The 69,434-nt window shown below is 56.8% G+C and overlaps 2 protein-coding genes across 5 annotated transcripts in view; both read left to right on the top strand.

The window, feature by feature from the left end:
- The first annotated feature begins 33,530 nt into the window (after positions 1–33,530).
- Positions 33,531–61,106, top strand: GRAMD1A (GRAM domain containing 1A). 4 transcript variants are annotated; one of them, XM_054010639.1, is made up of 19 exons: positions 33,531–33,608; positions 39,495–39,696; positions 40,341–40,361; positions 41,240–41,324; positions 41,917–42,020; positions 43,664–43,759; positions 44,399–44,479; positions 44,857–44,978; positions 45,431–45,584; positions 46,933–47,131; positions 47,386–47,526; positions 48,174–48,292; positions 48,760–48,902; positions 55,500–55,603; positions 56,922–57,107; positions 57,558–57,645; positions 58,761–58,868; positions 59,104–59,224; positions 59,710–61,106. In XM_054010639.1, exons 1-19 carry the CDS (start codon positions 33,601–33,603, stop codon positions 59,794–59,796), a joined length of 2,169 nt encoding a protein of 722 aa, XP_053866614.1. In that variant the 5' UTR covers positions 33,531–33,600; the 3' UTR covers positions 59,797–61,106. The 4 variants fall into 4 exon arrangements, with proteins under 4 accessions (XP_053866614.1, XP_053866615.1, XP_053866617.1 ...); XM_054010640.1 differs by having other exon boundaries at positions 33,548–33,608; positions 39,500–39,696; positions 40,341–40,354; XM_054010642.1 differs by having other exon boundaries at positions 33,548–33,608; positions 39,500–39,696.
- A 4,399-nt stretch (positions 61,107–65,505) lies between these two features.
- The window catches only part of SCN1B (sodium voltage-gated channel beta subunit 1), a 9,902-nt gene continuing 5,973 nt past the window's right edge, over positions 65,506–69,434 (top strand). The window contains exons 1-2 of the mRNA XM_054011350.1: positions 65,506–66,875; positions 69,394–69,434. The exon at positions 69,394–69,434 is cut by the window's right edge and continues 126 nt beyond it. Coding sequence (XP_053867325.1) covers positions 66,833–66,875; positions 69,394–69,434 — 84 coding nt within the window. The 5' untranslated portion in view covers positions 65,506–66,832. The remainder of the gene's footprint in view (positions 66,876–69,393) is intronic.

Genomic DNA, 69,434 nt, shown 5'->3' with positions numbered 1-69,434 from the left:
GTTTAAGGCGACACTCATGTCTGACCTTGTGCTAAGGGCCCCAGACTTTGACAAACCGTTCCTAGTAACCACAGATGCGTCCGAGCGGGGCGTGGGAGCAGTTTTAATGCGGGAAGGACCGGATCAAGAATTCCATCCTGTCGTGTTTCTCAGCAAGAAACTGTCTGAGAGGGAAAGCCACTGGTCAATCAGCGAAAAGGAATGCTACGCCATTGTGTACGCGCTGGAAAAGCTACGCCCATAAGTTTGGGGATGGCGTTTCCAACGACAAACAGACCATGTTGCGCTACCGTGGCTTCATACCGCCAAGGGGAATAACAAAAAACTTCGGTGGAGTTTAGCTCTCCAAGATTTCGATTTTGAAATACAACACATTTCAGGAGCTTCTAACAAAGTGGCTGATGCACTTTCCCGGGAAAGTTTCCCAGAATCAACTGGTTAAACATTGTTCTTGGAAAGTGAAACATATTGTTAGTTTTTATATAATCAGTAGTATGTCTAAAGATGTATGTGTCTTATTAACTCTGTTTTCTCCTAGAGCTCCAGGAAAAAATTACAGCCAGTGTGGAACCGGCTGTCCAACACTATCTGTGATTTGGGGGGGGCGGGGGGCGTGTCATAACTATAAAGGGAAGGGTAACAGTCCTCCTGTGTACAATACTATAAAATCCCTCCCGTCCAGAGACTCCCAAATCCTTTTCCCTGTAAAGGGTTCAGAAACTCAGGTAGCCTGGCTGACATCTGACCCAAAGGACCAATTAGGGGACAAAATACTTTCAAATCTTGGTGGGGGGAAGGCTTTTGTTTGTGCTCTTTGTTTGGAGGGTTGCTCGCTCTTGGGACTAAGAGGGACCAGACATCGATCCAGGTTCTCCAAATCTTTCTGAACAAATCTCTCATATTTCAAACTTGTAAGTAAACAGCCAGGCAAGGCGTGTTAGTTTATCTTTGTTTTCTCAAACTTGTAATTGTACCTTTTGCTAGAGTGTTTATCTCTGTTTGCTGTACTTTGAACCTAAGGCTGTGGGGGCGGGGGGGTCCTCTGAGCTCTTTAAGTTTGATTATCCTGTAAAGTTATTTTCCATCCCGACTTTTCCAGAGATGATTTTTACCTTTTTCTTTAATTAAAAGCCTTCTTTTTAAGAACCTGATTGATTTTTCCTTGTTTTAAGATCCAAACGGGTTGCATCTTGATCCACCAGGATTTGGTGGGAGGCAGGAGTGAGGATGGTTAATTTCTCCTTGTTTTAAGATCCAAGGGGTTTGGACCTGTAGTCACCAGGGAATTGGTGAAGAGTCTCTCAAGGCTACCCAGGGAAGGGAATTAGCTTTGGGAGTGGTGGCAGCGGACCAGAGCTAAGCTGGTAGTTAAGCTTAGATGTTTTCATGCAGGCCCCCACATTTGTACCCAAAAGTTCAGAGTGGGGAAGCAGCCTTGACATGGTGGCAGAGCGGTGGGATCATTTTAAACCAAAAGCCAGTAAGATTTTCTTTCCTCCTTTCTAGCTGCTTAGAAAGCAGAGCTGAAGGTAGATGCATATCTTCTCTCTCCTTGCCTGAAGGCAGAGGGGTTAAGTTTTTTTAACAAGGGTCTTTGTTAAGAGAAGGAGTGAAGCAGTGAGCAAACAGCTGGCAAAAAGAATTAACAAGCTGAATTGTTTGCTTTTTTCTTTCTATCTCTCGGGGATAGCTAGTTAGAAGTCTCTGTTGCCTGAGCCGAGTACATCCCAGTTTCAGTCAACTGCAGAGGGGTGTGGCCCAGCACAAGAAAACAGGAAAATGACTACCAAAGAAGTAGCTAACAAACTCGAACTGGCCAGACTAGAAGCAGAAGAAAATGAAAAAAACATCAGAGACTGCTTCAATTAAAAAAAACTCAAGAAAGAGCTGAAAGAAAAAGAGATGGAGGAGAGGGGAAAAAGAGAGGAAGCATGAACTGGAATTAGCAAGGGCTAGGCCGGATATACCAGCCAATCCTAGCAACCCCTCTCCAGGTACCACTTCCCATCCCGGAACATTCCCCACCTACAAGGCAGGCGATGATACTGAGGCCTTCTTAGAAAATGTTGAAAGGCCCTGCCTTGGGTACAGCATCACTACAGACCAGTACATGGTAGAGCTGAGGACGCAGCTCAGTGGACCCTTAGCACAGTTGGCGGCTGAAATGCCTAAGGAACACATGAAGAGTTATGAACATTTTATAAACAAGGCCAGAATCAGAATGGGGCTAACACCCGAGCATGCCCGTCGGCGATTCAGAGTCCTAAGGTGGAACCCACCCGACATGCCTACCACATTGACAAAAATTGTGATGCCTGGGTATCAGGAGCAAATGTTAAATCGCTGGACGATCTGGTTTTCCTAGTTAAAATGGAGCCGTTTTTAGAGGGTGTTCCTGAGGAAATAGAAAGGTACATCCTAGATGGGAAGCCCAAAACCGTAACCGAGGCGGGGCAGATTGGAGCCAAATGGGTGGAGGTGGCAGAAAAGAAAAAAACTAGTAGCAGTTGGAGCGAATATCAGAAGGGGCAACCCGAAACCAAACCTTACCGCCGGGGACAACCCAAGGCCCCACCCACATTCCAAGGGAAACCCCAGACGCCTTCTCACCCCAGCACACCAGTCTCCACCAACCAGCATCGCCCCGGTGATACCTTAGCAGGGCGCTGTTTTAAATTTAATGAACTGGGACATATAAAGGCCCACTGCTCCAAGAACCCCAACCGATTACAATTCATTACACCACACTCACACCAACGATCCGCAGGCCCAGATGCCTCTCTCATCATCTCGGAGCGAATGGAAACCTTGAGAGTGGGCAGAAAGAAGGTTATCGCTTGGCGGGACACTGGGGCACAAGTGTCGAGTATCCACCCATCCCTAGCGGACCCCAAACTCATCAACCCGGAAGCTCCAGTGACAAGTCAACCCTTCATGTCAGTCTGTAACCTTGCCTACAGCCAAGTTGCATGTCCAGTACAAGGGCTGGAGAGGAATGTGGACTTTTGCAGTCTATGACAACTATCCCATCCCCATGCTGCTGGGGGAAGACTTGGCCAACCATGTGAAATTAGCCAAGAGAGTGGGAATAGTCACCCGCAGCCAGGCTAAGCAAGCCTCCACCCCCATCCCTGTTCCTGAGCCGTCTCCCAGGGCCCCGTCTGTGTTACCAGAGACCCAGCCAAAGCTGGTGGAACCGGATCCCCTGCCAACGACTGCAACAGCCGTAGTGGAGCCAGTCCCAGAGACCCAGCCAAAGCCAGTCCCAGAACCGGAACTGGCAACGCAACCAGCACCAGAACCATTGCCAGCACTGAGTCCAGCGCTTGCAAACCCGTCTACAACTCCAACGCCAGAGGGCAATAGCGAGCATGAACTGGCAGAAGGAGCAGATAACCCTACCCAAGAGGCTCAGCCTGAACTACATCATAGTGCACCAGCGGACAGCGGTTCACAGTCAACGGAAACAGCCCCAACACCTGCATCGCTTCCAGAGGGACCAAGTCCACAGGCCAAGGAAGAACTGATGTCTCCAGCATCAAGGGAACAGTTCCAGGCCGAGCAGGAAGCAGATGACAGCCTTCAGAAAGCTTGGGCGGCAGCACGGAGCACCCCACCACCGCTCAGCTCTTCTAACCGATCCCGGTTGGTGGTAGAACAAGGACTTTTATACAAGGAGACTCTTTCTGGTGGGCACCAGGAAGACTGGCATCCTCAAAGACAGTTGGTAATTCCCACTAAGTAACGGGTAAAGCTCTTGAGCTTAGCCCATGCTCATCCCAGTGGCCATTCCCGGGTGAACAGAGCCAAAGACCGGTTGGGGAAGTCTTGCCCCTGGGAGGGAATGGGCAAGGACGTTGCTAATTATATCTGGGCTTGTGAGGTGTGCCAACGAGTGGGAAAGCCCCAAGACCAGGTCAAAGCCCCTCTCCAGCCACTCCCCATAATTGAGGTCCCATTTCAGCGACTAGCTGTGGATATTCTGGGTCCTTTCCCAAAGAAGACACCCAGAGGAAAGCAGTACATTCTGACTTTCATGGATTTTGCTACCCGATGGCCGGAAGCAATACCCTTAAGTAACACCAGGGCTAAAAGTGTGTGCCAGGCATTAGCAGACATTTTTGCCAGGGTAGGTTGGCCCTCCGACATCCTTACCGATTCGGGAACTAATTTCCTGGCAGGGACCATGAAAAACCTGTGGGAAGCTCATGGGGTGAATCACTTGGTTGCCACCCCTTACCACCAAAAAACCAATAGCCTGGTGGAGAGGTTTACTGGAACTTTGGGGGGCCATGATACGTAAATTCGTAAATGAACACTCCAATGATTGGGACCTAGTATTGTAGCAGTTGCTTTTTGCCTACAGGGCTGCACCACATCCCAGTTTAGGGTTTTCAACTTTTGAACTTGTCTATGGCCGCGAGGTTAAGGGGCCATTACAGTTGGTGAAGCAGCAATGGGAGGGGTTTACGCCTTCTCCAGGAGCTAACATGCTAGACTTCGTAAGCAACCTACAAAGCACCTCCGACACTCTTTAGCCCTTGCTAAAGAAAACCTAAAGGATGCTCAGGAAGAGCAAAAGGCCTGGTATGATAAACGTTCCAGAGAACGCTCCTTCAAAGTAGGAGACCAAGTCATGGTCTTAAAGGCGCTCCGGGCCCATAAAATGGAAGCGTCGGGGGAAGGACCATGCACGGTCCAGGAGCGCCTAGAAGCTGTTCACTATCTCATAGCCTCCCCCACCTCCAACATAAAGCCTAAGGTATACCATGTTAAGTCTCTTAAGCGCTTTTAGTCCAGAGAATTAAACGTTTGCCAGTTTACAGCCCAGGAAACAGATGACGCGGAGTGGCCTGAAGGTGTCTACTACGAAGGAAAAAGTGACGGTGGCGTGGAAGAGGTGAACCTCTCCGCGACCCTTGGACGTCTGCAGCGACAGAAGATCAAGGAGCTGTGCACTAGCTTTGCGCCAATATTCTCAGCCACCCCAGGACGGACCGAATGGGCATACCACTCCATTGACACCCAATTAGAACCCCACCCTACCACTTCATGCCCGAACTGCTATACAAAGGGAGATCCAGGGTATGCTAGAGATGGGTGTAATCCTCCCCTCTAACAGTGCATGGGCTTCTCCAGTGGTTCTAGTTCTCAAACCAGGTGGGGGAAATACGCTTTTGTGTGGACTACCGTAAGCTAAATGCTGTAACTCGTCCTGACAACTATCCAATGCCATGCACAGATGAGCTATTGGAGAAATTGGGACATGCCCAATTCATCTCTACTTTAGACTTAAGCAAAGGGTACTGGCAAGGACCACTAGATGAACCCGCTAAGGAAAAAGAAGAACAGGAGTACTTGTGGCATCTTAGAGACTAACAAATTTATTAGAGCATAAGCTTTCGTGGACTACAGCCCACTCTGAAACTTGCTGCTAAGGAAAGGTCAGCCTTCGTCACCAAGGCAGGAGTGTATGAATTCAATGTACTCCCTTTTGGGTTGCGAAATGCACCCGCCATCTTCCAAAGACTTGTAGGTGGTCTCCTAGCGGGATTGGGAGACTCTGCAGTTGCCTACCTCGATGATGTGGCCATTTGTTTGGAGTCATGGACAGAACACCTGGAGCACCTTGAAAAAATCTTCGAGCGCATCCGGCAGGCAGGACTAACTGGTAAGGCTAAAAAGTGTCAAATAGGCCAAAACAGAGTGACTTACCTGGGGCACCAGGTGGGTGAAGGAACAGTAAATCCCCTACAGGCCAAAGTGGATGCGATCCACAAGTGGCCGGTTCCAAAGTCAAAGAAACAGGTCCAATCCTTCCTAGACTTGGCCGGATATTATAGGCGATTTGTACCACACTACAGCCGAATCGCCGCCCCGCTGACAGACCTAACCAGAAAGAAACAGCCAAATGCAGTTCAGTGGACTGATGAGTGTCAAAAGGCCTTTTAACCAGTTTAAGGCGACACTCATGTCTGACCTTGTGCTAAGGGCCCCAGACTTTGACAAACCGTTCCTAGTAACCACAGATGCGTCCGAGCGGGGCGTGGGAGCAGTTTTAATGCGGGAAGGACCGGATCAAGAATTCCATCCTGTCGTGTTTCTCAGCAAGAAACTGTCTGAGAGGGAAAGCCACTGGTCAATCAGCGAAAAGGAATGCTACGCCATTGTGTACGCGCTGGAAAAGCTACGCCCATAAGTTTGGGGATGGCGTTTCCAACGACAAACAGACCATGTTGCGCTACCGTGGCTTCATACCGCCAAGGGGAATAACAAAAAACTTCTTCGGTGGAGTTTAGCTCTCCAAGATTTCGATTTTGAAATACAACACATTTCAGGAGCTTCTAACAAAGTGGCTGATGCACTTTCCCGGGAAAGTTTCCCAGAATCAACTGGTTAAACATTGTTCTTGGAAAGTGAAACATATTGTTAGTTTTTATATAATCAGTAGTATGTCTAAAGATGTATGTGTCTTATTAACTCTGTTTTCTCCTAGAGCTCCAGGAAAAAATTACAGCCAGTGTGGAACCGGCTGTCCAACACTATCTGTGATTTGGGGGGGGCGGGGGGCGTGTCATAACTATAAAGGGAAGGGTAACAGTCCTCCTGTGTACAATACTATAAAATCCCTCCCGGCCAGAGACTCCCAAATCCTTTTCCCTGTAAAGGGTTCAGAAACTCAGGTAGCCTGGCTGACATCTGACCCAAAGGACCAATTAGGGGACAAAATACTTTCAAATCTTGGTGGGGGGAAGGCTTTTGTTTGTGCTCTTTGTTTGGAGGGTTGCTCGCTCTTGGGACTAAGAGGGACCAGACATCGATCCAGGTTCTCCAAATCTTTCTGAACAAATCTCTCATATTTCAAACTTGTAAGTAAACAGCCAGGCAAGGCGTGTTAGTTTATCTTTGTTTTCTCAACTTGTAAATGTACCTTTTGCTAGAGTGTTTATCTCTGTTTGCTGTACTTTGAACCTAAGGCTGTGGGGGCGGGGGGGTCCTCTGAGCTCTTTAAGTTTGATTATCCTGTAAAGTTATTTTCCATCCCGACTTTTCCAGAGATGATTTTTACCTTTTTCTTTAATTAAAAGCCTTCTTTTTAAGAACCTGATTGATTTTTCCTTGTTTTTAGATCCAAACGGGTTGCATCTTGATCCACCAGGATTTGGTGGGAGGCAGGAGTGAGGATGGTTAATTTCTCCTTGTTTTAAGATCCAAGGGGTTTGGACCTGTAGTCACCAGGGAATTGGTGAAGAGTCTCTCAAGGCTACCCAGGGAAGGGAATTAGCTTTGGGAGTGGTGGCAGCGGACCAGAGCTAAGCTGGTAGTTAAGCTTAGATGTTTTCATGCAGGCCCCCACATTTGTACCCTAAAGTTCAGAGTGGGGAAGCAGCCTTGACATGGTGGCAGAGCGGTGGGATCATTTTAAACCAAAAGCCAGTAAGATTTTCTTTCCTCCTTTCTAGCTGCTTAGAAAGCAGAGCTGAAGGTAGATGCATATCTTCTCTCTCCTTGCCTGAAGGCAGAGGGGTTAAGTTTTTTTAACAAGGGTCTTTGTTAAGAGAAGGAGTGAAGCAGTGAGCAAACAGCTGGCAAAAAGAATTAACAAGCTGAATTGTTTGCTTTTTTCTTTCTATCTCTCGGGGATAGCTAGTTAGAAGTCTCTGTTGCCTGAGCCGAGTACATCCCAGTTTCAGTCAACTGCAGAGGGGTGTGGCCCAGCACAAGAAAACAGGAAAATGACTACCAAAGAAGTAGCTAACAAACTCGAACTGGCCAGACTAGAAGCAGAAGAAAATGAAAAAAACATCAGAGACTGCTTCAATTAAAAAAAACTCAAGAAAGAGCTGAAAGAAAAAGAGATGGAGGAGAGGGGAAAAAGAGAGGAAGCATGAACTGGAATTAGCAAGGGCTAGGCCGGATATACCAGCCAATCCTAGCAACCCCTCTCCAGGTACCACTTCCCATCCCGGAACATTCCCCACCTACAAGGCAGGCGATGATACTGAGGCCTTCTTAGAAAATGTTGAAAGGCCCTGCCTTGGGTACAGCATCACTACAGACCAGTACATGGTAGAGCTGAGGACGCAGCTCAGTGGACCCTTAGCACAGTTGGCGGCTGAAATGCCTAAGGAACACATGAAGAGTTATGAACATTTTATAAACAAGGCCAGAATCAGAATGGGGCTAACACCCGAGCATGCCCGTCGGCGATTCAGAGCCCTAAGGTGGAACCCACCCGACATGCCTACCACATTGACAAAAATTGTGATGCCTGGGTATCAGGAGCAAATGTTAAATCGCTGGACGATCTGGTTTTCCTAGTTAAAATGGAGCCGTTTTTAGAGGGTGTTCCTGAGGAAATAGAAAGGTACATCCTAGATGGGAAGCCCAAAACCGTAACCGAGGCGGGGGAGATTGGAGCCAAATGGGTGGAGGTGGCAGAAAAGAAAAAAACTAGTAGCAGTTGGAGCGAATATCAGAAGGGGCAACCCGAAACCAAACCTTACCGCCGGGGACAACCCAAGGCCCCACCCACATTCCAAGGGAAACCCCAGACGCCTTCTCACCCCAGCACACCAGTCTCCACCAACCAGCATCGCCCCGGTGATACCTTAGCAGGGCGCTGTTTTAAATGTAATGAACTGGGACATATAAAGGCCCACTGCCCCAAGAACCCCAACCGATTACAATTCATTACACCACACTCACACCAACGATCCGCAGGCCCAGATGCCTCTCTCATCATCTCGGAGCGAAGGGAAACCTTGAGAGTGGGCAGAAAGAAGGTTATCGCTTGGCGGGACACTGGGGCACAAGTGTCGAGTATCCACCAATCCCTAGCGGACCCCAAACTCATCAACCCGGAAGCTCCAGTGACAAGTCAACCCTTCATGTCAGTCTGTAACCTTGCCTACAGCCAAGTTGCATGTCCAGTACAAGGGCTGGAGAGGAATGTGGACTTTTGCAGTCTATGACAACTATCCCATCCCCATGCTGCTGGGGGAAGACTTGGCCAACCATGTGAAATTAGCCAAGAGAGTGGGAATAGTCACCCGCAGCCAGGCTAAGCAAGCCTCCACCCCCATCCCTGTTCCTGAGCCGTCTCCCAGGGCCCCGTCTGTGTTACCAGAGACCCAGCCAAAGCTGGTGGAACCGGATCCCCTGCCAACGACTGCAACAGCCGTAGTGGAGCCAGTCCCAGAGACCCAGCCAAAGCCAGTCCCAGAACCGGAACTGGCAACGCAACCAGCACCAGAACCATTGCCAGCACTGAGTCCAGCGCTTGCAAACCCGTCTACAACTCCAACGCCAGAGGGCACTAGCGAGCCTGAACTGGCAGAAGGAGCAGATAACCCTACCCAAGAGGCTCAGCCAGAGCCTGAACTACATCATAGTGCACCAGCGGACAGCGGTTCACAGTCAACGGAAACAGCCCCAACACCTGCATCGCTTCCAGAGGGACCAAGTCCACAGGCCAAGGAAGAACTGATGTCTCCAGCATCAAGAGAACAGTTCCAGGCCGAGCAGGAAGCAGATGACAGCCTTCAGAAAGCTTGGGCGGCAGCACGGAGCACCCCACCGCCTCTCAGCTCTTCTAACCGATCCCGGTTGGTGGTAGAACAAGGTGGCAGAAAACAAGGAGACTCTTTCTGGTGGGCACAAGGAAGACTGGCATCCTCAAAGACAGTTGGTAGTTCCCACTAAGTAACGGGTAAAGCTCTTGACTTAGCTCATGATCATCCCAGTGGCCGTTCCCGGTAAACAGAGCCAAAGACCGGTTGGGGAAGTCTTGCCCCTGGGAGGGAATGGGCAAGGACGTTGCTAATTATGTCCGGTCTTGTGAGGTGTGCCAACGAGTGGGAAAGCCCCAAGACCAGGTCAAAGCCCCTCTCCAGCCACTCCCCATAATTGAGGTCCCATTTCAGCGACTAGCTGTGGATATTCTGGGTCCTTTCCCAAAGAAGACACCCAGAGGAAAGCAGTACATTCTGACTTTCATGGATTTTGCTACCCGATGGCCGGAAGCAATACCCTTAAGCAACACCAGGGCTAAAAGTGTGTGCCAGGCATTAGCAGACATTTTTGCCAGGGTATGTTGGCCCTCCGACATCCTTACCGATTCAGGAACTAATTTCCTGGCAGGGACCATGAAAAACCTGTGGAAAGCTCATGGGGTGAATCACTTGGTTGCCACCCCTTACCACCATCAAACCAATAGCCTGGTGGAGAGGTTTACTGGAACTTTGCGGGCCATGATACGTAAATTCGTAAATCAACACTCCAATGATTGGGACCTAGTGTTGTAGCAGTTGCTTTTTGCCTACAGGGCTGCACCACATCCCAGTTTAGGGTTTTCAACTTTTGAACTTGTCTATGGCCGCGAGGTTAAGGGGCCATTACAGTTGGTGAAGCAGCAATGGGAGGGGTTTACGCCTTCTCCAGGAACTAACATGCTAGACTTCGTAAGCAACCTACAAAGCACCCTCCGACACTCTTTAGCCCTTGCTAAAGAAAAACCTAAAGGATGCTCAGGAAGAGCAAAAGGCCTGGTATGATAAACGTTCCAGAGAACGCTCCTTCAAAGTGGGAGACCAAGTCATGGTCTTAAAGGCGCTCCGGGCCCATAAAATGGAAGCGTCGGGGGAAGGACCATTCACGGTCCAGGAGTGCCTAGGAGCTGTTCACTATCTCATAGCCTCCCCCACCTCCAACATAAAGCCTAAGGTATACCATGTTAAGTCTCTTAAGCTCTTTTAGTCCAGAGAATTAAACGTTTGCCAGTTTACAGCCCAGGAAACAGATGACGCGGAGTGGCCTGAAGGTGTCTACTACGAAGGAAAAAGTGACGGTGGTGTGGAAGAGGTGAACCTCTCCGCGACCCTTGGACGTCTGCAGTGACAGAAGATCAAGGAGCTGTGCACTAGCTTTGTGCCAATATTCTCAGCCACCCCAGGACGGACCGAACGGGCATACCACTCCATTGACACCCAATTAGAACCCCACCCTACCGGGAGTCACTTCATGCCCGAACTGCTATACAAAGGGAGATCCAGGATATGCTAGAGATGGGTGTAATCCTCCCCTCTAACAGTGCATGGGCTTCTCCAGTGGTTCTAGTTCCCAAACCAGGTGGGGGAAATACGCTTTTGTGTGGACTACCGTAAGCTAAATGCTGTAACTCGTCCTGACAACTATCCAATGCCACGCACAGATGAGCTATTGGAGAAATTGGGACATGCCCAATTCATCGCTACTTTAGACTTAAGCAAAGGGTACTTGCAAGGACCACTAGATGAACCCGCTAAGGAAAGATCAGCCTTCGTCACCAAGGCAGGAGTGTATGAATTCAATGTACTCCCTTTCGGGTTGCGAAATGCACCCGCCACCTTCCAAAGACTTGTAGCTGGTCTCCTAGCTGGATTGGGAGACTCTGGAGTTGCCTACCTCGATGATGTGGCCATTTTTTCGGAGTCATGGACAGAACACCTGGAGCACCTGGAAAAAGTCTTCGAGCGCATCCGGCAGGCAGGACTAACTGGTAAGGCTACAGAGTGTCAAATAGGCCAAAACAGAGTGACTTACCTGGGGCACCAGGTGGGTGAAGGAACTGTAAATGGATGCGATCCAAAAGTAGCTGGTTCCAAAGTCAAAGAAACAGGTCCAATCCTTCCTAGGCTTGGCCGGATATTATAGGCTGGATCACACCCAGGTAAAAACCTGTTACCCAAGCACCTCTGTATTCACACCCCCACTGCAATCAACACTGTACAAAATAGGCCGTGTGAGCTATCATTTGAAAGCAAATCGCTTGCTGGGCAATAATGTCATGATGTAGCAACATTACATGTAAAGTTATGAACTCCCCGGTACGATGGTATTAGAAACATGTTCAAACGCAGGTAGCCCTGACTAGGCGGAAGCTATTAAACAAGCCTGTCCTCAACAGAGGAGCATGTCTTTACCTCAAGTTAGACATAAGTAGGAAACCTCCAGACAGCTGGGCGAGGAGATGCCAGGAAACAAAGCAAACTGTGTTTCAGCAAACACAGGTGTGGGAGAAGGAGCATGGAGCTCCACCTCACCTTCCTCACAGCTTGGATAAACTTTGCTTTGAGGAGTAACATAAGCGCTGACTCCGTGGGAGTCAGTGCTGGAGCACCCCTGGGGAAAAATGGTGTGTGCTCCGCAGCCCCCCCATTAGCTCCCCCGCCACCAGCGCCTCCCACCCGCTGGCGGGCCCCACGAATCAGCGCCTCCCCCTCCCTCTTTGCGCCTCCTGCCCTCTGTGAACAGCTGTTTCGCGGCATGCAGGAAGTCGGGAGCGAGGAGGAGGAACGAGGATACAGTGCACTTGGAGGAGGCGACGGAACTGGGTGGGAAGAGGCAGGGCAGGGGTGGGAAGAAGTGGGGTGGGGCCTTGGGGGAAGGAATGGAGTGGGGGCGGGGCCTGGGTCGAGCATGCCCTGGCACTTTGGAAAGTTGGCGCCTGTGAAGAGTAACCCTCAGATGAATCCACTTCAAAGGTTCTCTGGCCTATAGAAGAAAGAGGCTGAGACCCTCAAGATATCACCTTTATCTAAGAAAACAAAGGTCCCAGCATATTTGGGTTTATGAGAGAGACCCTGACCGGCAGATTAGGGGGAGAAAGGCCATCCTGAGCAAAGCCTAGAACCAAAGTTGCTAGAGTCAGTTTGAGGCTTTTAGCTGCATGTTTTCCCTCCACCACCTCAGAGGGTCTCCGGTGAGCTGAGGGGCAGGAGAGGGGAACGCACAAGAGGGCTCACACAGCCAGGCTGGAGTCAGTGAACACTTTTGCCTTTGGAGAGTACAGTGAGCTCATATGTTCCTCTTCCTCCTTCACCGGTTCCCAGACACCAGTTTTCCCCAAGGATGGTCTCCTCATAGCCCCTAGTGTTGTTATTTATTCACTATGTTCCATCTTCTTTTGCACAAGGGTGGTGGACGAGAGTGGAGCAGCTGGAGCAGCAGTGCCAGGTTGCAGAGGCTGGAGGTGGACCTGCTGCTGAAGGATGAACCACATACCTGCCAGGAGAACATTCAGCAGCTGGAGGCCAAGATGCAGGAGGAGGCCACCAGGATTGGGAGGGAGGCAGCGGGAGCCGTGGATGGGAAGCCGAGGGAGGCAGGAGATGCTGGAGAAGGGCTGGAGAGGGAGAGCCGACAGGACTGCAGAAGAGAGCTCCAAGCTTAGGGGGAGATAACCAGACACCCCAAGATCTGTCACACATCCTAAGGTCTGTGTGAATTTGTTATATAAAATACGGTAATTAATTTACTTCAAGATGTACCAATGAGCACCCAGATACAGAGATGCAGACATACAGAGCCCTCACCTCCGATCACGATACAGTGCGGGCTCAGTGGCCCAGCAACTGTCCAAGCTAACTGAGCCAAGAACTTAGTCAGGGTTTTTTTTGGTTGTATACGTCACATTGTAACTAACTATATCTGTACATAACTGTGAAATATGCACAGATGGCTCAAAACAGTTAGTGTGAAGAAGAACATACAAAGTATCAGTGCTAAGAAGAGTGGAGTACCTGGGCAGCTGGTAGCTCTGGAAGGGGGCATGGGGGCAGCTGGTAGAGGTACATAGGCAGCTGGTAGATCTGGAAGGGGGTACACAGGCAGCTGATCGATCTGGAAGGGGGTATGTGGGCAGCTGGTAGATCATAGAATCATAGAATGCCAGGGTTGGAAGGGCCCTCAGGAGGTCATCTAGTCCAACCCCCTGCTCAAAGGGGGACCAATCCCCAGACAGATTTTTGTCCCAGATCCCTAAATGGCCCCCTCAAGGATTGAACTCACAACCCTGGGTTTAGCAGGCCAATGCTCAAACCACTGAGCTATCCCTCCCCCCTTAGATCTGGAAGGGGGTATGCAGGTAGCTGGTAGATCTGGAAGGAGGTATGGGGGCAGCTGGTAGATCTGGAAGGGGGTACGTGGGTAGCTGGTAGATCTGGTAGGGGTACGTGGGAAGCTGGTAGATCTGGTAGGGTACGTGGGCAGCTGGTAGATCTGGAAGGGGGTATGCAGGTAGTTGGTAGATCTGGTAGGGGGTACGCGGGCAGCTGTTCGATCTGGAAGGGGTAGGCAATAAGAAAAGTTTAGGAACCTCTTGTGATGTTGTCTGATTAAAATATGACCATGTATATCATTGTTGCTACCACTGTTATAGAATTGTAAGAAATCTTGTACAAAGTATGTCATGTGAGGTGTCAATAGAAAAGTCATGGTTTGCTGAATATTATTATCCTATTTGTGTATCCTATTTATGTATCATTTTTTAATCTGAAGTCATGAATATTGACTATGTACCTGTATTTCAGATGTCTTTGCTCCTGCGGTAACACCCACAAGGTAGTTTACATACAGTCTATCCAGCACCTTGTGAATGGACTATTCAAGTTGATGCCCTATCAATGAACAAAATGGCCCATGGAAGAAGCTTATCCCCACCTGATGGACTTTCATGTGGACTTACCAGCCAGAATATAGGTAATGGCCCCTACTACATAAGTGCTGGAACTAAGAGTGCGGGGGCTACTGCAGCACCCCATGACTTGAAATGGTTATATAATGACTTATACTAATAAAAGCATTCTACCAATGGATAGAGGACCTTCCAATCTTTTGAAAGCAGACAGACACTTAACAAGCCAGTAGTTTATTTTGTCACTGCTTCAAACCTGATCCAAGAACTTTGCAATTATTGTATGTGTAACCCTTCTGCCTGTCAGAGCTGGCAGCAACAAGGGCCAGGTTCAGTATCTAGGGCTTCCGTTTCAATAACACAATACAAAACCGGCTTGAGCTCCCACCCAGTGACCTAGGACAATTACATACCACCCCCCGGGCACCTCTCGCAAGTACAGAGTCTGAGTGTAGCGAAAGCCTTTTAATAAGGAGGGAAACTGCAGTGGGGCGGACTGCCCCATTCCCTGACAGTGTGGGCTGCAGCAGGCCAGTGTGCCTGCGCAGACAGGTAACCAATTAGAGAAGGGCTTATTGTGAGCCAATCAGGGCCCGGATTGGAGGCAGCCAATCAGGGCCAGGCTCAGCCCTATAAAAGACTGCTCAGGGAGCCAGCAGTCAGTCTGTCCCAGGCCTTCAAGAGGGGAAGGTCTGTCTCTAGAGGTGGGAGACTAGTTCCTGGGACAGCGCAGTGTTGGGCAGGCCTGGGGAAGCAGAAAGGAACTCCCGCCCGGTGTCTGCCAGGCTGCAGGCCCTGAGGGGAAGGGCCTAGCCAGTGCGAGGGGCCGAAAGGGAAATGGCCCAGGGACATGGACAGATGGAGGGAGAGAAGGAGGGCAGGATGGCTGCCACTAGAGGGTCCCTGGGTCCCCCCCCCTTCCCCGTTGCCTTACACCTGACTGATGGGACTGACTGTCTTGGGCTGCACCAACCCCCTGCCAAGAAGGATGTGACTTTGGGGGTGCAGTTGCCCACACTGGCTGGGGAGTAGAGAGACAGCTGATTACTAAGGGGCACTGCTGGAGGGCAGTGGCTGAAGAGGACGCTGTGAGCTTGGCAGCAACACGGGTCCAGACACGCCACCAAGGGCGAGACAATGGGCAGGACACCACCAGGAGAGGATGCTCCACTGGACTGAGAATTCCCTGAGGTAACCAGCAGGAGGTGCCAGGTGGTGAGTCCCAACACCGTTACAGAAACATTGCGGCATTATGTTGGGGAAACACCACAAACAGGATTCATAGCACGAACCATGAGCAAAAGACCCACCCCAAGTAAGTTTGGCAGTGTCCTTTTCCCCTCAGGGGCTTAAGTCCAGCAACCCAACAGTCACCCCCACCCACAGTTTCTGTCCTTGGTCAGTGCAGCCCCCAGAGTTCAGAAGTTCATCTGCAGAGTTTACCTCCCAGCCTGGGTGGAAGTAGGGTGAAGGTACGGGGCAGCTTACAGTCACCGGCCAATTACCACACCTCTTCACAGGGCTCTGCTACAGTCTTCACCACTAGCCATCCTGCTAGCCCCCCTTAACATAGCTCTCAGTGATTTCAGCTGTTAGTAGAGTGGATCCCAGGTCTGGTACACTCAGAACCACATGCTTTGACCTAAGAATCAGTGATTTTAGTGCTGCAGTATGTAACAAGACTCTTAATGGTGTCAAAACTAGCTCTGTTACTACACAGTAGAGAGAAGAAAAGTAAAAGTGGTGTTCAGGGACCTCAGACAGGGCTCTCACTACCAGTTACAATTACCTGTCCCCAGCCTCTTTTAATTCACTGGAGTTTTGGAACCCATGTCCCTTGCCTAGTGAGTGTTACTTAGTTGAAGGTGAGTTCCTTCATCAGAAAATGCCAAGTACAGTTCTACTGTCCTTGAGTCACATAACCAGGATAACAACACTTTGTTACTCCTGCCCCAATAACAAAGAGACTGGGGATCCCACAGCAGCCAAAGTGACCATTTGGGCAGGCAGTCGCTTCATGCTAGGCAGGGTGGGTGTGTCCATGCAACCGAGATCAGCCCCTGAAGTCCTTTTCCACAACTCATCACCAGATGTAAGGGGAGAGCTCATTCTGATTCTGCTTACATATGTATTTGGTTCTTTTAACCAGGTTTAACTCTCATGTCTTTCTTTTATCTTATAAATCAGGGATCGGCAACCTCTGGCATGTGTCTCGCCAGGGTAAGCACCCTGGCGGGCCAGGCCAGTTTATTTACCTGCTGACGCAGCAGGTTCGACTGATCGTGGCCCCCACTGGCCGCGGTTCGCCGTCCCAGGCCAATAGGGGCAGCGGGAAGTGGCGCGGGCGAGGGATGTGCTGTCCACGGCTTCCCGCTGCCCCTATTGGCCAGTGGGGGCCGCGATCGGCCGAACCTGCCACGTCAGCACATAAATAAACTGGCCCGGCCCGCCAGGGTGCTTACCCTAGCGAGCCACGTGCCAGAGGTTGCCGACCCTGGTTATAAATAAACCTTTAGGTATTGGATACTAAAGGATTGGCAACAGCATGATTATTGGGTAAGATCTAATATTGACTTGGGTATGTGGCTGGTCCTTTAGGATCAGAAGAACCCTTTGTTGATGACATTGGTTTTAAGTAATCACTCATCATTAAGTCTAGTGTCTGGGCGTTGAATCCAGGACTGGAATATCTAAGGAGACTGCAGTTCTGACTTCTTGTTAGCCAGTGTGGTGAGACAGAAGTTTACTTTTGTTGCTGGCTTGGTATATATTATGGAAGAATAACCACCAGTTTTGGGGTGTGTTTGCCCTATTTCTCAGCAGTTTGTCCTGAACCTGGTATTATCTGTTGTGATCCACAGAGACACAGTGAAACCTCTGCTCTACGGTGTGGCCCAAGCCTCAGCCTTCTCTCCCCAAGAGCAGGTCAAGCCGTCCATTATGTATGCGCCCCTTGGCCAGCCTGCAAACTGCTTGTGGCCCCACCCTGACATCCTCTGACTCAGTGGCGTAGCCAGGTTCTAACATCAGGGGGAGCGAACACATAAAAAAAGGTGCCACCCGACATATCAAATTACTAATTACATTTAAATTCGTTATACATGTTTATTTGTACTTAAAATAAAAACACAAGAATGATCCAGCCACGGAAGGGTTTGCACAGCTGGCATTTCACAGGAGAACTTTAGATGATACTTTAGATTCTAGAAAGTAAATCACAGAATACAGTAGTTTATAATTGTCACCCCTCGCCCCCGGAGCAGAGCGGCGGCTTGGCTGTGGCAAAGTCATTCCCCGGGCTGCCACTGCTCACGGAGAAAAGATGTCGCTGAAGAGAGACCACGAGAAAAAAACATCCCCTCCTCCCCCCCCCCTTTCCTTCCTTCTCCACTTCCTCTGCTGGCACCAGCTGGGCTTCAGAGCCACCAGGAGCTCTGCCCACCAGATTGTGGCTTTTGTGCTGTTCTGTCGAGGTCTCCTTGGATGTCCTGATGTGAGAAAACAAAGCTTGGAAGCTGTGTTAACTTCCAAGTGACAGGTGCCTACTGTAGTGCTGCATGCTTGGTTTCCAGCCAATGGTTCCCTTATTTCTTGGTGGCATATTAATTATTATTAATAACAAGTCCAGTAGGGCCTAGAAGCCTCACGTGAAGTCAGGGCCCCGCTTCTGCTAGAAGCTGTACATATAGAGTACAAAGAGTTTACAGAGGGTGGACGAAAGGAAGTATCCCCATGATTTGGGGTATGTTTACACTGGAAAAAGGAGGTGTAATTTCTGGCTTATGTAGACATACCTGTGCTAGCGCTGATCAAGCTAGTGTGCTAAAAATAGAAATGGAGCCACAGTGGTGCAAGGAGCTAGCCATCCTGAGTATGATCCCACCTGAGACCCTTGATAAACACTCAGGTGACTAGCCCCTCCTGGTGCTCATGCCATTACACTTCTATTTTTAGCACTCTAGTTTGAGCTGAGCTAGCACCAGTATATCTCCTCCATGATGCCTCCAGCTCCAATGTAGACGTACCTACAGATGGAGAACAGAGGCACAGTCAGACTAAGTGACTTGTTCAAAGTCACCCAGGGAGTCACTGGCAGAGCAGGGAATTGAACGCATGTCTTCTGCTTCCATACAGTTGGAGGTCTCAGGACAGTAATAGGCTGATTAGGCCTCAGATGGAGTATTGTGTCCTGTTCTGGGCACCACATTTCAGGAAGGATGTGGACAAATTAGAGAAAGTCCAAAGAAGAGCAACAAAAATGATTCAAGATCTAGAAAACATGAGCTATAAGGGAAGATTGAAAACATTGGGTTTGTTTCTTCTGGAAAAGAGAAGACTGAGAGGGGACATGAGAACAGTTTTCAAGTACATAAAAGGTTGTTACAAGGAGGAGAGAGAAAAATTGTTCTTCTTAACCTCTGAGGATAGGACAAGAAGCAATGGGCTTAAATTGCAGCAAGTGAGGTTTAGGTTGGATATTAGGAAAAAGTTCCTAACTGTCAGGGTGGGTAAGCACTGGAATAAATTGCCTAGGGAGGTTGTGGAATCATCGTCACTGGAGATTTTTAATAAAGGTTAGACAAACACCTGTCAGGGATGGTCTAGATAATACTTAGTCCAGCCACGAGTGCAGGGGACTGGACTAGAAGACCTCCTGAGGTCCCTTCGAGTCCTATGATTCTACTGTTGTAACTGTCCTATGTCCCATGAGCAGGAGCCATTAAAGAGCTGCATGTTAATGTAGTGCATTGTGATGGTGTCACATAATGACTGTGCCCCAGGACACACAATAGTGTCCTGCAGTGAGGCATCATCACAACTAAAGATGCAAACAATGCAACACAGTATCATGGTGCCCTGACTATCATGCCAGCAGGACACCAGTACTTGCCATCGATGCACTTCATGCATTGTGCTTTATAGAATACATCTGTACAGACAGAGACCATTCATCCCAGCCTGAAATGCAGCTGCTTCTGGGGTGGAACTTGGCAGCCAATTTGCACCACAATGATGTGACAGAGGTGACAAAGTGAAAAAATGTCTCCTCCTGTCACAACTGCAGGGGCAAGATGGGTCAGCAGGATGCAATCGCCCACACTGTCCAGGACAGGAGGGTTAAGCAGTGAGGAAGTGGACTCTTTAGTGATCACACATGGTCAGGACGTTGGTTTTAAGCTTCCTCTGAGAGATGGCGGCACAGTGCCCCCTGAGCATCATGCTTCGGCGCTGATTCAATACTGACTCTGAGGGAAGGTCTCGGCATCCTGCATCACCAGCCCAGGAGCAAGAGCTCACCCAGGACGGTTCAGGAGGTGTTTGCCTCCCCCGCCGCGTGGAGTTGCTGGGGCCGGGGGCCAACGGGGCTGCTGCTCCTCAACCCCTTCTCCTCCCAGCAGAGCCCACCCCTGCCTCGGCAGCATGCACCAAGTGGGGCTCGGCTTAGCGAGCGGGGCAGCTGCGGGCGGGGGGGAGCAGCCTCCTCCTCCCCGGGGAGCCAGGCAACCAGCCGACGCCGCCTGCAGCCCCGGAGCGAGCGAGCCAGGCTGGGGATGCAAGGGGGCGGTGCGGAGCCCAGAGACAGCCCACAAAGTGCTCCCCTCCCCTTTTGCTACTGGGAGCGGTTTCTGCCACGCAGCGTAGCAGTTTGGTAAACTGTTTGTTAAATTGCTACCGCCTGTCCATGGGGTTGCGAATCAGGAGGGGATGGGGTATGTGGTCAAAAACGATCCCGATCTGCTTCCTGACCGGAGTGGCCGCTTTCATTGCATTGTCCATGGGGTTGCGAATCAGGAGGGGATGGGGTATGTGGTCAAAAACGATCCCGATCTGCTTCCTGACCGGAGTGGCCATTCATTGCATTTGTGAAAGGGGAGGTAGTGTTGTGGCCCCTTTTCATTTTTTCCACTGGCTTCTCCTTGCTTAGTTCCAAGAACTGGGCTGCTCATGCACCTGTCACTGGTCCAGGGATGGTTGCAAAATGGGAGGGATGGGGTTGTGGTGGAAAACACTCCCGGTCTGCTTCTTCCTGGCTAATGTGCCAAATTGATCTATTGCATGATTGAGGCATACTGTTTCACTTTTTTGTGTGTGAATCCGTGAAAAGGGAGGTAAGGTTTGGGGGAACGGAGCATGCCCCTGAGCCCAAGGTGAGACCACAGTGGCCCCTTTTCATTTTTTCCACTGGCTTCTCCTTGCTTAGTTCCAATGACTGGGCTGCTCATGCACCTGTCACTGGTCCAGGGATGGTTGCAAAACGGGAGGGATGGGGTTGTGGTGGAAAACGCTCCCAATCTGCTTCCTCTGGGGGGATGGTTGCAAAACGGGAGGGATGGGGTTGTGGTGGAAAACACTCCCGGTCTGCTTCCTCTGGGGGGATGGTTGCAAAACGGGAGGGATGGGGTTGTGGTGGAAAACACTCCCGGTCTGCTTCCTCTGGGGGGATGGTTGCAAAACGGGAGGGATGGGGTTGTGGTGGAAAACACTCCCGGTCTGCTTCCTCTGGGGGGATGGTTGCAAAACGGGAGGGATGGGGTTGTGGTGGAAAACACTCCCGGTCTGCTTCCTCTGGGGGGATGGTTGCGAAACGGGAGGGATGGGGTTGTGGTGGAAAACACTCCCGGTCTGCTTCCTCTGGGAGGATGGTTGCGAAACGGGAGGGATGGGGTTTGTGGTTGAAAACACTCCCAGTCTGCTTCCTCCTGGCTAATGTGCCAAATTGATCTATTGCATGATTGAGGCATGCTGTTTCACTTTTTTTTGTGTGAATCCGTGAAAAGGGATTTTTTTTACTTTACTCTTCCAATTTGCATCATATACAAAGCAATTTTTGGGGCCCCTTCCATTTAAAAAAAAGTTGCAATACTCTAGTAACATGTATTTGGAAATGTAAAAAATAACCAGTGAAATACATTCAAAAATTAATTTGTAATAATTTGAAAATACACTAAATCCAACATTTGAAAACATTAAATGCTTTAATGGGATGTAGACATTTGCAGTTACATAATGGGCTCTCGCTGGGTGATGGTGATGGTTGGTGCAAAAGGGCTGTCGCTGCCTGGGGGTGGTCTACAAGGACCCCTAGGTCCTTCTCCTCTTCCATTACTTTTAACCAATGCGTCCCCATCTTGTAACTAAAATTGTTGTTAGTCATCCCCAAATGCATCACCTTACACTTTTCACTATTAAATTTCATCCTATTTCTGATACTCCAATTCACAAGCTCATTCAAGTCTCCCTGCAGAATATCCCTATCCTCCTCCGAATTTACAACGCCTCCCACCTTCGTATCATCCGCAAACTTTATCAGCCCACCCCTGCAATCGGTTCCGAGGTCAGTTATAAATAGATTGAATAAAATGGGTCCCAAAACTGAACCTTGAGGCACTCCACTAGTAACCTCCCTCCAACCTGACAGTTCACCCTTCAATACGACCCGCTGCAGTCTCCCCATTAACCAATTCCTTATCCACCTCTGGATTTTCATATCAATCACCATGTTTTTCAGTTTAACCAATAATTCCTCATGGGGTACAGTATCAAATGCTTTACTGAAATCCAGGTATATTAGGTCCACCGCATTTCCCTTATCTAATAAGTCCGTTACTTTCTCAAAGAAGGAGATCAGATTGGTTTGGCACGATCTGCCCTTCGTAAAACCATGTTGTAATTTATCGCAATTGCCATTAACCTCCAGGTCCTCAACTAGTTTCTCTTTCAGAATCTTCTCCAGCACCTTGCACACTACTGATGTTAAACTAACAGGCCTATAGTTACCCGGGTCACTTTTTTTCCCTTTCTTGAAAATAGGAACCACATTAGCTATTCTCCAGTCTAACGGGACCACCCCCGAGTTTACAGATTCATTAAATATTATCGCTAATGGGCCTGCTATTTCCCGCGCCAATTCCTTGAATATTCTCAGATGAAGATCGTCCGGTCTTCCTGACTTAGCCCCATTAAGGTGTTCGAGTTTTGTTTCTACCTCGGATACGGTAATCCCCCATCCTGAATGCCCCTCTGTAATGGTGCTAGTAACCCTAATACCTTCATTTGCCTCATTAAACACCAATGCAAAATATTCATTGAGATATTGCGCCATGCCTAGATTATCTTTAATCTCCTCTCCGGCAATCGTCTTCAGTGGTTCCACTTCTTCTTTCTTTGCTTTCTTCCTATTTATATGGCTGTAAAACCTCTTACTATTGCTTTTAATTCCCCTCGCTAGGTCCAACTCTACACGGCCTTTGGCCTTTCTCACTCTATCTCTACATTCTCTGACTTCACTAAGGTAAGTTTCCTTACTGATCCCTCCCCTCTTCCACTCTTTGTACGCTTTCTGTTTTTTCCTAATCACCCCTTTCAGCCGGTCGCTCATCCAGCTCGGTCTAAGTCTCTTGCTTAGTAATCTTTTTCCCTTTTTGGGGATACAGGCCTCTGACAGCTCATGCATCTTTAACTTGAAGTAATCCCAGGCTTCTTCTGCCTTTAGATCCATTAATATGTTTGCCCAATACACTTCCCTTACCAGTCCCCTTAATTTGTTAAAATTGGCCTTTTTAAAATTATAAACCCTAGTCTTTGACTTAATTCTGTTACTCCTTCCATTTAGTTTAAACCGAATTAGCTCATGATCACTGGAGCCCAAATTGTCCCCTACTACCACTTCCTCAACGAGGTCCTCACTACTTACCAGAATCAAATCTAAAATGCCCCCCCCCCCTCGTCGGTTCAGCTACCACTTGATGAAGGAATTGATCAGCAAGCACATCTAGGAACATCTGAGCCCTATTATTGCTACTAGCGTTTGTTCCCCAATCTATATCCGGGAAGTTAAAGTCCCCCATAATTATACAGTTTCTATTAGTATTTACTTCTCTAAACACATTAAATAGTTCCTTATCCATATCCTGGGTCGATCCCGGCGGTCTATAGGACACCCCAAGCACTATCCCCGGAGAGGCTTTAGTAGTCCTTTTACCCAGTGTGAGTATTGCCCAGACGGACTCTGTGTTATCTATTCCATCGACTATTATTTCTTTACAGCTTATTTCACTATTGACATACAATGCCCCCCCCCACCTTTACCTTTGTCCCGGTCTTTCCTAAACAGCGCATACCCCTCCATACCTGTGTTCCAGTCGTGACTGCCAGCCTGGCTGATTGCACCCCCAAGGGCCGGAGTTATCCTGCCCCAGGACAAGCTGTGGCTGCGCTGCCGGCTCAGCCTGGCAGACACAGTCACCTCCCATCAGGGCCGGGTATTGTGGCTGGGGGTTAGGGTGTGGGAGAGTAGGTCTCTAGTGGGTCTGGGGGGGTGCTGTGCAGTGAGGGGTGGGAAGATCTGTGTGTGTTGGGGCACTGGGAAGTGTGCAGGGGTCTGGGTGGGGCACTGTGCAGTTGTGGCAGTGGGGGGCACTGGGCAGTGAGGGAATCTGCGGGGGGGCTCTGGGCGGGGAGGGGCAGGGCACTGTGCAGTTGTCGGAGGGCTGTGGGGGGTCTACAGCTAGGGGGCACTGGGCAGTGAGAGGATCTGGGGGGGTTCAGAGTGGTCTGTGGGAGGGCACTGGGCATGGGGGTTTGTGGGGGTCTTTTCACGTATTCACACACAAAAACGTGAAACAGTGCGCCTCAATTGACCAATAGAGATCAATTTGGCACATTAGCCAGGAGGAAGCAGACCGTGAGTGTTTTTGACCACAAACCCCATCCCTCCTGATTCGCAACCCCATGGACCAGTGACAGGTGCATGAGCAGACAAGTCATTGGAAATAAGGAAGGCGGAAGCCAGTGGAAAAAATGGAAGGGGCCACTCTGGTATGACCTTCGGCTCAGGGGCATGCTAGCCAGGAGGAAGCAGATCGATGAAAGGGGCCACTCTGGTCTCACCTTGGGCTCAGGGGCATGCTCCGTACCCCCAAAGCTTACCTCCCTTTTCACGGACTCACACACAAATACGTGAAACAGCGCACCTCAATCGTACAATAGATCAATTTGTCACATTAGCCAGGAGGAAGCAGATCGACCAAAGGGGCCACTCTGGTATCACCCTTGGGGTCATGGGCCCGCCCCGAAGGGGAAGAAGCATGATGGGAGCACAGGGCCGGGCTGGCCAGTGTGCGTCTGGCAGCTCCCGGTTTGTAAACAGTGCCATTGTACTGGGCTAGGTGGAGCAGGATTGTTCCTGCCGTGCCATGACCCATCTCTCATTGCCCCCGGCCAGCCCGTCGCTCTGAGGACTCTGCCCCCCATGCCCCATGTCCCCATTTCCCCCCTGGGGGACCACAAATATGTTTAGCACCAGGCCCACAAAAAGTTAATCCATCCCTTTTTGGGGTGCAGGCTCTGGGATGGAGTTGGGGTGCAGGAGGGTTGCAGGCTATAGGTAGTTTGGGTAGTTTGAGTGAGGGGTGCAGGCTCTGACCTGGGGCATGGGATTGGGGTACAGGAGGGGGTGCAGACATGTGGGCTCTGGGAGGGAGTTAGCAACTCAGCACGTTATATAAGAGAAATGAGCTGCAGTGATTTCATATAGGCATAGAAACTGATAGAAGACACTTTTACATATTCAAAATGTGAGAGGCAGAGTTGGAGGGAGGGGGTGTCTGTACAATATTTCACCGCATTCAGTCTCCTGGCTGGATCAGTAACGTAGCTGTGTACAGGGCCGCCCAGAGGATTCAGGGGGCCTGGGGCAAAGCAATTTTGGGGGCCCCTTCCATAAAAACAGTTGCAATACTATAGTAACATGTATTTTGAAATGTAAAAAATAACCAGTGACATACATTCAAAAATTAATTTGTAATAATTTGAAAATACACGAAATACATTATTTAAAAACATTCAATGCTTTAATGGTATGTATACATTTGCAATTACATAATGGGCTGTTGCTGGGTGATGGTGATGGTTAGGATGGGGTCGGGGGGGGGGGGGACCTTACCATGGCGCTTACCCCCTCTCCTGGAGCCTCAGCGTGCTGCGACCAGGAGCGGCCCCGGACCGCGTTGGAGCCACTGCGCTGCAGTGCGCCAGGGCCGCTCCCGGACGCGGCACGCTGAGACACCGGGGGAAGACGGAGGCGGGGGCAGCCTCCGACATATTCGTGGGGGCCCCTGCAGAAAATTGCCCCACTTGGCCCCCCCCGTCTGGGCGGCCCTGGCCCTGCAACACTTGTATAGGATAGAGAGGAGCTGCGGTGATTAAGCTTTGACAGGCTAGGAATTGGAGGCCTGTGCCTTTAAGACCCCAGCCCCAGGAACCCGCCCCCTGCTCCGAGGCTGACATGCAGCGTCCCTGTGAGAACAACAAAAACAGCCTCTGCCCCCCCCACACCCCTAGATTAGCGAGCACAGTGGGTGGCTCATCCCACGGGGTCACTGTTCCCCCCCTCCCCCTCCCTAAACGGGGGTTTTGTACTCGCACGGGGTCTGGCAGTGTCTCCCCCCCCCCCCCCCGGCTTAACCCCGGCTCTCACCCCCCACCACCGATTTTTGCCCTTCAGTCCCTCTTCTGCCGCTAGCTACAGTAGCTTGAACCCCCCAGGCCAGTAAAATTCTGCCCCCTGCTCAGACCCTGACAGCCCCCCGCTGCGATTGGCCCCCCTTAATCCTTTTAAACCCCCCCAAAGAGGAGGTAGCAAATCGTTAGCAGAAGTAAGGGCAGAGAGAGGGCAGAGAGAGGGCAGTGGCTACAACGAAGGTTACTGGGCATGCTCAGTTCGACTGAGCATGCTCAGTACACCCAAAGTAGCAAAACGGGAGCGGGAGCACTTTGTGGGGCTACACCGGCTACTGCTCTGACTGGTTTGGTCTTGTAGCTGGAATAAATACATTTGCTTTACTCAGAATGTTAGGGGCCTTTATTTGCTGATTGGGGCACGTAATTGGCTGCCTAAGTCAGGTGGTATCATTTCCTTTCACTGATTGGGGAACCAGACCTTTATAAGTATCAGAGGGGTAGTCGTGTTAGTCTGAATCTGTAAAAAGCAACAGAGGGTCCTGTGGCACCTTTAAGACTAACAGAAGTATTGGAGCATAAGCTTTCGTGGGTAAGAACCTCACTTCACAGGACCCTCTGAGACCTTTATAAGACAGGCATAGTGTATGCCTTAGCTCTCTCAGGGTGAGGCTGGGGGAGGATACTGGGAGCAGAGCGGCCAGAAATATGAGCTCTGGTTAAAACCTTTTCCTGGGGTATTTTGTGGAGGGTAGAGCTTTGTGTTCCTCTCCCATGCCTGCCAAGCCAGCTTCAATCGGACACGAGCAGCTTGTATGGGGCACGTGAGACGCTGTCCTGTGCTGTGACTCTCTGCAGGTTACCATCGTTCTCCCGCAAAATCTGTCCCAGCATGACTGAACTCTCCGGTGGTGGTGGTAGCAGGATCGGATGCTGCAGGCAGATGGGGCTTTCCCAGAGGGTGCGAGGGCCACAGCAGGGGCCTGGAGCTGGAGGCTCAGGATGCTGCCCCGCTGCATGAGAAATGCGTGACTCCAGCTGTCTCGCAGCCTCTGAAGTCTGGGTGCTGCCTTGTTGCTCAGCACCATGCGTGAGACACGCAGATTGTGTGGGCATGACCTGGCACAGCCCTGGTGGGACCAGACAAGCCAGAGTAGAAGCCCCGATGATGGCAGGCCAGCACATCCCCAGGCACTTTGCTATTGTACCAGCTGGATCTTGCTGCTTTGCACGTCTGTGGAGGGCCGAGGGTGCGGAGGACAGTGTCAGTCTGATCATCTGAGCAAGGCATTGGCCGGTGCGCTCAGCCCATGCGTGTAGCTGTCTGTGACAGTCAGCAGGAGTTAGACAGAGTCTGGGTCAGCTGAGCCCAGAAGGCTCTTGGCCCCTCAGATCCAAGGACTGCCTTAAGATCATGCCTGGCACATTGCAGGATGGAATCAGGGATGAATGGAACAAAACTGATGCATTGGAAATCAGGCCTGATTGGGGTGCTGGAACAGGTTGTATAGTGGGGGGTGGGAGGAGGGGAAGTCATTGAACCAAACTATAAACCCTGTCTATGATGGAAACCACTTCAAGCCCGGCAGCATCCCTGGTTTCAGCACCTCTGGGCCTGACTGGTGGACAGAATAACAAGGGGCTGGGCTGATCCACCCCCACTGCCTTCGGGGGCCTTTTGAGAGGGATTGGAGTGGGAGGGGCAGTTCGGAGGCTGCACACCGTGTGTTGCTCCTGGAGCAGCAGTTACACCCCATGGCCACTTTGGAGTCCATTATCTTGAATGCAGCGCTCTTGTGTTATTGTCAGTGGGTCCCCCTGCTGTAAGGGACGTGGTGTGAGGCTGGGCAGCTCACAAGATGAGTCTAGAAATGTGCCCAACAAGACTGGAGTTTGGGGACAATGCAGGGGCAGGGCATGGGGAGTGGGTATCGCAGGGGCAGGAGACCCAGACTGCCAGGCATGACCCTGCTCACACTCCACCCCAGGCCCCATCCTGCTTCCCACTCTTCCCCTGTGGCCTGGGCTGGGGCTGGGGCTGGAGCTAGGGTGGGCTGGCCTGCGGCCAGGGACTCGGGGTGGCTGGGGCCAGTGCTCGCACCTCACGCCACCTGGAACTCCAGGGCTGGGAGCGATTGGATGGCCCAGGGTTGGACAGAAGGGGTGGGGGCCAGTCTACCTGAACTGGTGGTTCATGTGCTGCCCATGGGCAGGGGATTATGTGGGAGTTGGAGTGGGTAATGCAAACTCCCCCCCTCTGGTTACGCTAACTGCCAGGCTTTTGGCCCACTGCTTGGGGGGAGGGGTGCCTATCGGCTGGCCCCTCGTTCCCAGAGACTGGCGCTGCGCTGCCCTGTCCTGCCCAGCCTGGGTCCGGGGCTGAACTGCAGACATGCTCGGACGTGTCGCAGTGACAGGGGAAGCCCTGTCGGGGCTGAAGGTCTGATCTGGCATTTCACACAGTGCAGCAGGAGAGTTACATTAAAAAACTACAAAGGTACAAAATTAACATGGGCCCCATTGATTGGATTAAAAACTGGCTATCCACAGGCTCCCCTATGCCCCCCCTATATGCTGCCCCCCTGTCAGCCCACCCCACAGGATCCCCCTTGCCTGCCCCACCCTGCCCAGCAGCTCCCCTGAACCCCCCCCCCAGCTCAGCCCACCCCACAGGTTCCCCTGTGCCCCCCCCCCATTCTGCCTCCCCCATCTGGACAAGCTCCTTGCTATTGAAGTGGGGGTGGGGGGTGGGGTGGCTGGGCAGGGGGGCTGCCTGGGGAGCAGGGGGTCAGGTGCAGAGCAGCAGGTGCAGGTTGGTGCCGGTATGGAGCCGGGCAGGTTGCTGCGCTTGTAACCGAAGTGCTGGTGGGCTGCCGGTGCTCCCAGGAAGAGCCCTGAGCCACTCAGCATCTGAGCCGCGATCACGACTTTGCTGCGGTGGGTGGGTGGGGCACATGGGGCATGTGTGCGGAGCCAACCAACTCCTGTCAGCCCAGTGAGGAGCTGATTCCTGTTCCTCGGAGCCTGGGGGTGGCAGCTGCTTGGCCTGCTCATAGGGTGACGGGGGTGTCACTGCAATGGTGCCTATGGCAAACAGGCCTCTGCTGGTTAGGTCCCCAGACCCACTCAGGCCCTGGCCTGACTGGACCTGGGCAGGGACCGTGGAGGCCAGTAACCCTGCGGCAGCCCTGGCTCTTGGGAGGGGGGCTTGGTGTCCCTAGCCCCATGCTCACTTCCCCCACGTGTAAGAGTGTCAGGGCTCCCAGCTCAGGGCTGGACATGTGGCACCTGGTGGGGACATCTGGTGCCAGGGGACTTGAGGGGATGTCCCCTCCTCCAGAGGTGGCTGCATCTGTGAGCATGGGCTGGAGGGTGCTTTGAGGTCCAATGGGATGGAGGGCATGAGGGAAACATACAGACTCAGCCCTTGGGGGTGTCAGCTCCGATCCAGCCCCATGGCAGGGGACTGGCTGGCTTGGAGGACAGGGAAAGAGGCCCGGGGCCTGTCCCCTGTAGGGGGCACCGGATCTCATCCAGCCCCATGACAGGGGATTGGCTGGCTCAAGGGATGGGAAATGGACCACTGGGCCTTTCCCACGCCTGGCCTGGCTGGGTCTCTTCCTGTGGTGTCTGCAGAGAGCCAAGTGCCTTGGCACCGTGCCCATGGAGCTGGGTGTGGCTGAGCCGGTGCCAGCACAGTGTGTGCCACCCGTGCCAGGCTGATAAGGGTCGGGTAATCTCAGGAGGTGTTTGCCGACGGGTTGATTGTATTGCAGAGCAAACACAGGCTCCGCTCACTCCCTGCTGGGCACTGGACGAGGCGCCTGGGACATGTCCAGCTCCTATTGCCCCTGGGCACCCCTCCCCCTCCCCCCGGGGTTCTGGGGAGGGAAAATAGACCCAGGGGCCATTGGTGAGGACACATTGAACCACAGTCTCTTCAGGGACTGAAGGGTGAGAGACAATAGACTGAGACGTCCCAACAGCTCCCGGCCAACCCCATCGCCTGGGCCTGGGGAGGATCGTCCCCTCCGGTCTATTCCCCAGGGTAGGGGGAGAATTGTCCCCTCCAGTCTATTCCCTGGGGTAGGAGGTTGGAGGGAGCGCGGGGAAACTGTCCCCTCAGGAATAGAGCGGAGGGGACATCTTCCCCTCTGGTCTGGTCCTGGTGGAGCGGGGATTGTCCCCTCCAGTCTATTCCCAGGGGGAAGCAGACTGGGGCTCAGGGATATGCAGGGGGTGGGGCAGGGGGCTCAGTGGGGCGCTGTGCTGCAGGGAATGGGGTGTGGGGCTCAGTAGGGGGTGCTGTGCTGCAGGGAACAGGGCAGGGCTCTCAGTAAGGGGCACTGTCCCCTGGCAGTCGGAGCTGGCCCCAGTGCTGTACTGTCTGACCCACTTTGAGCGAGAGGCTAATTCACTCGCTGACACCCTCGGGCTCTTTCCCAGGTGCAGGTGTTTCCCTGGCAGCTCAGACCAGCACTCCTGGGTTGCAGCAGGGCCTGCCAGGCTGGCCAGTCCTTAGTGTTGTTTGTATTATGTACGGCATTCTCGTTCCCTGAGTTAGTGTTGTTGTGCTGCTGTTCTCCAGCTGCCCCGCCCCAGAGGTGGCTGCATCCCAGTGCTGGGCAAGCTACCCCACATGGATCAATGCCACCAGCAGATCCCTTGCTGCCATGAGATGTGTGAGGCTGAGGCATATGCAGGGTGACCCTGAGTTGGGGGTGGCCAGTGGGAGGCAGCCAGCCTGGGGGAGGGGCTTGCGCCATGGGGTAGAATTGGGTCCCACAGGCAGCACGGGGGCATCGCTCACAGCCGAGCACTGGGGACACACTGGCTGGACAGGCAGGGCACCCAGAGACCTGAACTGGGTTTTAGTGTGTTAGTAAGAGCGTGTCAGGGTGTGTGCGGAGAGCCTCCAGACACAGTGTGTGTGGCAGCGTGTGTGTGTGTGTGTGTGTGTAGGGCTCCTCTGCCTGTTGGCATGGTGGTTGTTCGGTGTGTCACACTGTGGTGAAGTGGGAATGTTGTTGTTTTTTGTGAATACTGAGGTGTGCCTCAGTTTCCCCATGCGATACTTGAGTATCTCTAGGTGATGGGACACGTGTGTGTGATCATTGCAGGGACCCCTAGAGGGCAGGTCTGGCCTGGCAACTGATGGCTGGGCCCCCTCCTCTGCCAGAATCAGCCGGAGGTGTTGGAGAACAAAGAGACCAGGTGACCTGCTGGCCAGGGAATGAGACAAAGGAAGGAGAAGGGGCGATGGGCCTGATGGAGGCCAGGTAGCTGGAAGGTCAGTCTCCTGTTTTGGGACTCGGGAAAGGGTGCCAGGGCCCTAGATGCCCTTCCCCAAGATGGACTTTGATGAAAGTTCCTGCTCTCTGTGCTAACAAGCTCTGTTCTATGCTGTGTTCCTGTTGACTAATAAACCTTCTGTGTCACAAGCTGGCTGAGTTCCTGTGGCTGCGGAGCTGGCTGCGTGGTCCCTTTGGGGGCATGTGAGGCTCAACCAAGTGTCCTAGTGGGGTGGACTCACTGCAGGGAGCTCACAGGGTGAACAGGGGGCTGAATGCTCCAAGGTCAGACCCAGGAAGCACTGAAGCTGCAGAAGCTTCTTGCCCTGGAGTAAGAGAACCCTGATGGGGAGAGTCTGGGCTGGCTTCACAGTTCCAGAGCACCAAACCTGTGACTCCTGGACACCGTGTGAGTGTGGGCTGCATGGCAGCATGTGAATGTGGTGAGCCACTCTGCCCAAATTGGCAGGATGGCTGTTCAGCAGGTGTGTTGCCAGCAGCTGAGATGGCTCCATGGGGCCAGGGGCTGCTCAGCCCTAGGCCAGGCCTCCCTGGGTGTGGGCTGTGCTGCGGGATGCTGGTTTCCCACAGTGCTGTCCCAGCCAAAGCCCCACATGGCATGGCCATGTTCTCCCTTCGAGGTGTGGGTACCAGCTTCACTGGCGGGGCATTGGCTGCTCCCAGCAGCTGTCTTACCCAGGCACCCACTCAGGCAGCGGCCACGCTGGCAGCCACCGGCCTGCTCCACACTTCCTAGTCTGGAACTGATTGTTTCCACCCCTGCCTGGCAGAGTGGTCCCAGCTGAAGAGCAATGTGGTGGAAGCTCCGCCAGCCCTGGGGGCTTTGCCGCTAGAGGCCAGGGCCCCAGGGACGTGGCTGAGCTGGGGGCACTGGTGCTGTCCTGCTGGGACACTCCAGGATGGCTCTGTGGGGGCTCCGGTCCAGGCACGCCAGCAGATCCTCCCTGGGGCAGACTAGGTCCTGCTGGGTTTGTCCCGCTTTAGCTGTGGCCCCTTTCCCTGGCCAGCATCAAGTGCCCCCATGTGATGCAGGGGGCAGCCAGGATGGTGACAAGGATCCCCTCTGGCCTGGGAACCGCTCTGTACTGACCTCCCTGCCCACACCACAGGGGACAGAGTGAACTGGGCATGATGGGAGTGAAGGCTCAGGGCTGGGGTGGCGGGATTGAGGGTATGGGGCTGGCAGGGAGTGAGGGCGCAAGACTCGGGGGGTAAGGGTGTAGGACGGGGGGTGGAGTTGAGGGTGGCGGGGCTGGTGTCTGGGGATAGCAGGGGGTGAGAGCACATGATTGGGGGCAGCAGGAGTAAGAGCGTGGGGATGAGGGGTGGCAGGGGATGAGGGTGCAGGACTGGGGGCGGTGGTACCAGGGGCGGCGGAGTTGAGGGCGTGCGGCTAAGGAGTGGCAAGAGGTGAGGATGCAGGACTGGCAACAACGGGGTTAAGGGCATGGGGCTGATGGTGGTGGGGGTGAGGGCACAGGGCTGGCGGTGGCAGGGGATGGGGGTGCGGAGATGGACATGGTGGGTGCCAGGGGCTGGGTGCACTTGTGTTGCTGGATTCAAGCCCTGCTTCTCTGGCCTCCCTGGTTCCGGGGGCATCGCCACCATGGGACAGGGCTGTGCTGATGCCAAGCTGGTGCCAGCGGCTGGGGGAGCCCCATGGCCCCTCTGATCTGGGCCAGGTGCTGCCATCACCTGTCTTCCCCAGGGCTGTGCACCCAACCCCCATCCCAGGGCCTCAGGGTGGTAGGGGGCAGGGAGCAAAGCCCCTGGGGTGTGGGCAGCACCTGGCCCAGAGGGCCCCACTCCCTGCTGGGTGCTTTAGAGTCAGACCCCAAGAGCAGCCCCTCCCTGCCATGGGGCTCGGTGCATGCCTGGGGGGCTCTAGGGGTGCTGCTTCTCTCCCCAGTGACACCTGTGCTTGTTGTGGGGCTGGGGGAGGGGGGCTCGATTTGTGGCCCGGGGGGGCGAGGTGCGTGGCCAGGGGGGCGGTGGGGGGGTCGATGCATGGCCGGGGGTGGGGGCGGGTTCGGTGCGTGGCCGGAGGGCCGGTGGGGGGGGTCGGTGTGTCGCTCAGGGGGGCTGCGCTGCCCAGTGACCCTGTGCTTGTTGTGGGGCGGGGGGGGGGGGGAGGCTGCCACCCGGGAGGCGGTTTGGGGGGTTCTCCTGGAAGCCTCCGCTGCTTTCCAAGGGGTTGGGGGCGCTTCCAGAGCCAGAGAGAGAACCCAGGCATCCTGATGCCCAGCCCCCATCCCTTTGTGCAGCGGGCGGAGCGCGGAGAGGGGGAGGGGAGGAAGCCGCCGGGCCTCTGGCTCCTTCCTCTTCCTCCGCGGGGAGGCAGGGCGGCCGGCCGGCCGGGCCGGGACACGGGCCATGTTCGAGTAAGGGGGCGCCGGGGTGGGGATGAGGGGCGAGGGATGGGGGGCAGGGAGTGTGGGGTGAGCGGGGGGATGGGGGCGGGGAGTGTGGGGTGAGGGATGGAGTGAGCGGGGGGATGGGGGCGGGGAGTGTGGGGTGACGGATGGGGTGAGCGGGGGGATGGGGGGCGGAGTGAGCGGGCAGTGTGTGGTGAGCAGGGGAATGGGGGGTGGGGGGTGGAGTGAGCGGGCAGTGTGGGGTGAGGGATGGGGTTAGCGGGGGCATGGGGGGAGGGGAGTGTGGGGGGAGGGATGGGGTTAGCGGGGGCATGGGGGGAGGGGAGTGTGGGGTGAGGGATGGGGTGAGCGGGGATGGAGGTTAAGGAAGTGGGCTCTGGTATTCTAGAATTGTGGGGAAGGGTGTCTGAGAGCCAGGACTCCTGGGTTCTCTCCTGGGCTGTTATTGCTCTGCCTTCTCTGTTCCGAGCCCCCTTCCCACTCCCTGGCAGGCAGGGCCGCCCAGAGGATTCAGGGGGCCTGGGGCAAAGCAATTTTGGGGGCCCCTTCCATTAAAAAAACTTGCAATACTATAGAATACTATATTCTTGTGGGGGCCCCTGCGGGGCCCAGGGCAAATTGCCCCCCCCCCCCATCCCCAGGCGGCCCTGCTGGCAGGTTCCCAGGCTGTGCTGAGCGAGTGCTCGGCCTTGAGCCCGGCGCTGCCTAGTGCCCTGCGCTGAGCTCCTGGCTGGGGATCTTGGGCTGGGCGCAGGCCTTTGGCATTTGCTCTAGCCCTGGGGGTCTGGGTAGCGATGGGCCCTGTGGAGAGACTGGCACCTGTAGTACCTTTCCCTGCATTCAGCTGAGCCGGACACCTGGGTCCCTCTCCCAGCTGTCTGAACTACAGAGCTGCCTAGGACGGGGTTCTCCCCCTTTTTCTTTCTGAGGTCTTCCCCCCACCCCCATGCTATAAAATCTCCATGGTCCAGCAGTGCCACAATTGGGTTTTCTGTGTATACAAGCCAGGGCCGCATTAGGCGGTAGCAAGCAGTCTAACGCCAGCCATGCTTGATGGATCCCCTGAAACCTGTTCGAGCCCCCCAGGGAGCCCTGGTTGAGAATCGCTGCTCTAGGAATCTGTTTGCGAAGCAGTGCCTGGGTCCATGGGTGCCTGCAGCAGGCAAATCCCAGAGAGCCTGGGGCCCGCGGTGGCTAGGATGCCAGCATCCCGTCGGGTCTGTGCCGGCCCAGGGCACTGCAGGAACAGGGCAGGCCAGGCCTCGCCAACCCCCAAATCCCTCTGCAAGCACGCCAAGGGGCAGCAATCGGGGCAGGGCTGATGCCCTCCCATGGTGGGTGAGGGGCCTGGGCATCTTGACAAGTTTCAGAGTAACAGCCGTGTTAGTCTGTATCCGCAAAAAGAAGAACAGGAGTACTTGTGGCACCTTAGAGACTAATAAATTTGTTAGTCTCTAAGGTGCCACAAGTACTCCTGTTCTTCTTTTTGGGCATCTTGAGTGTCTGTCCTGACTGCTTTGTGCTCTTGGAGATTCCTGGGAGGGCAGTGGGCCAGGCAGGGCAGGGGGCCCTGCATTCAGGAATCTCTGTGCACAGCTGGGACACAGACCCTTTAACAGGCTGAGTGTCTGCCCCCTTCAGCATTAGAACGCAGGCTCGAGGGGCTCTGAGACAGGCAATGCCCATCTATCCTTTCCCTCTGTGCCCCCAGATCATCTCCTAGAGACACTCCCCAGGATGGCAGGGCAGAGTAGAGGGGCATCGGTGGAAGTGGGGGGAGCCCAGGGCTGGAATAGCATGGGCTGCAGGTCAAGAGTGAGGGGCACTGGCAGAGAGGGGGTAGTGACTATTTAATACGAATCCATGTAACTGTCCAGCTAGGAACAAAGAGCATCGGCCACACTCGCAGGCCAGGGGATTCTGTCCTGGGGAGCAGGGACACTGAAAAGGACTTGGATCGGATCATGCAGCCCTGGGTGCACAAATGGGAATCTCCAGGAGAGCAGGGAGGCTTGGTTTGGCCTTGGTGTGATGTTGCTGGGCCTCTGTGTCCAGTGGTGCCCACAGGTCAAGGAGGATGGTGATAAATTGGGGAGGGGCTTGGGAAGAGCCCCAAGAATGAGGAAAGGGTCAGGAGAGGGAGAGGCTCCCCTCTGGCCTTGCTGTGGGGTGGGGAGGGGAGTCAGACACCCCAATCATGACCCAGCGGCTGGAGGTTGAAGCGTATGAATTTAGACGGGAAATGAGGCATTCATTTGAACAGGGAGGGGAATTAATTTTTCCAATGTTTCCATCACTGGCCATTTTTAAACCATGAGGCGCTGTTCTTCTCAAAACTCTGTGCTAGGGATTATTTTGGGGAATTTCTCTGGCCAGACTAGATAATCGCAATGGTCCCTTCTGGCCCAGGATTTATGTAGCCCAGAGCTGGATTAGCAGGGGCCACGGGTCGGGAATGAGGGGCACCGGCAGAGCTGGGTCGGGGTTGCTCAGAGCTGGGCTGGCAGAAGCTGCGGGTTGGGAGTGAGGTGCACCGGCAGAGCTGTCCTGCATGGTCTGTCCTACTTGGGCTGAGGGATGCTCTCTGGGCTCCCCCCAACGTCAGATGGGGCCGGAGGTTGCTGGCAGTCACTGGCCAGACAGACAGCCCCTCAAGCCCAGCCAAGCTAGCTGGATCGGCCCCATATTTACCTCCCTCTGCCAGTTGGTGCCAGGTCTTGGCCCAGCCATTCTCCTGCAGCCAGGGGCCCCATGTGCCAGGCCTGGGACTGGCAGCATCTTGCTGCATGTGATGGGCCCCAGAACCCCTGTCACTTTGGGCCCCTAGGAGCCACCAGAGTCCTACAGCCAAAGGCGTGGCCCAGCTGATGGCAGTGGCCAGGGGAATCTCAGGACCTTCTGGACCCTGGTAGGTGGCCAAGGAGTGGGGCCTGGGCTCAGCAAGGGGCACTCTTCCCTGGCAGTCGGTGCCAGCCCCAATGCCCCAGCTTGGCACTAGGGGGCCTGTGCTGCAGGGGGTGGAAAGGTCAGCAGGGGGTCCTCTCCCCACAGCAACCCCCTCCCCCAAGCCCCAGCCACATTTCCTGCAGCACAGCGCCCCATAGCACTGTACGGGGACATTGGGGCCAGTGCTGGCCATGACCCCCTTCCTGCTTGGCCTGAACCCAGCTGGGGGGGATACGTGGGTGTCTAATGCTGCCCCTGACCTGGCTCTTCTGGAGGTTCTAGGCCCCCTCCCACTCACCCACCGGCCCCCAGCAGCTGTCACAGTGTCAGGCTGGCCCTGGCCACCTGTTGGGAGGGGCGGGGGCAACAGCAACCAGATCTGAAGCTGCCCAGGAAGTAGGGCCCCCACATGCTTCCCTTGGCAGTAGGCTGAGTCCCAGGTGGCCAGTAAGTGTCGGGCACGATGGGACATGGGGGTGGGGGAGGGGGCATGTGATGAGCAGAGGGAGGGGGGAGGGTGAGAGATGTTTTAGGGGCAGCAACACTGGCCAGCTTCATCCCTGTCCCCAGCTCTGCCAGTGCCCCTCACTCCCGACCTGCAGCCCCGGCCACTGCAGTACTGGCTCTTTCCCCTCGGCTCTGTGTGCTGGGGTCGGGCTGGGAGTGGACGGGGGCAATGGAGTCATTTGGCTGCACTGGGGAGTGGAGTCGGGATGGAGCTGAGAACAAATAGCCATTTTGTGAGATGGGTGGGTCGGTTCCAGCTCGGTCCTACTGCACTGGGCTGGCACTACCCCCTATCAGACCCACAGCCCGTCCCCCCCGGCTGGCACTACCCCCCATCAGACCCACAAGCCCCCCCAGCTGGCACTACCCCGTCACACCCAAGCCCCCCCTCCTCCAGCTGGCACCACCCCCCATCAGACCCACAGCCCCCCCCCAGCTGGCACTACCCCATGTCACACCCATGCCCCCCTAGCTGGCACTACCCCCTGTCAGACCCACGAGCTCCCCTCACCCGTGGCTCTTCCTCCTTGGGGGTCTCCTCTGCTCAGAGCTGTCCCCTCATTTCAGGCATTCCCAGGTGCCCCCTTTGGAATCAGAGTCATGTCACCCCATGGGAGAAGCATTTCCTGTTTCTAGTCCTTAGCCCCAAGAACAGCCCTGTCTTGAGCTGGGGGGATGGGGGTGATGGGATCCCCAGGGTACAATCTGGAACTGGGGTACTGCTATACCCCCCCTTCACTCTCCAGTCTGGGCTGTCTCTCAATATGCTTTGCTAATGACAAGCAGCAACCCGCCCCCCATCCCCCCCATCAATCAGCACAACAGCAGGTGGATCCCCACACCCAGCTAGATTGCATGAAGGCCTCTGAAACTTTCATGAATCACACAGCAAAAGGCACCAGCCAGTTCCCCCCGGCTCCCTGACTTTGGCCTCTGAGCTGTACCGTCCTGCCCTGGGCAGAAGCCTGACCAGTGTAAGTTTATAACCCAGTTTGCTCCTCCCTCTATATGGGGAGGACATGCAGCAGCTTTTGTATCCAAGCTGAGGTTTCCCAAGCACGTCAAGCAAAACACACTGTTTTAGGTAAAATATAAAACAGGTTTATTAACTACAGAAAGATCGATTTTAAGTGATTATAAGTGGTGGACATAAAAGGACAGAGATGGTTACCAAAGAAAATAAAAATAACCACACAACCTAAATCTTAAACCTTATCATACTTGGCAGTATTTTCAAGCAAGTTTCTCACCCCACTGGATGTTACAGTTCATAATTAAGGCTACAATTTAGGCACGGGTATTTTTAGTAAAAGTCACAGACAGGTCATGGGCAATAACCAAAAAGTCATGGCCAGTGACTTGGCGTGACTTTTACTAAAAATACCCCTAACTAAATCTTAGGTACTGGGGGGGGTGGCGGAGTGCTCCAATCAACGCTGCTGCTGGGGTGGGGGTGCTCCAGCGGTTGCTGCTGCTCCTGGGGGTGTGGGGCAGCCCGGAGCCCTGCTGCCGCTGCTGCTCCTGGAGGTGTGGGGTTGCCTGTGACCCCTCCTGGCAGGGGCAGCTTGGGGCACTGCTGCTGCTCCCGGACTGCAGCTTGGGGCAGCTCCTGGGACCAGTTGCTTGGGGCTGCCGGAGCAGTGGCTGGTGCAGCTGGCCCCAGGGCTGCCCCAGCTGCTCGGGCCTCCCTGGGGTCAGCCGCACCAGCCGCTGCACCTGTGGAAGTCCATGACCTCCATGAAAGACTTGCAGCCTTATTCATAATACACAGGTTTCTCCCTTAAACCTGGGACCAGTCTCCTTTGCTGAAGTTCTTTGTCTTCTCAGGTCCTTGTTGCTTCCAGGGGAGGAGAAAGGCCAAAGCATGATGCCACTGTTCCCTATTTTATATCCTCAGTCCATGTGCCTGGAAGACACTTGCCCAGATAGGTCCTGGTGCGCTTTGCTGAGTCACAGGGTTGAGCGATCCCCTGGTGTGGTGCTTGCACAACTGATGTTGAATTGTAAATCACTTGATTACAACCCCCCTACTGATTAATGGTCGATTAACACCCTCCTGGGCTGGGGTCACCACCATATAGTACAGACTCTCAAACTTAGAACATATTTCAGTAACAACCATATAGCACAATCTCATAACTTCATACACACTAACAATATACATATTTGGACAGAACAAGGGGTTTCAGCAGATCATGACCTTTCATATGATCTCATACATGGCATTCTTTGTATGAAATATCACAACTATATATGACTGATGACTATGGGAGTTACAGGGTGCTATTTTGAGGTACAGTGTGCCACAGGCAGAGATGGGGAGCAGGGGATGAAGGGAGGCACTGGAGGGCTAAGGGAAGGGGAGCGAAGGGCCCTGGGAGGAATGGGGAGGGGGGCTGGAGGAATACATGGGGCCCCCCTCACTCTGTCTTCCCCCAGCACAGGCAGCCCCTCCCCCCGGAGCAGCCCCAGCAGCTCTCCGTCCCTGCGGAAGCGCCTACTGCTGCCCCCCCGGACCTCCCCAGAGCTCCCTGCAGATGCCATGGTGGAAAAGAGCACAGAGAGTGTCCCAGAGCGGGGCCCCTTGTCTGCCCCCCTCAACTACCCACTGAGTGCCAGGAGTTTCATCCGCAACAGCAAGGTGAGGGGGGCTGGATCCTGGGGGGCTGTGGGTGTCTGTGGGGGGGGGTGTGCCAGGATATTGGGGACTATTTTTGGGTGCCCCTGCTAGCCCAGCCCAGGTCTACCAGTACCCCTTAATCCCGACATTCAGCCCTGCTAGCCCAGCCTTGGGTTTCCCCCAGCTCTGCCGGTGCCCCTGAATCCCAACCTGCAGCCCCTGCTCGACCAGCCCTGCCCCCCAGCTCTGCAGGGTATTGAGGGTTGTTTGGGGACTCCCTGGATCCAGGGCTGTTGGGATCCCTGTGGAGGAGCTCTGCATTGCAGTACTGAGGGCTCTGTGGGGGTCCTGGGTATTCTAGGGAGGTATTCCCTGGGGAGCCAGCATCTGGGGGCCATTCCTGGGGGCCAGCCTCTGGGGGGGTTCTGGGAGGTATCCCCTGGGTCATCATGCTCAGGGGAGGGCTCTCGGGGTGGGGGTGGCAAGTACTTGGGGGCTTGTGGGTGTATCCCTCGGGGAGCAGGCTTTGGGATGCGTCTGGGGGTCCTGGGAGAGCAGGGCTTTGGGGGGTACCACAGGGGACTGGGGGTCTTGGTGGGAGCAGGATTTGGGGGTGTACCCCTGGGGGGCTCCTGTTCTAACCTATCTCTCTCTTTCCCTTGCAGAAAGCGCAAAGCTGGTACAGCGTGAGTCCCCGCGGCTCTGCCAGCGGCCCCAGCACCCCACACACTGCCCAGTTCCCAGGGTTCAGCTACGCCTCCCCCCTGTCGCCCCTATCTCTGACCCTGGCAGCTGTGGGAGGGGGTGGCAGGAGGGACTCTGGGGACCTCCCCCATCTGAGCACAGCCCAGAGCTGGGTGCATCCCTGGGGTGGGGCAGACCAGCCCTACAACACCCTCCAGCCCCCGCCCCCCATCGCTACCCCAGCCCTGTGCTGTGCCCCTCACCCCTTCTCTGGGCTTTGTCTGTCCTGGCCCCCATTCATGGGGCTGAGCCCAGCCCCCCTGCTCCCTTCAGAGACCTTCCCTCCCCTCTCCCCCCCCCACTGCAGCCCTACTGGAGATGGGGGGCAGAGATGGGAGGCAGTGAGGGGGAGGAGTAAGAAGGGGGGTGGGGAGGGGCTTGGTTTATGCTCCCCTCTTCCCCATGATTTCTGATGTGGAGTTGGGTGGGGAGGGGCAGGGGAGGAGCATGGCTGGAGGGGGAGGGGATTGGCTGGGGGTTGAGGGAGGGGCAGGCGGTACTCTGAGCTCTCTCCTTTCCCTGCTAGCTCTGCTCAGCTGTGGGAGAGGCACAGCCTGACCCCTCCCCCTTTGTTTCCTGGAGCAGCCAATGTCTGGACGGGGTGGGCAACTTGGACAGAACTTTCCTATCCCCTCAACTCTGCCCTCCCAGGACCCCCCCCCCACTCCCAGAGTCCCTCCTGCGGCTGGCCCAGGGACCCCCTGGGACCCTGCCCGGTGCCCCTGCATGCTCCAAAAATGTAGCTGAGGGTCCCCCTCCCCGCTGTATCAGGGGGTGGGGCATGGCCCACTGCACCCCTGACAGGCCCGATCCCCCGCAGATGCTGAGCCCCACGTACAAACAGCGCAATGAGGATTTCCGCAGGATCTTCAAGGGGCTGCCGGAGAGCGAGCGGCTGCTTGTGGGTGAGGGGGGGCCATGGGGGAGGGGCACTAGGGTGGGGCTGGCATGGGGGCAGGGCCAGTGGAGGGGCAGCAGGGGCCAGCAGGGAGGGAATGTGGGTGCAAAGGAACAGGCTGAGCAGGGAGGGGAGCCATGGATGAGCCCCCCCATCTTCTCACTTGTCCCCCAGATGTTTTCACAACTATTCCACACCTGCCTCCAGTCCCTGCTCACTCAGGGGGCTCCCCCCGTGTGTCTGGGGGGGGGGCGGTGCTGGCACTTGGCCTTCTAGCTCCTGCTGTACCCACTCCCCACGACCTATTGCCCCCTCTTTTCCCCAGGCCCCCCACACTGGCAGCTCCCTTCCCCCCACAGATCTAGCCTGCTCCCTGTGCTGTCAAATGGGAGTGCTGCTCTCTCCTCTCCCCGCAGCTCTGCGGGTGCCCCTCACTCTTGCCCTGCAGCCCCTGCTAGCCCAGCCCTGCCCCCCGCCAGCTTTGGGAGTGCCCCTCACTCCTGACTCGCAGCCCCTGCTAGCCCAGCCCTGCCTCCCCTCCTCCAGCTCAGCCACAGGCCCCCCCACTGGGCTGGCTTTGACGTTTCCCCTCTCCCCAGATTACTCCTGTGCACTGCAGCGCGACATCCTGCTCCAGGGGCGGCTCTACCTGTCCGAGAACTGGCTCTGCTTCTACAGCAACATCTTCCGCTGGGAGACAGCAGTGAGTGACCGACCCCCCCTTGGGTGCCCTGCGGCCCTCCTGCCCCCCAGGCACCCCTGAATCCTGCCCCTCCCCCACTGCCCTGGGCCCTGCCAGATTCCTCTGCCCCTCCCCCGGGCACCCTGAGGCCCCACCCCCCAGGTGCCTCCGAGCCCTGCACCTCTCCTCGCTGCCATGGGCCGCTGCCCCTCCCCCCTCCCGTTGCACCTGAGTGCTGCCCTGCCTCTAATGCCCTGGACTGTCTTCAGCTTCCCATCTCCCCAAGGGACCCCAAGCCCTGCACCTCCCCACACTGTCCTGGGCTCTGCCAGCTTCCTCTGCCCCCCCATCCCCTCCAGGTGCCCCTGAATCCTGCACCTCCCTTGGTGCCCTGGGCCACTGCCCCTCTCCCCTCAGTGTCCCTGAGCTCTGCCCTGCCCCATCTACCCTGGGCTGCCTCCAGCTTCCCATCCCCCTAGGGGACTGCAAGCCCTGCCATGTCCCCACTGCCCTGGGCCACCTCCTCTGCCTCTCCACCCAGGGGCCCAGAACCCTGCCCCTCCTTGTCACGGGTGCATAGTCTGGGTGCTCTGGACAGCTCTGAGTGAAGTTCAGCCAGGGCCCTCGAGTAGTGTGACACCCCTATGCACACTGTAACCAGGGTCAGTCTCCTCAGTTTCAGCGCCTGCTGGGTCTGACCTGTTCACCCTGTGAGCTCCCCGCAGGGAGCCTGCCCGACTAGGTACCTGGGGAAGCCTCACGCCCCAAAGGGCCATGCACCCAGCTCTGCACTCAGCAGGGAGTCAGCCAGTGTGTTACAGACGGTTTAGCAGCCACCTGGAACACAGCATAGGACAGATCTTGTTAGCACAGAGAGCAGCAGAGTCCATCTGGGGGAGACACAGATCCCTGGGCTCTCCCCCAAGTCCCAAAACCAGGAGACTCCCCAGTTTCGAGCAGCCCAGCCTCAGTTACACCCAGCTGCCCTCCTCCATCCTTTGTCTTTTTCCTGGGCAAACTGGTCACCTGGCCTCCACCTCTTGCTTTTCTCCAACTCCTCGCAGCTGGCTCTTGCAGAGGATGGGCCTGGTCATCAGTTGCCAGGATACAGAATGTCTGGCCATTGTCTGGGCCCAGGCAGCCAGTTGGCAGTAACACCTGCCCTTAGGGGACTTTGCAATGATCACCACCTAGATACTTATGTGACACATAAGGGAAACTGAGGCGCACACACAGTATTCATACAAAACATTAAGAAAATTCCCACTTCATCACTTCCCTGCTACCCTGGGCCACCTCCAGCTTCCCTTTTACACCCCCACCCTGCTCCTCCTACCCAGCTTCCCTTCCCCCCAGGTGCCCTTATGCCCCTCCCACTGCTGCCCTGGGTGCCTCCAGCTTCCTGCCCCTCCCACTGCTCCCCTGGGCTGCCAGCTTCCCCCCAGGTACTCCCTGCCCCTCCCACTGCTCCCCTGGGCTGCCAGCTTCCCCCCAGGTACTCCCTGCCCCTCCCACTGCTCCCCTGGGCCGCCTCCAGCTTCCCTTCCCCCCCAGGCACCTCCTGCCCCTCCCACTGCTGCCCTGGGCCACCTCCAGCTTCTCTTTTACCTCCCCCCAACCCTGCCCCTCCTGCCACGCTGCCCCCTGACTGCTGCCCCCTGCAGATCTCTGTCCCGCTGCGGGAGGTGAAATGCCTGAAGAAGGAGAAGATGGCCAAGCTGATTCCCAATGCCATCCAGGTCTGCACTGCGGCCGACAAGGTGAGATGGGGCCGGGGCTCCCCCCACCCTGGGCCCCTCTCCTTGGGGGGCAGCCCCATACCCCTGTCCAGCCTCCGCACAGCCCCTCCCAGCAGGACTATGGCGTCCCAGGTGCCCCTGCCCGATGCAGGGTAGACACAGAGACAGCCGGGTGGGTCCCCTGGGGGCAGCCCCACAGGGAGAGGGGACAGGTCCTGCCTGCCGCTCTGTGTGGGTGCTGGCATCCTCACCCGAGGAGGGGTCAGGTGGGGACCCCCTGATCCGCAAGAGGCAGGGCTGGGGAGTGCCAAGAGGGTAACCCCCATCCCTGCCCCTCACAGAAGTGCTGCCCCAGGGACACTTGAGTCTGGCCTCTCCCGGGTCACTCTGAGATGGGGCCTGGTGGGAGGGGGGTTTCCTGGCAGCTGGAGGCCACTGTCTGAGCAGCATCAGTGCCCTGCTGGGCCTCCTTGTGGGAAGGAGTGGGACAGGTGTGGGGGAGCCCAGAGCTGGGCTGGCAGGGGCTGCTGGTCAGGAGTGAGGGGCACCAGCAGAGCTGCGGAGAGGGGGAGCCCAGGGCTGGGCTAGCAGGGGCTGCGGGTCGGGAGTGAGGGGCACCAGGAGAGCCAGGGGTCGGGTCTCACTTTCCCCTCCCCCCAGCATTTCTTCACCTCATTTGGAGCCCGTGATCGCTGCTTCATGCTGATCTTCCGTCTGTGGCAGAACGCGCTGCTGGAGAAGGTACAGCCGCACCCGGGGCGGGGGTGGGGGATGATAGAAGGCAATTTGGGGGTGAGGATCTGGGGGTGGAATCCTGGGGGGCACAGAGGGAGGCTTGGGGGTGGGGCCCGGGGTCACTGCTCGCTGTCCCCCTCCAAATGCTGTCCCCTCCCCCGATGCTGTCCCCCCCTCCAGACACTGCCCCTTCCCCCCGGCGCTGTCCCCCGCCCAACGCTGTTCCTCCCCCCGACGCTGTCTCCCCTCCAGACACTGCCCACCCCCCCAACGCTGTCTCTCTCCCCCCGCAAACGCTGTCCCCCAACGCTGTCTCTCTCCCCCAAACTCTGTCCCCCCCAACGCTGTCTCTTGCCCCACCTGACGCTGTCTCCCGCCTCCAGACGCTGTCTCCCCGGGAGCTTTGGCATATTGTTCACCAGGGCTACGGCGCTGAGCTTGGCCTCACCAGTGAGGACGATGACTACGTCTGTCCTGTTCCCACTGACGAGCTCAATGGCCTGGGGTGAGTGTGAGCCCCCCTTCCCCCCCCGTGTGGGGCCAGCCACAGGCCTCCGACCTCTGCTGCGGTGCCCTCAGGTCTGGCTCTCCCCCCCCCCCCCCCCCCCCCCCCCCCCCCCCCGCACCTTCCCCACCGCCCCATGAGAGAGTCTGGGTCCTCTTGCCCAAGGGGGAGCTGGCAGGGAGCTGTCTCCTCGAGAGTAGGTTGGCCCCACCCGAGGTGTTGGGAACCCTGGGACCTCTGTCGAATGGGAAGCCCCTGCCCCCCTGGGATAAGCTGGTGCCTGCCCTTCCCCCACCACCCCTGGAAAAGCTGGCACACTCCTCCCCCCCCCTCCCCCCGTGTCTGACCCCGAGACTTGCCCTGGTGCGATTCCCGACCCCGCGGGACCCAGTGACCTTGACACTTGTGCGACCCCTGGCGCCCCAGTGACTCCTCCCCCCCCCCCCCTCCAGGCCAGCCAGGGAGCTCAGTGACATTATGGAGCTGAGAGACCTGGCCTTGCCCTGCGCTGCTGACCTCAAGCTGGAGCCCAGCCCCACGTTGGCCAGGACAGCTGCTAGTCAGAGCTTCCACTCACTGGCTAGCAGCAGCGATGGGGCCGCCTCGGTGAGTGGGGGGAAGGGTTGGTGGGGGCAAGTTGGGGAAGGGAGGGGGCAGGGCCGGGGGAGGTTTGGGGGGACTGGGGAGGTTCAGGGGGTGGGGTTGTGGGAGGTGTCACGGTGCCTGGAGTGACTCACAGCTGAGAAAGCCAAACTCAGGACAGACGGCCAGAAAATAGGATGGACACCCGAGGCTGGGGGTGTATTCTATCATTCAGTTTCACCAAGCCAGCACTGAAACGTACCTCTGGATCACTCTACCCGTTTTACCACGGAACACAGACAGTCCCTTGCCATTCTAGCCCCTCATTACCCCCCAGACAACCTGCACTTTGCGATGAAAGGCGATTAAACCCAAATTCCCCACACATTAGGTTCTTCCAGTCCCAAAGGACTCGTCACTTACCTCAGGTCAGATCTCCCCATAGACAATTAGTGTCTAAAACTAACTAAGAAAAGACCTGAGCGTTATTCAAAGTCAAAGCAGATAAAATACATTACAGGTGAATGAGAATATATGAGACCAGTTGTTAGCAGAGATTTAATGTTGGTGAATTCTCCATAAATCTCTTAGTCCTTCCACGAATCTTTCCGGGTGTCCTGTTCTCAGTCCAATGGCTCAGACTCTCTGGTCGGAGTTCAGCAGACCAGAGGTGCTGGCTCAGGCCCATGAATGGTGTATTTATAGCTCTCCCGCACACAGAGCCAGCGGATAGGTGTCCACACAGAAAATCCGTCACAACACGTGATGGACACTTGAGGCTGTGAAAAGTCCCAGTAACCCTTGCTTTGAAGATGGAATGCTTCAATCTGAAGCTTCGGTCTTGTAAACACTGTATAGCCCTGACATGCCCTAGCCAAATGGTTCTCCGGTCAGTGAATTCACACTCTGTGCTAGCTACAGTCCTTTGCATCTACTGACAACTGAGCACAGCTGCATACAGGATGTGCAGGTAATACAGAGTGACAAGAGGTGAAAAGGATTTTCAGGTACCAGTTAATTTGGTTACAGCCACCAGGATGTAGGTAAATACAGTTACCATCAGTTCTTGGTTTCTATCAACACAAGTGCATGGGCTTGTCTTAGTTAGCCTAGTTAATGGCCCTTTGTTACCCACACATAGTAAATTAACCCCTCTTCCAGGTACTGCCCTGAGCTGGCCAGCTGCCAGCGCCATAGGAGGTGGGGGTGGTGTTGGGGAGGAAGGGGGTGGGGATGGGGGAGCTTTGGGGACTTGGGGAAGGGAAGGTTGGGGCTGGAGGAGGTTCTAGGGGAGGTTGGAGAAGGGAAGGGGCAAGGCTGGGGGAGGTTTTGGGCCCATGTTGGGGCCCCCCTTACTTTCCCTTCCCCCCAGCTGGCAGAGGACCCCGAGGAGAATGTGGACAGCCAGGCGGATACTGCCTCCAACTGCACAGTGACACCGGGGCTGGAGCCCCCGAAGGCTGCGGTGCTGGGGGGGGCCCCGCTGCCTGCCCTGGGGGACCTGCTACCCCATGAGGACCTCCCCACTGACACCAGCAACTCCTCCTCTTCCTCCTCCACGCAGGATGAAGGTGATAGCCCAGCCCTGCCCAAACATACCAGCCCTCAGCTTTAACCATTAGGCCCCACCTCTCTCCCAGAGCCAAGGAGAGAACCCAGGAATCTTGGCTCCCAGACCCCTGCTCTAACCACTAGGCCCCACTCCCCTCCCAGAGCCAGGAATAGAACCTAGGAGTCCTGGCTCCCAGCCTGCCTGCTCTGATCCCACTGTCCTCCCAGAACTGGGTTAGGACCCAGGCAACTCCTCACCCCTCTCTCCCCCCAGGGGAGGTGGACGCCTTCTCAGACCTGCCCGGGCGGCTGCTGCTGAACTGCGTCTATTGCCTGGGGGCCGAGCGGCTGCAGCAGATGCTCTTCAGCGACTCGCCGTTCATGCAGAGTTTCTTGGGCCAGCGCAAGTTCACAGGTGGGGCAGGGCAGGGGCGCGGGCTGGGGCTGAGTCTTCCCTGGGGCCACAAGCTGGCTGCCCCCTTCTACCCTCCAGATGACAGCTGGGCTGGGTCTGGCTCACTCCTCAGGACACCCATGGGGCGCTGCTGGCCCGAGTCGAGGTGTATGGGGCAGGGGACACGGTAGCTCCAGGCCAGGCGGCCTCGCAGAGATCCCGAAGTTGAGCGGGGCTGGGCCAGGAGCAGCCAGTGCAGGGCGAGGGCACTCTCCACCCCCAGGGCACACACCCCGCGCCAGCCAGGCCAAGGGTCTTGGGCATGTGTGTGGTGGGCACAGGAGGGCAGTGCAGTGGGGCATCGCCCAACACCTGGGACCCGCTGCCCTCAGAGATTCTGGGCTTGGTGCTCCAGGGAGCTGCCAACGGCAGTGCAGGGGAGGCCTTGGACTGGGCACCAGGCCCATGCCTGGCGCTGCACACGACCCGTGTGGCCTGTGCTGGCTGGAGGACATGGGTCACCAGCTCATGCTGCCGGGTGCTCCACTGGGCCACGCAGGGCCTTGTATCTGGGAGTTGGGGATGAGAGGCATGCGTGGGGGGAGATGGGGGAAGGCCCCTGAGTGGACGATTGCCCCCGCCCTGATGGTACCCCCTGCTCTCCCCAGACGTGACGCTGACCTCATGGAGTGGCAAGAGCAAGTGCCACCAGAGCCGTGTCCTCTCCTATACCATCCCCCTCAGCAATCCGCTGGGGCCTAAGGCAGCTACTGTGGTGGAGACACAGGTGAGGGGGCAGCGGAGCCCCAGGAGGGTGTGAAGGAGCAGCGGGATGGGGGGGCTGGATGGAGTGGGGCTGGACTGCATGGTAGGGGGCAGCAGGTGTGGGGGCTGGACTGCGCAGTGCAGGGCGGCAGGTCAGGGGTGGGGCTGGACTGCATGGTGGGGGGGCTGGACTCCGCAGTGCAGGGCGGCAGGTCAGGGGTGGGGCTGGACTGCATGGTGGGGGGGACTGGACTGCGCGGGGTGGGGTGGCAGGTCAGGGGTGGGGCTGGACTGCGCGGGGCGGGGTGCCAGGTCAGGGGTGGGGCTGAACTGCATGGAGGGGCTGGACTGCATGGGGGGGCTGGACTGCTGGGGCGGGGTGGCAACCGTGGGGGGGGTTAGCAAGTGCAGGATGGCAGCAGGCGTGGCGGGACAATGCAGGGCTGTTTCTGGCCTGTGATGAGATGAGCAGAGCTGGCCTCCTCCCAGACCCTGTTCCGTGCCAGCCCCGATAGTGGTGCCTGCGTGGTGGACTCGGAGGTGATCACGCAGGGCATCCCCTACCAGGACTACTTCTACACTGCCCACCGCTACTGCATCAGCACGCTGGCTACAGGCACGGCCCGCCTCAGGTACTGCCCCGCCTCAGAGCCCCTCTGCACTGGGAGTTTGGGGGGGCACCCCCCATCCAGAGAGTGGTGCTGGGAATTCCTCTGGTGGCTGGCTCTCTTTGTCTCACGGCTGCTCCACACTATGAAAGTCAGACCCTTTGAAATCAGCAGGTCCAGAGAACTTGCATCCAAGAGTTTGAAAGGAGCTGGCTGAGGAACTCGCTGGCCCATTAAGGTTGATTTTCAATAAGTCTTGGAGCACTGGGGAAGTTCCAGAGATCTGGGAGAAAACTACTGTTGTGCCGCTCTTTTAAAAAGAGTAAAGGGGATGGCCTGGGTGCTTATAGGGCTGACAGCCTAACAGCAATCCTGGGAGAGAGAAAGGAGCAGCTGATATGGACTCAGTTAATAACAAATTAAAGGAGGGGGATGGAATTAATGCCAATTGCCATGGGTTTATTGAAAATAGATCCTGTTGCTAGCTTGATCTCTTTTGGGAGGAGATGTCAAAGCTGGCAGCAGGAGGGAACAGTGTTGATGTAACACACTTAGATCCTCTACGGCCTTTGACTTGGGACTACATGACATTTAGAGTGACAAACCGAGATTGATGCAAAATCAGTACGGCTTGGTGAGCTGGCCATGAGCACATGGTGCCTTGTAATACGTCTCCATGTAACTGTCCAGCTAGGCACAAAGAGCATTGGCCACACACTCAGACCGGGGGGACTCTGTCCCTCCTCTGTGTGGAGCAGGGATGGTGAAAAGATTTGGGGGTTGTGGCGTCCCCCATCCCAGTGGCTCTGTGCCAGTGATCCGGCCTCTGCGTTATTTCCTGTTCCCCAATGTCTGTGTCTTCTGCTGATGTGACCAGGGATGAATTGAAGTTTTCTTTCAGGCCATTGATAAAGCTGCAAATAGCACAGGCCGAGACCCAATCCCTACGGGACCCCCTGGAGACACCCCCCTCAAGGGCTGGTTCCTGTTTACAGGGTTCATTTTGGGCCCTGTCAGTTAACCGGCCACGAATGCGTTCAGTGTGGGCCACGCTGATTTCGTAGCAGTCTCGGTTTGTCACTCTAAATGTCGTGTGGTCCCAAGTCAAAGGCTGTAGAAGATCTAGGTGTGTTACGTCAACAGTGTTCCCTCCTGCCGCCAGCCGTGGCATCTCCCAAAGAGATACCAGCTGAACATGGATTCCCATGCAACGCTGGGGCCAGAGGGACTAATGTAGCCCTGGGTGCACAAATGGGAATCTTGAGAAGAAGCAGGGAGGTGATTTTCCCTCTAGGTTTGGCCCTGGTGTGACGCTGCTGGGCCCCTGTGTCCAGTTCTGGTGCCCACAAGCCAAGGAGGATGGTGATAAATTGGGGAGGGGTCCAGGAAGAGCCCTGAGAATGAGGAAAGGGTCAGGAACCCTGCCTGAGAGGGAGAGGCTCCCGGAGCTCCAGCTCTTTCACTTAACCCAGAGTAGGGTCAAGAGTGAGGCTCCTGTCTGGCCATGCTGCTTGGGATCAGACACCCAGTGCTGGGCTCGTCTCTCTAGCAGACAAAAGTCCAACACGAACAGCCAGCGGCTGGAAGTTGAAGCTGGAACTAAATCAGCCTGGAACTGAACTGTGCCCAGAACTAAGCCCTGGAACAATCTCCCAGGCTGTGCAGATTCCCACTCTCTGCCCATCTGTAAAGCCCACGTAGGGCTGGCAGGTCCCCGACCCGGCAGGCAGCCCCATCTGAGCACCCCCTCCAGGGACGTCCTGAGCTCTGTCTGCAACAGGACTGGTTCCCCCGGCTCTTGGGGCTGCCACAGACCATCCCACCTCCAGCCATCAGAAACCATTTTCTCCTGCCCAGGGCCGGCTCTGGCTTTTTTGCCTCCCAAGGCAGGGGAGGGTGCCGAGCCTGGCCGCGGGCCGCTCTCCCCGACCAGCCGGAGCGCCGGGGGGAGGGCGGAGAGCCCAGCCGGGGCTCCGCTCTCCCCGGCGTCCAGAGCGCCGGGAGGAGGGCGGAAAGCCCGGCTGGGGATCTGCTCTCCCTGGCGGCCAGAGCGCCGGGAGGAGGGCAGCGAGCCCGCCACAGGCTCTGCTCTCCCCGGCAGCCAGAGCGCCGGGGGAGGGCGGCGAGCCCACTGCGGCTCCGCTCTCCCCGGCGGCCGGAGCTGGAGCACCGCGCCGTGTCGCCCCCCTCCAGGTGCCGCCCCAAGTACAAGCTTGGTGGGCTGGTGCCTGGAGCCGGCCCTGCTCCCGCCACCGCCACAGGTGCCTGCCCAGTGCGGCCTCACTGGGCCTTGTGCCCCGTCCTGCCCCACTGGGCCTTGTGCCCTGACCTGCCCCCACCCCCTGCTGGATTTATGGGGTGCACATGGAGAACCCTCAACATGCACTGGGGGCTAACCAAGCTCAGCTCTTCCCGTCCCTCTCAGGAGCTCGGCCTGAGTGTCTTGCAGCTCCCGGCCTGGGTGGAGCTGATCTTTCTTGGCCATGGGGGACTAGAGCTGGAGCCAGGACCCCGCTGAAGCTCTGCTGCAGCCGTGGGGTGGGGGCAGGCGTTCGTTCAGGGCAGGCCCATGCTAGGGATGGCTCAGCTCAGATGAGCACAATGGTGCCTTCTGGCCTTGGGATCTGTGACGGGTGGGTCTGCTGCTGGGAATCTCTGGGCAACAGGCCCCCACCGCATCTGCTCTAGGGAGCTGCTTCCCAGCATCCTGGCCTGGCAGCTCGCCTCCACCCCAGTGCTCCCCAAGGAGCAGGTGTTGTACTTAAAGTACTGCACAGGATCTTTTCAGGGGGAATAAGGCAGAACGCCACATTTATTAGTAATACATGTATTCATTAACACTGTATTATATGCATATACACTCACACACACACACAAACACACTCCGTCTTGTTGTTACCAATTAGTTGCTCCCCTTAACTTCACTGGCCAGGTGAGTTAGATGGGGGAGGGGGTGGAGCCGGGCTTCTGCCGATCCGGATCGATGCTCCCATGTTGACAAGACGAGACCCGGGGTCCTCTGCAAGACACCTCACTTTTATAGCAGCTTCCCTCTTATGCAAATCTAGACCAGATTCAAACTCTGTGTCTGTGTCCATTGGTCCTTTGTGCTGCTTTCTTTTGAGTGTTGTCCCAATGCTGCAAAGAGGGTGTTTCCAAAAGAAGGTGCTTGCTTCTAACCCCCGAGGCCGTCAGTATGTCTGCTTGTCTTTAATGAGCCCACTTGACACGTTTTATTGTCCTTGGGTCTGGCTCCCAGCCCCTCTCCAACAGTTGAGGCTGTCTGGAGGTGCTGCCTTCCATGCCTTCCTCATTCACACCTCATTCATTCAACAGGGCAATTGATTAAGAGTGGGGGGTGGGGGGAGAGCTCTTGTTCTACTGCTAGCAAACAGAAATTTTTCTTCTATCTTATTCTATCCTTAGGGGCTATAATATTATACCAAGGGCAATGCAAAGTTTCTAAATGAAGCTTTGATATAAAGTCCCATGAAAACAGAGGTCACACGTGGGTAGACCCACCACAAGGTTACATGAAGAGGCACAATGTAAAGTCATGTGAAAATTATCAAAGATTTATCTACATTGTCCCCCTTTTGACCTCTCAAGAACAATTCTTGAGTGGTCACCATATAAATCTTTTGTATTTGTTGCAAACAAACCAAACAATTATAACCAGGTGAATATAACTAAAACCATTACAATTGACTAAACACCAGATATAACATAAACACAAATGCAAACAATTATAATTATAATAATTGGAAATACAACAAAACCATTACCATTACAATAATTGGGTACATTGACAAACAAAATGAGGCCCAAGTTTGATGCTGCAATAGCCATCAAACAATAAAAATCACTGAGGTCAGGACCTTTTTAAGCACACACAACAAATAAGATTTTGTAGGAGTACCACAGTTGTTATGTAAGGTTAAGCTGATTTGGACTTAAACTAACGTTTAGTTGCCAAAATGTTGCAGAATTTCCTATTTTTAACAGTTGTTTTCAAGAGGTTTCTGGGGACCTGAAAGATGGTGCCCTACAATCATGGGCCAAGGTTTTACAGGTTATGGGGGCCCAAGAACTATCCTTCAGGGCTTGGGGAAATAGAACTAGAGTGCATAGAGGAAAGTGTGGAATTAACAAAAAAGCAAATGTAACTAACAATACAAATCTATGCATCCGAAGAAGTGAGGTTTTTACTCACGAAAGCTTATGCCCAAATAAATCTGTTAGTCTTTAAGGTGCCACCAGACTCCTTGTTGTTTTTGTAGATACAGACTAACACGGCTACCCCCTGATACTTAACAATACAAATGTATCAAGAACAAAAATCAACAACAAAATGATTATTAGAGAACCTGACAAAACAAACAAAATAACCCTGATGCACTGGGGACCAAAGTCTTTTGGACACAAGGGGTGATTGATAAGTTGGATGGAGATGGGGGAAGTAGAGAGAGGAAAAGACATTTGCCCTGTCTAGTGTAGTATCCCCTCTTTTTCTGGACCCAATGCTAACACAGGACACCACCAGAGACAGACACAGAACATGCAACACAGAACACTGAACACAGACTTTGTCATGACACTATAACCATGGTATTTTATAACTCTTCAGCTGGTACCAGCTCTTCTGATGTTCCGGTTCAGAGCCTGAAAGATAGAAGCTTGGAAACAAATTAGCACAGTGCTTTTACCATGGCGGAACCTGCTTGGTCTCTGCCACAGTGTGTTTGGTACTTGGGGCTGCACAAATGCTAATTGAGTGGTGCATTTTTTGAGAGTGTAAATCCTCCCTTTCTCTCAGTAAAAGGGCGTTAACACTCCATCTAGAAAAAAAATTCTGTTTTAAAATCTTCAGCCATTTTGCCATGGCCTGGAGATCTGAGGCAGAAGCAGGCACTGTTGTTAACTGTTTTAATGGCATTTTGGCCCTGGGAGGAGGAATTTACCCAAATATCCTCCTTCCCAATCTCCAGAGGGGTCCCAAAGGTCTGCCCCCTTCTGGGGTCTTAAATGTTTCTTCTCCTGATGTTACTGCTGCTGTAAGATTTGAGAGTGCTGTATTAACTCTCTGTACCCAACCTGTTTTTAGTTTCTTTATCTGTTGCTTGCCTGGGCCCGATCCTGCTTTTTCCAATAAACAGTTTCTTTCCATGGGCACAAGCCTTGTTCCACTACCAATTTAGCAAGGAGGGTGGGCTTTTCAACTAGCCCCCACCCTTCCTGGTCCCGTTCCTTAAACATTTTCTTCAAAATTGTGAAATTACCACAATATTACTTACAAAAACAAACAAACAAACAAACATAAACCACACTACACTGCCCAAACTCCTATATCCTTCAGAGTTTGGCTTAACAGAACAAGATCTGCATCTTATGTTTTTTCTGGGCCAGAGGGAGAGACGCTAAGCTTCCCTCTGTGGTTCATACACCAATTATACAAATCCTTCCCCGGATTAGATCGTTCCCCGGATCAGAGTGAGAAACACTAAGTTCTCCTCTTTAGCTCAGTCTTGCTACGGCTGAGGGTGTATGTACCTCTATAACACAATTCAAACCTAAACTCCTATATCCTTCAGAGTTTGGTTAATTAACTGAAAGTTTACGCTCTTTTTCCTATAGTGCCAGGCTTGCTAAAGCTGGCGGTGTGCACACCAGTTTTATAATAACTGTGGGTTCTATGCTTGCTCCCCCTTTCGCATTCTCCACCAAAATGTTGTACTTAAAGTACTGCACAGGATCTTTTCAGGGGGAATAAGGCAGAACGCCACATTTATTAGTAATACATGTATTCATTAACACTGTATTATATGCATATAATATATTACACTTACACTTACACTCACACACACACACAAACACACTCCGTCTTGTTGTTACCAATTAGTTGCTCCCCTTAACTTCACTGGCCAGGTGAGTTAGATGGGGGAGGGGGTGGAGCCGGGCTTCTGCCGATCCGGATCGATGCTCCCATGTTGACAAGACGAGACCCGGGGTCCTCTGCAAGACACCTCACTTTTATAGCAGCTTCCCTCTTATGCAAATCTAGACCAGATTCAAACTCTGTGTCTGTGTCCATTGGTCCTTTGTGCTGCTTTCTTTTGAGTGTTGTCCCAATGCTGCAAAGAGGGTGTTTCCAAAAGAAGGTGCTTGCTTCTAACCCCCGAGGCCGTCAGTATGTCTGCTTGTCTTTAATGAGCCCACTTGACACGTTTTATTGTCCTTGGGTCTGGCTCCCAGCCCCTCTCCAACAGTTGAGGCTGTCTGGAGGTGCTGCCTTCCATGCCTTCCTCATTCACACCTCATTCATTCAACAGGGCAATTGATTAAGAGTGGGGGGTGGGGGGAGAGCTCTTGTTCTACTGCTAGCAAACAGAAATTTTTCTTCTATCTTATTCTATCCTTAAGGGCTATAATATTATACCAAGGGCAATGCAAAGTTTCTAAATGAAGCTTTGATATAAAGTCCCATGAAAACAGAGGTCACACGTGGGTAGACCCACCACAAGGTTACATGAAGAGGCACAATGTAAAGTCATGTGAAAATTATCAAAGATTTATCTACACAGGTCATTGACACCCCCCCCCCCCCGACTCTGCCTTCCCCAGAGTCTCCTCCGAGATCCGGTACCGGAAACAGCCCTGGAACCTTGTGAGAGCCCTGATTGAAAAGAACACATGGAGCGGCGTGGAGGAGTACTTCCAGCACCTGGGTACGGGGTGTCTGGCACCTGGGATGGGGCGCGGGACGGATGGGGACTGCGAGGGATGGCTGGTGTCGGGGTAAGAGGGCAGGTGCTGAAGAGCGTGCCCAGCACTGGAGTCTGGGAGTGCTCTGTGGACTCGGAGGTGCCTGTGGGGGGTGGGGGCTGTCAGAGGGTATCGGGCAGGGATGGAGATATGGGGGGGTAAGAGGCTACTGGGGGGCAATGTGGACGGGGCTGCGCAGGCGGCTGAGGCGAGGGAGGTGACATGGGCGGAGGGCAGGCAAGGCGAGGGGGGCTGGGTGGGTGGGGCCGTGTCACAGGCTCGGTGCTTTTGAACAGCTCTGAATCAAACCCAGGCAGGACCCTCTTGAGTATAACACCCCCTGACACTCTCACTGGGGCAAGAAGCCTCCTTGGCTTCAGCACCTCCTGGGTCTGAGCTCGGAGCATTTAGCCCCCTGTTCCTCACTGAGCTCCCCACAAGGAGTCCGCCTGGATGTGACACCTGGGGAAGCCTCACATGCCCCCAAAGAGCCCTGCACCCCAACTCCGCAATTACAGTGACTCAGCCAGCATGTGACACAGAAGGTTTATCAGCCATCTGGAGCACAGCGTAGGCAAGTTCTTTGTTAGCACCGAACCCAGGAAGTTCCAGCCACGGCCATCTTGGTCAGACCCAGAGCTCCAAGCCTTGATCTCCACCTGGGACCCCCAACAGGAGGCTGAGCCCCGCTTCCAGCAGCCCACCCTCAGTCAAGCCCAGCTGCCCCTCCTCCATCCTTTGTTCCCCTTCAGGGCAAACAGGGTCACCTGGCCTCCACCTCAGCTTTGTTCTCTTTGGCTGTAGCCCCTGGGTTATCAGTTGCTGAGTTACAAAATGTCCAGCCATTGTCTGGGTCCAGGCAGCCATTCAACAGTCCCACCTGGTTCTCTGGGTCTCTGCAAAATTAAACCCCCTTTCCCTCCAGCTAGGTAAACATGCAGCACACTGGGGAAACTGAGGCACGTCCAGCACCCAACAAAATACTAAGAAAATTCTCACTGCGTCATATCCCATGAGCGGTGGGAGGAGGGGGGCTGGTGAAGCGAGGGGGCTGGGGAGGGCAGGCTGCCAATCGGAGGGGGTTTCCCAATAAATCCATTGGTTGGGTGGGGGTGACAGCTGGGCTGAGGGCAGCTGGAGGGACACAGTTGGATGGCCCCTGGGCTCCACATGGCTCTCTCCCTCTGGGCTTCACGGGGTGCATGTGCCCCCCCCCGCAGGCATCTCACCCCCCGGCATGGCGGGGCTGGCACGGGCGTCTCACCCCTCTTGGTGTTGCAGGGTTGGCGCTGGCACGGGCGGAGAAGACGCTGCTGGAGGAGAGGGGCCATGGGATAGAGCCGCGGGGGCTGCTGGCTGGGCTGCGCCGCAGGAAGCGCACACTGGGCTGGAGGGCCCCCCATGCTGAGCCCACCCTGGCCACACTGCCCCCCAGCGAGACGGGGCCCCGCACCCTGCGCCCTTCCAGTAAGGGAAAACCCGCCCCTGCCTGTAACCCACCGCATCCCCGCCCATGTCCAGAGGGAACCTGTCGCCCCCTCCCATCGGGTAAAGGGGAACCTGCCCCCAACCCTCCACCCACAACCCATCCAAAGGAAATGTGCCCCCTCCTGTATCCTGCCCCCAGAACCCACCCCAACCCCATCTCCAGCCCAAAGGGAACCCGCCCCCCTCAAACTCGTCCCCATCCCTGTCCCCCATCCCCATCGCCCTGTCTGGAGCCTTCCCTCATCACCGTCCCCTGGTAAGGGGGAACATACCTTGTCCCCGATGATCCCCCATCAGGGAGCCTGCAGGGGCAGCTATTCCTCCCTGCCAGAGAATGGGAGACGAGCTGCTGCAGTCCCCTATGGGGAGTGACTCCTGGGCCCATGGGGCTGGCCTGGTCCCCGCCTAACCTGCCCCCTCTCCCCGCAGGCAGCCTGGCAGCCCGACTCTCCCAGCAGCTCATGGAGCGGAGCCGGGGCCCCACCGTGTCCACCCTCATCCTCATCGTCAGCCTGGTGTAAGGGACATGCGGGGCTGGGCTATGGGGAGGCAGGGGTGGGTGATTGAGCTATGGGGGGATGGGACTAATGGGGTCTGGGGCTCTTTGAAGGAGTGATGTGGGGGGCCAGGCAGGGCTCTGGGGGGCATAATGTGGGGAGCTGGGGCAGGGCTCTGATGGGAATAATGGGGGGGTGGAGCTCTGTGTGTGGGGAGGGTCCAGAATTTGGGTCACACCCATCCAGGGCTGGGCTCAGGCTCAGCTCTGTGGGTGATGTGAGGGGGTATGGCAGAGCAGGGGTACCCCTGGGGGCAGAGCCACAGACACTTTCCCGAGTTGGGATGTAGGAGTTGGACTGGGGTGGGGGTGGGGGATGAGAGCTGCTCTCTGTATGGCCAGACAGGAGCTATTGGTGGGGGGAGTGGGGGGGGAGGGATTGTGTAAGAAGAGGGGGCTGTGTATGGGATGGGGGGCTGCATGTGGAGGGAGTTATGGGATGATTCTCAGGGGTGAGAACTTACGTGTCTCTTTCCTTCCTTCTGTCTCTGCTGCCTCACAGGATCTGTGTGAGGTACAGTGTGACCCCCCCCCAGCCCATGTCCCGCTGGCTGCCATGGACCCCCTGCCCCCTTTGTGCCCCCAGACACCCCCCCAGCACCATCCCTGCCTCCCCCCAGCATCAGCCCTGCCCTGCTGAGCCCCGTCCTTAGTGTTCTGAGCTCCCATTTCTCTGGAGCACTGACTGAGGTGGCATGATTTGCATACTGTGCTCTGATTGGCCAACATACCACTGACATGCCGAGTGATGGCAGGCCTCAGCTCCAGACCCCACCAATCAGAGCACAGTATGCAAATCTGACAGTCTGCCTTGAGCATGTTCTGGGCAGGGAGATGGGGCCTGAGACAGCCACACATGTAACTGGGGGGTGGGGCCAGAACTCCTGGGTTCTCTCCCCGGCTCTGGGAGGAGGTGGGGGTGAGGTGTAGCGGTTAGAGCAGGGGGGCTGGGAACCAGGATGCCTGGGTTCTGCCCCATGTACACAAGGCTGTGTCCTAGGGACACTGGGTGACCCTTACCAGCATCAGGCCTGTGGTGGGGCTCTGCCAGCCCCTCATCCTCCCTCTCCCCCCAGCCTGCTGGTCCTGGTGGTTCTCAATGTGATGCTGTTATACCGACTGTGGGCGCTGGAGCACACGGCCCGCGCCTTCCAGGCCTGGCAGGCCTCCGCACTGGCCCGAGGGTGAGTGATCCCGGCGCGGGGGGGCTGCCAGGGAGGGGAATGGGGAGATTTCTGGCAGTGGGGGAGGGGGTAGTATGGGGAACACAGGCCAAGGTGATGGGGGCAATCCTGGGGGTAAGGAGGTTGGGTATTGTTGAAGTGGGGTTGAGGTGCCAGGGGAGGGGTCCCAGCAGCTGGCATTTGGGGCAGATGGGGCAATCCCCATCTCAGCTGGCAGTGACCCCCTGCTCCCCAGGAAGCTGCCTCGGACAGCAGGCGAGTGGGCCGAGGTCCTAGAGCTGCAGCGGCGTTTCCATGGTGCCGAGGTGCAGAAGTGGAGGCGGATCCTGGAGGCCTCTGTGGAGCTGCTGGATGAGGTGATGCTGCTGGGCCGGGTCGGGCCAGGCTCGCTCGGCTCTTTGGGTCCCTGCTCAGGGAGGCCTGCAGCTCTGCTCGTGCAGAGCCTGGGGCCAGCAGAGCTAATGTGCAGTCACCCAGCCCCTGAGTCCTGCACCCAGAGCTACTTGGAGCACCCCCTGCCTGGCAGCAGGACCCTAGTGGGAGCCCAAGGAAAGAGGAGTCACCGGGGAAAGTGTCATCTACTGATTAGAGTAGAGGGGCTGGGAACCAGGATGCCTGGGTTTTCTCCTCAGCTCTGGGAGGGGAGTGGGGTTAGTGTGTTTGGGGGTCTGGGCACCAGGACTCCTGGGTTCTCTCCCTGCTCTGAGGGGAGTGTAGTCTAGATGGGGGGAGGGGTGGGGTGGGAGCCAGGACTACAAGGCTGAAGCCCTCTTCATTGGCTGTCGGCCGTTCGGCAATAACTGGTACCTTTCCTGCCTCTCTTCCCCCCCCCCCCCCCCAGATGAAGGTCTCCCTGGAGAAGCTGCACCAGGGCATCATGATGGCAGAACCGCCCCCGGAGCCAGGCCAGGCTGACGCCATCTCCTGAAGCTGTGCTGGCCGCCAGGGGCCACGGGAGACTGAGCTGGATCTGAGACTGCAGCTGGGTCAGCGCCGCCTGGACGCCACCTGCAGGCCGGCTCCTTCAGCCAGGTCAGCGTCGCCCGGACGCCCCTCATTGGCCAGCTCCCTCGGCCGGGTCAGCGCTGCCCGGAAGCCCCTCGTCGGCCGGGTCAGCGCCGCCCGGACGCCCTCCTTCGGCTGGCTCCCTTGGCCAGGTCAGCGCCACCTGGATGCCCCCCTTCAGCCGGCTCCCTCGGCCGGGTCAGCGCCGCCCGGACGCCCCTCGTCGGCCGGGTCAGCGCCACCTGGACGCCCCCCTTCGGCTGGCTCCCTTGGCCGGGTCAGCGCCGCCAGGACACCCCTCATCATCCGGTTCCCTTGGCCAGGTCAGCGCTGCCCAGACGTCCCCTGCGGGCCAGTTCCCTCGGCTGGGTCAGCGCCACCTGGACGCCCCTCATCAGCTGGCTCCCTTGGCCGGGTCAGTGCCGCCCGGATGCCCCTCGTCGGCTGGGTCAGCGCCGCCTGGACGCCCTTCGCCGGCTGGCTCCCTTGGCCGGGTCAGCGCCGCCTGGACGCCTCCCAGGGTCTGCTTCTCCTGCTGGGTCAGCAGCACCTGGCCATTAGCTGGCGTCAGCACTGGCTTGGGCTGCCCTGCTCTCCTGCCACCCCCCTGGCGGAGCAGGTGTCTGTGGTGACAGCTAGGTGGAGGCCGCACCGTGGGACACATGGAGGATCCCCAGGGGGCTGGCTCTGCCCCCCCGATCCGCCCTCTGCCTGCAACCCAGGACAATGGTGGCTGGACTGCGGCTGCCAGCTGGGTACAGCCCCCGTGTCTGCTGGCTGGGGGCCTGTTGTGGCCTGGGGGAACCCATCCAGCCTGGGCTAGGAATTGACTTTCTAAGTGGTCTAGCTGCACGGTGTTACTGTGGGGAGTGGCCAGGGCAGTTCCCCCACCCCCCTACCTTGGAGCCAGGACTCCTGGGTCCTCTCTGTGCTAGAGCAGGGGCACCCTTGGGGCAGGCTCCGTGCGGTGCCAGGGGCACTGCCCATGGCTCTGCCCCCTTCTCCAAACACTCGATTCCCAGAGGGCTCGGTACCCACCAGGCATTGGGTCGTTGTCTCCTGGCCTGGGCCTCTTGCCCTTCGCCGCTGCTGGCGGGGGCTGTGTGTGTGTGTGAGCCCCCCAACCAGCCTGCACGCCATCTGCTCCCTCCTCATCCTCAGTGTTACGGGGCTCGGGCCCCGCCCCACTATTTATTAGCTGATTAAAGAGCGTGGCTGGGATAGCGCCACCTAGGGCGAGTCTGTGTGTGTCTGTCCAGGGGTGAGGGGACCATAAGGGAGAGGGGCGCCCCCCAGTGTCCCTGCCCAACTCTGCCCAGCGCCTCCCCACAGCCAAAGCCTGCCGGGGCTCCCATCCTTCCCCCCGCTGCCCCTCAGCCAGCACCCCTGCCCCCATCAACCCCCCGCATCCCTGCCCCACTCCGCCTGGTGCCCCCCTGGCCAGAGCCTGCCAAGGCTCCCATCCCTCCCCCCCGGCCAGTGCTCCCCCACACTCCAGCCAGCACTCCTGCCTCTGTCCCCATCAACCCCGCGCATCCCCATCCCACTCTGCCCAGTGCCCCCCCCGCCAGTGCTCTTGCTGCTCCCCCGTGCTCCCCAACCACTGCTCCTGCCCTTATCAACCTCCACATTCCCGCTCTGCCCAGGGCCCCACCACCCAGCACTCCCCACATCAGCGCACCCCTCTGCCCCCCCCCGCCAGTGCATCTGACCCTGCATCCACACCCTGCTCTGCCCAGCGCCCCTCCCCCTGTCCCCATCAACACCCGCATCCCCGCTCTGTCCAGGGCCCCCCCCAGCCAGCACTCCCCACACTCCTCCCATCAGTGCACCCCTCCGCCCCCCCAGCCAGTGCTTCTGACCCTGTGTCCATGCTGTGCTCTGCCCAGTGCCTCCCAGCCAGTGCTTCCACCCCAGCTGCCAGGAGAGGCGCATGCAGATGAGCCAGTTACTGCCCCCTCCCCCAGTGGAACTCAGCTCAGATACTGCTCAGGATCCTTCCCAGGCTGATGTACACCTGCCTCAGCCCCCTGCTCTGCCACTGCCTGGCCCCACTGACCACATCTCGTTGCTCTGCCCTGCTGGGCCCCCCTCCCTGGGGACAGAGATAGGCAGCTTCCTGCAGCCCACCCAAGGACACAGCACCTGGCCTGACCCAGCTGCAAGCGGAGACCTCCTCGTGGTCCTTAGACATTGGCCATGGGCCCAATCCTCACCCACAGCCCTGCTAGTGCCCCTCACTCCTGACTCACATCCCCTGCCCTGGGCTGCCCACCCAGCCCCACTGGTGTCCCACACTACTGACCCACAGCCCCCTGCTATCCCAGCCCTGGGCTCCCCACCCAGCCCTGCGATGCCCCTCACTCCTGACCCGCAGCCCCCTGCCAATCCAGCCCTGGACTCCCCCCCCCCCCCAAGATCTGCTGGGGCCCCTCACTCCTGACCCACAGCACCTTACTATCCCAGCACTGGGCTCCCCACCCTGCCCTGTGATGCCCCTCACTCCTGACCCATAGCTCTTGCTAGCCTAGCCTTGGGCCCTTTCCTGAGATCTGCTGGTGCCCCTCACTCCCGACCCGCACCCCCTTGCTAGCCTAGCCCTGGGCTCCTGATGCACAGTCCCTGCTCTCCCAGCCCTGGGTTACCCCCATAAGATCTGCCAGGGCCCCTCATTCCTGACCCACAGCCCCCTGCAAACCCAACACTGTGCCCCCTCTCCCCAGCCCTGCACCACCTGCTGGTGCCCCTAACTCCCAGCATGCACACACTGGGGGTGCCTGAGCTCTGGTTGGGCTCTGGGGTGACTGAAGCTTAAGGATGAAACTGACCCATGTGTGTTGAGGTGGCTGGAGCCTGCAGCTGGAATCCCACCCGTCTGCTTCTGTAACTGGCACTTCTGGGGCCAAGGCTGCCTTCAGCTGTCGAGAGTGAGCTGCTTTGGCCAGGCGGCACCTGCAGGGGGCAGCACAGCATGATCCTCAGGGTGCTGGGGAAATACTGTAGTGTACAGGGCTGGAGGCAGTGCAGTGCTGGGGGCAGCATGGGACAGGGCAGTGCCGTGCTTAGGGGCAGTATGGTGAAGTGTTGGGCAGTGAAATACTGGGGGGCAGTGGTGACAGTGACCCAGACTCTCCTGTGACAAGAGTCCCTCTCCCATACCCCAGACTTGTCTCCCAGTCCCACTGAGTCCCTGTGATGGGCTGAGTGGGGTGTGCTGAGCCTACCTCACACACCCAGCCTCCCAGGCTCAGCCCACAGCTGGGGCTGTCACTCCTCGAGCCCAGAGGCAGCTGGGCAGAGATGAGCCCTTAGAATCCCAGACCCATCAGGTTAGAAGGGACCACAGGGGTCTGGTCCAACCCCCGCCAAGGTGCAGGATTTGATGTGGCTAAACCATCCCAGACAAATGGCTCCAGCCTCGTTTTGAAAACCTCCAGTGAAGGAGATTCCACAACCTCCCAAGGTGTCTGTTCCATTATCCTACTGTTCTTACCGTTAGGAAGTTTCTCCTGAGATTTAATCTAAATCTGCTGTGCTGTAGTTCTAACCTGTTGCCTCTTGTCCTGCCCTCCATGGCAAGAGAGAGCAACTTTTCTCCATCGTTTTTATGGCAGCCTTTCAAATATCTGAAGGCCGCTATCATGTCCCCCTTAATCTCCTCTTTTCCAAACACCCTACCCAATTCCTGCAGCCTTTGCTCGGATGATTTGCAGTCCATCCCTTTGATCATCTTTGTCACTCACCTCCAGATCGTTTCCAGTTTCTCTGCATCCTTTCTAGACATTGGTGACCAAAACTGGACCCACTACTCCAGCTGAGGCCTCACCCCACTTGAGACCTTGTTTTTAGTGACCTGGCTGTGCCACTACAGCCGTGCCACTAAAAGTCGCACAGTATTGCCATTGTTTGTCAGGTCTCCTAAAACTTTTTTTTGGGGGGGTTAACACCTCTGAATGACAAAAGTTTTGTTTTTCACTTGCCAGTGTAGACATAGCCTCCTTCCATCCCTTATGGGATGTTCCCTCCAACCCCTGCTCGGCCACTCCCACTCCCGAGTCGGTCAACCCCCTGCCCTGGAGCCGGATCAGGGACAGCGCCACCTAGAGGGGAAAGGCCCCATGTCCCATCCCCCTGAAGCACTGCTACCCTTGGAGGGCGGGAGGGAGCTGAGTGCACAGGGAGCTGGCCCCACCAGGCAGGGGGCCTGGGAGGTAGGTTGACCAGACAGCAAGTGTGAAAAATAGTGACAGGGGGTGGGGAGAAATAGGCACCTATATATTAAAAAAAGCCCCAAATATCAGGACTGTCCCTATAAAATCGGGACATCTGGTCACCCTACTGGGATGGGAGGGAGAAACGGGAGCAGTTGGATTCCTGCAGACCTGACATTAGCTCTATAAATGGAAGCAGGTGCACTGAGGGGGGGGGAAGGTGGAGGGAGCCAGACGGCGCCAGCACCACAGCAGCTTCCTCCTGCTCTGGCTCACCCACAGCAGAGCCCAGGGCTGGGCTAGCAGAGGGTTGCGGGTGGGGAGTGAGGGGCACCAGCAGAACTGGGGAGGAAACCTGGGGCTGGGCTAGCAGGGGTTGCGGGTGGGGAGTGAGGGGCACCAGCAGAACTGGGGAGGAAACCTGGGGCTGGGCTAGCAGGGGTTGCGGGTGGGGAGTGAGGGGCACCAGCAGAACTGGGAGGGTAGGGAATCCAGGGCTGGGCTAGCAGGGGTTGCGGGTGGGGAGTGAGGGGCACCAGCAGAACTGGGAGGGTAGGGAATCCAGGGCTGGGCTAGCAGGGGTTGCGGGTGGGGAGTGAGGGGCACCAGCAGAACTGGGGAGGAAACCTGGGGCTGGGCTAGCAGGGGTTGCGGGTGGGGAGTGAGGGGCACCAGCAGAACTGGGAGGGTAGGGAATCCAGGGCTGGGCTAGCAGGGGTTGCGGGTGGGGAGTGAGGGGCACCAGCAGAACTGGGAGGGTAGGGAATCCAGGGCTGGGCTAGCAGGGGTTGCGGGTGGGGAGTGAGGGGCACCAGCAGAACTGGGAGGGTAGGGAATCCAGGGCTGGGCTAGCAGGGGTTGCGGGTGGGGAGTGAGGGGCACCAGCAGAACTGGGAGGGTAGGGAATCCAGGGCTGGGCTAGCAGGGGTTGCGGGTGGGGAGTGAGGGGCACCAGCAGAACTGGGAGGGTAGGGAATCCAGGGCTGGGCTAGCAGGGGTTGCGGGTGGGGAGTGAGGGGCACCAGCAGAACTGGGAGGGTAGGGAATCCAGGGCTGGGCTAGCAGGGGTTGCGGGTGGGGAGCGAGGGGCACCGGCAGCGCTGGTGGGGGGAGCCCGGGGCTTGGGTAGCAGGGGCTGCAGGTCGGGAGTGAGGGGCACTGGCACAGCTGGGATCTCTGGATCCGTCCTCCTGACTCTCTCGTCCGTTCGCGGCTCTGGCCCCTGCCCCCCAGTGCTGCTGCTGGCGCGACCCGTCCCTGTGTGTGTCCCGGGTGGGCGGGGATTGGCCACTGCGTCCCGCCCCCAGCCCCACGCTCCCCGGCCTGCCGCCGGCGCATGCTGCAATGCATCAAGTCCCAGCCCGCCCTCTGCGCCCGGCGCTTTGATTCATTCGCAGCTGCTCGCTGCAGCCAGCCGGCTCCTCTGCAGTGCGCCGGGCAGGGGCCGAGCCGCAGGGCCACCGCGCCTTCCGCACCTGGCCCCGGCTGCATCGCCCCCTCCCGATCGGACCGGGCACCGGCTGCATCGCCCCCTCCCGACCGGGCACCGGCTGCTTTGCCCCCTCCTGACCTGACCCGGCATCGGCTGCATCGCCCCCTCCCGACCGGGCACCGGCTGCTTTGCCCCCTCCTGACCTGACCCGGCATCGGCTGCATCGCCCCCTCCCGACCGGGCACTGGCTGCATCGCCCCCTCCCAACTGGACAGGGCACCGGATCCATTGCCCCCTCCCAACCGAGCACCAGCTGCATCGCCCTCTCCCGACTGGACACAGGCTCCATCGCCCCCTCCTTACCAGACCAGGCACCGGGTCCATCGCCCCCTCCAAACTGGGCACCGGCTCCATTACATCCTCCGTACCGGACATAGTACATCCTCCGTACCGGACATAGACTCCAGCACTACCTCCCGGTTGGGCACCAGCCTGTCCAGTGTAGTGGCCAGTGTCAAGGTCGACCCTGGGCATCCCCAAAGTGGGCCTGATTCTTCCCCCCAAAGGAGGCACTGGCAGGGCACCATGCCCTGATCACTATTGGACGTGAGTCGGGGCAGCTGGCTGGGTGTGGGCAGCAAATGGGGATTTGTTGAGTGGCCAGTTTGCAGCTCTGCAGTGACACTGAGACAGCGGCTGGACCGGACCGAGCTGGGACCGTGGTGACACCCCCCACTCCCCGCACCGGGGCTCCGGGCATCCAGTCCTGACAGCGCCAGTCCCACGCAGAGCAAGTGTGTCCCTCATGAGCCTGACTCATTTCATGGGCTGCCAGGATCCAGGTGGCAGCAGCTGCTCTGTGGGCCAGGAGCACTGAATCCGGACGGGGTCGCTGTGGAGGGCGAGGGACCTAGGTCTGCTGACAGCTCCCCCTGCTCCCGTTTATGGCTCCTCCAGCCAGCCCTATTGTCTGCCCTGGGCTGTGGGGGTGCCCCTTTCCCAGCAGTGCTGGGCCCTGGGCCCACCTGGGGCGTTGCGTGGCAGCAGGGGCAGCCAGGCTGTGCTAGCCTCTGCCGGGGGGAACGGGCCGGCCAGGACCAGCTGGGAGCATCCGGCCAGGACATTCCAAGACGCAGGCCGGGCAGTGCAGGGCGCCGAGCCCTTGGCTATAAATACCCTCCTCGAAGATTCCTGTCGGGGATCGTCTGTCCGCTGAGCACGGAGCCAGGCGGCAGGGGCAGAGGGGGACCCGCAGCACCAGCCCCACTGAGGAGCTGTCCCAGCTGGCCTGGGCCCCTGATCCCAGGGACCCCACCATGGCTCTGCTGGGCCCATCACTCCTGCTCAGCCTCATCCTTGGTGAGTGCACACCTGGGGCGGAAGATGGGGGCCGAGGGCTGCCCAGAGAGGGGGCTCCTGGGCCCTGGGGGGGAGGGGACGCAGGGCCTGTCCCAGTGGGGACTTCCTGAGCCCTCTCCACACTGCCCCCCACCCCAGGACTGATTCCCTCCCCTCAGGGAAAGCCTGGAGCAGGACGCAGCCACTGAACTAGCCCTGAGGCACGGAGAGACATGGCCAGTCCCTGAGGCCCAGTGGTGGGGAGATGGAGTAGGCAGACAGATAGACAGAGACAGATGGACATGGAGTGCCCAGAGCCATGATTCAGAGAGACAGGGCAACCTGACAGGCCCTGGGGTGACACCCAGCGACCAGGGCAGGAACCACCCAGGAAAGTTTAGATATCAGAATCCAACTGCAGTGACAGAACAAATAGCTCAGTCCTGGGCCCCTCAGCTCTGCCGGTGCCGCTCACTCCCAACCCGCAGCCCCTGCTAGCCCAGCCCTGAGCTCCGTCCTCAGCTCTGCCGGTGCCACTCACTCCTGACCCACAGTCCCCTGCTAGCCCAGCCCTGAGCTCCGTCCTCAGCTCTGCCGGTGCCACTCACTCCTGACCCACAGTCCCCTGCTAGCCCAGCCCTGAGCTCCGTCCTCAGCTCTGCCGGTGCCACTCACTCCTGACCCACAGTCCCCTGCTAGCCCAGCCCTGAGCTCCGTCCTCAGCTCTGCCGGTGCCACTCACTCCCGACCCACAGTCCCCTGCTAGCTCAGCCCTGAGCTCCGTCCTCAGCTCTGCCGGTGCCCCTCACTCCCAACCCGCAGCCCCTGCTAGCCCAGCCCTGAGCTCCGTCCTCAGCTCTGCCGGTGCCACTCACTCCTGACCCACAGTCCCCTGCTAGCCCAGCCCTGAGCTCCGTCCTCAGCTCTGCCGGTGCCGCTCACTCCCAACCCGCAGCCCCTGCTAGCCCAGCCCTGAGCTCCGTCCTCAGCTCTGCCGGTGCCACTCACTCCTGACCCACAGTCCCCTGCTAGCTCAGCCCTGAGCTCCGTCCTCAGCTCTGCCGGTGCCCCTCACTCCCGACCCACAGTCCCCTGCTAGCTCAGCCCTGAGCTCCGTCCTCAGCTCTGCCGGTGCCGCTCACTCCCAACCCGCAGCCCCTGCTAGCCCAGCCCTGAGCTCCGTCCTCAGCTCTGCCGGTGCCGCTCACTCCCGACCCACAGCCCCTGCTAGCCCAGCCCTGAGCTCCGTCCTCAGCTCTGCCGGTGCCCCTCACTCCTGACCCACAGTCCCTGCTAGCTCAGCCCTGAGCTCCGTCCTCAGCTCTGCCGGTGCCCCTCACTCCCGACCCACAGCCTCCTGCTAGCTCAGTCCTGGGCTTCCCTGCATCTCTGCCGGTGCCTCTTACTCCTGACCTGCAGTCCTCTGCTAGCCCAGCCCTGAGCTCCGTCCTCAGCTCTGCTGGTGCTCCTCACTCCCAACCCGCAGCTCTGCTGGTGCACTGCCCCAAGGTAATCTGGTGCATGCTGGGGGCCGCACAGACACAGACAGACACACCCACAGAGCAGATGTGATTCTGTCCAGCCAACAGTGGCTTTCCCAGGCCCTTGCCTTGATCCCCACCTCTCCGGCTGGGAGAGTGACCTGCAGCTCCCCCAGGGAGCAGGACCAGTGCAGCCCCTCGAGACAGGGCTGGCTTTAGCTTTTTTGCTGCCCCAAGCAGAAAAAAAAAGCGCCGCCCCCCAGACCCCCCGCCGAGCGCCGCGCCGCCCCGCCCCCCAGCTGAGCGCCACGCCGCCCCCCGCCGAGCGCCACCGGAACCCCCCCAGAGCGCCGCCCCCCCGAGCCGCCCCCCCCGCCTTGCGCCGGAGCCCCCCCCCCGCGCCGAGCGCTGCCGGAACCCCCCCCCGAGCGCCAAGCCCCGCGACGCCCCCCGCCGCCGGAGCCCGCCCCCTCCCCCTGCCAAGCGCCGCCGGAAACCCCCTCCATCGCCGTGCCCGCGCTGCACCCCCCCCGAGCGCCGAGCCCCGCGCTGCCGGAGCCCGCCCCCGCCCCCCGCCGAGCGCCGCCGGAACCCCCTTCCAGCACCGCGCCCGCGCCGCCCACTCGCCAAGCCCCGCGCAACCGGAGCCCACCCCCCCAGCGCTGCGCCGCCGGAGCGCCCCCCCCCTCCCCGCGGAATGCCACGCCGCGCTCCCCCCGCCGCCCCTTACCAGGTGCCGCCCCAAGCATGTGCTTGGGTGCCTGGTGCCTAGAGCCGGCCCTGCCTCGAGAACTGATTGGAGGGAAGGGAGGGGAAGGGGGAGCATATGGGGGAGCCCAGGGGCTGGGGGTGGTTCTGGGGGTACTGAATGTGCTGATCTGGGGGTGCTGGTGGAAGGAGTGTAGATCAGGTGATGATGGGGTGCAGATGTGGAGTGCTGGGGTGGTTCTGGGGGTGCAGATCAGTTTTGGGGATGCAGATTGGGGGGTTGGGGCTGGTGCTCCTGTGGGGCCTGTAGGGAGCTGTGTGTGACCCTTTAAAACTCTCCCCCCCCTCAGTTTCGTCGTGCTGTGCCGGCTGCGTGGAGGTGGACTCCCAC

This window comes from Malaclemys terrapin, chromosome 21 (assembly GCF_027887155.1).
Source record: "Malaclemys terrapin pileata isolate rMalTer1 chromosome 21, rMalTer1.hap1, whole genome shotgun sequence".
In the NCBI taxonomy this organism is placed as follows: Eukaryota; Metazoa; Chordata; order Testudines; family Emydidae; genus Malaclemys; species Malaclemys terrapin.
Note: the sequence above shows the minus strand (reverse complement) of the source record. Positions and strands in the feature narration are given on the sequence as shown.

Bases quoted from the DNA above. Each gene is read 5' to 3' on its own strand.
- GRAMD1A (XM_054010639.1), top strand. The intron at 48,293-48,759 runs GTGAGGGGGCAG...GCCTCCTCCCAG, and splicing joins CTACTGTGGTGGAGACACAG to ACCCTGTTCCGTGCCAGCCC. The intron at 57,646-58,760 runs GTAAGGGACATG...CTCTCCCCCCAG, and splicing joins ATCCTCATCGTCAGCCTGGT to CCTGCTGGTCCTGGTGGTTC.